Source organism: Nelumbo nucifera, chromosome 4 (assembly GCF_055504915.1).
Source record: "Nelumbo nucifera cultivar China Antique chromosome 4, China Antique-T2T, whole genome shotgun sequence".
NCBI lineage: Eukaryota > Viridiplantae > Streptophyta > Magnoliopsida > Proteales > Nelumbonaceae > Nelumbo > Nelumbo nucifera.
The window spans coordinates 43092382-43164470 of NC_142652.1; the positions used below are offsets into that span (position 1 = coordinate 43092382).

At 38.0% G+C, this 72089-nt stretch overlaps 1 protein-coding gene across 2 annotated transcripts; it reads left to right on the forward strand.

Moving 5' to 3' along the window:
• The first annotated feature begins 13637 nt into the window (after positions 1–13637).
• Positions 13638–58002, forward strand: APG5 (autophagy protein Apg5 family). 2 transcript variants are annotated; one of them, XM_010247904.3, is made up of 8 exons: positions 13638–13796; positions 24027–24151; positions 28639–28705; positions 38948–39034; positions 40312–40399; positions 45217–45360; positions 47478–47609; positions 57447–58002. In XM_010247904.3, the coding sequence occupies exons 1-8, from the start codon at positions 13686–13688 to the stop codon at positions 57821–57823; spliced, it is 1131 nt and encodes a 376-aa protein (XP_010246206.1). In that variant the 5' UTR covers positions 13638–13685; the 3' UTR covers positions 57824–58002. The 2 variants fall into 2 exon arrangements, with proteins under 2 accessions (XP_010246206.1, XP_010246207.2); XM_010247905.2 differs by lacking the exon at positions 24027–24151 and having other exon boundaries at positions 13659–13796.
• The last annotated feature ends 14087 nt before the right edge of the window (positions 58003–72089 follow it).

Consider the following 72089-nt stretch of genomic DNA (forward strand, 5'->3'; position numbering starts at 1 on the left):
TATCTCCCTTGAACTACCAGAACTATGTAGTATTTTGTCACCATTGTTAACTTACCCTATTTAAGGTTTTTTCTTTATTCACGGATCTAAGAGGAGAAAGTGGAAAGGTTAAATGGATGGAAGATCTTCTTAGAGAGGTGTCAACACTTGATTTTTGTTCGGTCCCCTCTCTCACCCACTCCTCACACTCCAAATGCCTAATTAGACCCTACCATTCTCTCCAAAACATGTCAAAACCCTAAAAGAACAATTTTTTACTCAAACACCTTTAAATTTACTATTAAAACTACAAGATACCCTTTTGACAGCCACGATTGTGCCCCATCACCACACCTATCACACAATCAGACCCCGTCATATGAAACAAAATCTATAAACATCTAATCATACTAAATTCCAGCCATAAATTCATTGATTTCACCATCCATCCATCAAAAACTCCATTTTGATGAACCAGCCAGGCAAACACTATCACTAAAACCCATAATCCAAATACCCTAGACATGACCGAAACCTCCTCAACCTCCTAATCAACCAATCCACCAAATTTTAGACCTAAAACTCTCATCTTACTCCTCATACAAAAAAGATTCCAATTCAAGCCTTGACATTGGTTGGATCACACGTATCTCAAATTCCCTTGACCCATACACACTTGAATCGATCAAACCTTTTTAAATCATTCAGGATTTGAGGGATTAATCATATTTTATGGTTGTCTACCTATTGATTGGAGGGCTCCTAAGAAGGCTAGCTATGTAGATAATTAGATAATATGGCTTCCTTAGACTGGGTCAAGATAACCTAGCAAGGATGTGTAGGAATCCATGGGCAATTAGATTAGGTCATGCAAGGGGAATGTCTTAAATTAGTGGACCTCTGTCAAAAATTGGGCAAAACACTTAAAATGTGAAAACTAAGGTCGAAATTGGTGTTGGAAAACAAATCCATTGTTCAAATAAACTTTGAAAAACCTTTTGGGGGTTTGAGTAAACTTGATTAACTTTGTCGATTTTGATAAGATTGAAAAAGTATTCATAAACTTTGATATTTTCCCAAGTTTATGGAATGTTGATTTTGCAATTATGTGAGTTAAGATTTGATAAATAAACTTTATTTGACAATCCTTACAATAGAATTTGATGGTTTTACAATTTTGTTTCTCTTCATTTTATGAGTTATTCCTTTATTGTGCTTTTGTTGACTTGATTGATTTCTATTTTGAATGATTCTGGAAATGAGTTAGGTATTGGGACTTAAGCAGTTGGTTTAAGTTCTAATTTAGAAAAGGCTTTTAATTCTAGAAAAGATTTTTGGGTTTTGGAAAAAGGTTAAGACTAGAAGGAAATGTCAAGAGTAATGAATCCCTACACCATGCCTATGAAATAATAACCTTTTGATGTTGCTCTCTAAGAGCAAATTCATTGAGTCAAACATCTACTTATTTAAAGAAGAGAAAAAAATATATTTGAGCTCGAAAATTTTTGAAGGATCATGTGAATGTCTCTTTGATACTGGCTAAGGGAATATCAACCCCTACACCATATGTGTATCTATTTGACAACCTAGAGTTTTAAATGTACCAAGGTCCAAGTGGTATTTTAATCTTATTTCTCAAGAGTAATTCATAGAGCCAAACATCTACTTAGCCTAAGTTGGGTTTAAGGAATGAAGTATCTTTTGATACTAGTCAAGGGAGGATTAGTCATTTTACTATGTATATATCTACTAGATACTTTGGGCAAGGAAAATGGTCTAGAAGGCCTTTTTTATGTTATCTCTCAAAAGATTAACTCATTAAGCCATGCGTTTACTTGGCCAAGAGAGAGACATAGGATAAAGAATACGACAAGTCCAAATGGCCTTTTTATGCTACTTCGCAAGAGTTGGGTTCATAAAGTCATGCATCTACTTAGCCAAGATAGGGAACAAAAAACCTATAATAGGAAGATGGGTTCTGATAATTGTAGTTTGATTTTAGATGAGACTTGTAAATTTGATTTTGCTTTGTTTTTTTATTTAATTGGTTTTGATTTTTTTTATCTTGCATTATTATTGTTATTTGACTTTGGTGCAAGATTTTGATATGTTGAAGCTATCTTGGGATCTATCTTGGACTTAGATAACATTTGGAAATTTGGGCCTAGGTGTTGCCTTTAGTGACTTTTATGGTGTTTTAGTGTCTTTTAATGGAAAATCAAAAATTCTTTTTTGTTGTTTGTTTTTTTTTAACTGGTTGAAAGAGTTAAAGCTTCACTTTTTTATCCTAGTTCTAAAGATGGCAACCACATAGTGCAACACTCATAGTGTCCTAGTCCTAATTATGTTGCAGTTCCTCTATCCTACTTTCATCTGAGGCTTTTATGTATGGGTATTCAAGTTGTGATGCATGGGTATTCCAACAAGGTTACTAACCTTTAAACCATGGACAAATGAGCTTCTCTGGTTGGTGGCTAGCTTAATGGTTTTGGTGGAGCCTTTGAGGACCAAAGTCCAGAGGCACACACCTACTATCCTTCCCCTAATAGGTAACATGAGATTCTAATTCTATTTACATGGGAGTGTGTGTGTGAATTATGATTATTCAAACATGCAACAAAAATGAATAGGAAAGCAACAAAGAATAAGGGGAAAATGCAACCACATGTTCAAGTTTACAAGCAATCCTATAAGTCTCCCAGTGGCCACATTTGGGGATCTAATTGAAGCTAAGTTCTATTGTTGCTTTTTTAACTAAAACAAAGGAGAGGAAAGAGGAAAAGAAGAAATAAATACAATTTACTCCTACCCAAAAATGAGACTAATTACACTCAGTTATAAAGACAACAAAAACTACAAATTTTGAAAGAATACCAAAGGAAAAGGGGGGAAGAAAAAACCCAAAAAAACAAGGGCTTGTTAAAGCCCCAAAATTTCTAGATGGCAGCGAGGCTTGCCATACGGGAACTGTAAATTTTTCCTATTGTAATGAAGGCTAGTCACGATAGACATCTAGTGTGCTATGACAGAAGGTGCAATGAGCAGGTTTTGAGTTGCGATGAGTAGGTTCCGAGTTGCGATGAGATTGAAGAAGGTGCGATGAGTAGGTTTCCAGTTGTGATGAGATTGAATTGAGTAATGATTTTGGGCTTTTGGGTTATGATGGGACTAAACTGAGTTACAATTTTGGGCATCTAGGTTGCAGTTTTTGAACTTATGGGTTACGATTTTTGTACTTATAGGTTGTAATGGAATTGTAAGAGGTTACAATTTTGAAGTTTGGGATGTAATGGGACTGAACCAGATAGCGATTTCAACAAAGGTATAGTTCTGGAAAAGCTTTTGGTTCGATTTTGCCATGGGAATGGCTTTGGGTGATTGCGATCAGAAGGTTTATCTCGTCGAGTCTTCTTGAGGTGCGATTTTCAATCATAATTTAACAACTTTTGGTCTAATCCTTACAATGCACAACAACTGAGCGCGAACTTTAACCTAAACATCTCCCTATAAAGGTCATCAATGTCCCTAGTGGAGTCACTAGCTGTGAACTCGGGGAAGATCATGGTCGGCTAAAAAAGATGGAGTCGCCACCCATTTTTTAGAGGAAATGAACCTTCATTTTTAGATTTAAAAAACTCAATTTAAGTCTTTGATAGTGACTCCATTTTCCATGGAAAATGTATACAACTGAGAGATTTCGGGTCACAAGAAATGGGAGAGGGAAGGTATTAGGCACACATCTCTTTAAGCTACTATAGCATCCCAATACAGGAGTTGTTCAGGCTCAGTTTCTTTCGGAGAAAAACAAAAATGGTTGCAGAAATTTCTTAAATCTGGAGGAACATGCTTCCAACTTCTTCTAAGACCGATTTTTAGGTGATGTTATTGGGTCCTAGGTACTGATTTCCCTAAGACCCCCACCTATCTGCCTCTATTCTCAATCAATAAGAAATTGCAAAGAATAGTTCTCCAAAATTTCAGAACATCAATCAACTAAGAAAAACAAAAAAAAAAGACTTATATTTCATATGTACCTTGTCAAAAGTTTTCCAGCAACTAGGATGAGATATAATGAAGTTCAAATGGGTTCTTGAGCTAGGGAATACTTTTGGTTGCAACAACTTCAACTTGAAAATGGAGGTGGGTTTGGAAAGCCCTTTTCTTTCTCTTTCTCTCTCTCTGTAGGGGTTTGGAAAGCCCTTCTCCCCTTTGAGCTTGAATTAGATCGATAATTATAGAGAATGGAAGGGGGGGTCAAGTTTGAATTAGTTTAGCCATAATGCATGGGATTCAACTGAGGTTTTTCACACAAATAGGCAAAGATTTTTCAAAGAAATAGATGCTTAGTTAAGCTTTCCTATTTGGTGAAACATTTTCTCTGATTTTGGGGTAGTTTTCATGGGTTTTGTGTGACCAATGAGAGCTTGGGACGTGCCTGTCATGGCAGTTTCTTATTTAGGGCTGTTAGTGGTAGAAAAATGTAAATTTGAGAAACTTTTAAATGTTATTTTGTCTTTTATTTGTTTTAAGTAAAGATATTTTGGGGGTTTTGGGGCATTTTGGGACTATTTGGCTCTATTTCATTGGTCCAAGTGTTCTAATGGGTTAAGAATGGGTCTGACATCAGCCATAACCCTTTTAAGGCGTCAAGTTGGGACAAATGACGTGAAAATTTAATCTGGTGCGTTAAAATGGTATCTTCTTAGTTTAACAGTCAAATGAATGAATCTGGTTATGAAATTTGATGTGTTGTGGCTTTTTGGCTCTCCTAACATAGTGGTGATGTCTAATTGAGTCGAAATGATGGAGATCTATGGCTGATAAGTTATGATAAATGAAATCTACTAAAATATAATCTTTATTTGATGAAGAGTCAAACGTGGGAATTTTGGGATGAAATTTGGTGGCTTGGCTCATTTGAACGTCTTGAATGTAATGGAAGTGATGGATCTTTGATCAAAGTTGTAAATTGACTATTTTAATTCAAATCATTGTCTTAGCTTATAGTTTTTCAGTTAACGAAATAGCCCAAAATGGAATCTTACTTTTTCAATGGTCAAATGGAGGTGTATGGTCATGAAATTTGACATGCTGGGGTTTTTTGGGTCTCCGAACACAATGGTAATATCTGATTAGTCATATGAAGTTGGGACGATGAATGACAAGCTCTATTTAATGAAATTTATTAAAATATGATCTAAACTTGATGAAGGGGTTAAACGGGGGAATTTTGAGCTACAATTTGGTAGGTAGGCATGGATTAGGGTGAGGAGTCAAGTGGATGGTTTTGATATGAGAAAGATACGGCCGATCTAGGTAATTTTTTAGGATCATCATAATGGATTCTTGGTGTTTTTATGGTTGATCATTGTAGATTTGTGGTGGGATTCTTTAGTTGATTGCTTCCTAGTGATCTTGAGGTGATGAGTGTGTTGGATTTGATTTTGAGAAGTTGTAGTTTGAATATCACATATATTGGGGTGTTAGAAAGGGAGTTGGCATGATGAACGTTGGATATTTGGAGTTTAGTCCTGAAAATTGATGTGTAACTAAGTTGTAGTTTTCCAAGTTTAGTGATGGTTTTTGATCGAGCATGAATATTGATCTCAAGGTTCTTATTTGTCTTGTAGATTATATCAAAGGAGGGTATTTTGGTTTTGAAAAATCTCAAGTCAATCTGGTTGTGTTTATAAGTTTTCATAGTCTAAGAGGAGGGTACAAAGAGGTAGGGTGAAGGGACCAAGCAAAAATTGGGTGTTGATAATATCTATAACACAAGTCAAGGGACAATCAACCTATTAAGTCATTTTGGAGCAAAGGAATTAATGACTAAGGAGGTTCATTATACCATTCTTCATATTCATCTACTTTTACGACTAGGTTGGCTGATCAACAAACTGATTTGCTTCTTTGTACTCATGTTGGGTTACCCATCCTTTGAACCGTTTGACAAGATTTTAACATTCTTTAACCAATGACTTCACTACTAATTGAGGTTCTTTCAATTCATTTACCATCTCAATCACCAACCTTGAGTCACCTGTTATTCAAATATACTATATCTATAAGTTAAGTGTCAATTGTAACCCATGCCACAATCCCCAAGCTTATGCTATTAATGGGTCATTAATTGCCACAAGAAAAGGTTTGGCTTAGCTTGTTGGTAGGAGCCAAAATCCATGGCCAATAAGTGAACTCCTCTCTCTAGTCTTCCTTAATGCTTAGGGGTGATCATTAAAACCAAAAAACCCAACCGATAGACAAACATATATTTATATATATATATATTACATGTATGTTTAGGTATATTATATATTTTATATTATCAATATATTATTTTTGGAATTTCTTTATTATATTTATATATTTATTATATATAATATAAATATCAAAAAATTGATGAACTGAACCGATAGTTAATCAAATTGACCAACTAGTTAATGGATTGAATTCGGTTTGATATCAGTTACTGATTTTCCAAAAACTCAATTCAATTAACCAAACCGTGAGCACCCTATTATGCTTCATTTCTATGCATTTTCAACTTTTTACCTCATTATTCATGAAGCCACAAAAATAGCATATTTCATATTTGAAACATTACCACCAAAATCTTTCTTCTCCATCGTCTATTTTTACTCCTAATGGAAATGGTGAGCTCAAGTCTACCTTAATGCAAAAACAAAGGATAATTTTGTCAAATTTGGATTTGATCTACAACCATCTTATTGTGTTTAAAATGGCCAAAAAATTAAAAATAAGGACTCGACACTTTGGCTAGAGTTTTAGAAGGTTCAACTATGATGCTGGTTAGTTGAGAACAAATTTAAAAAAATTTTAAGGATAGGCTTGGAAAACAAAAATTACATTATGGACGAAGAGGGAGGGCATGAAACTCACAACATTTTCTTTCATCTTAAATCAGTTTTGTATTGATTGAATATGATCTCCATTAACGTGTAGTTGTTTGAGAAAATGTGTTTCCTTTTCCTTCTCGCAAATGGAGTGGTAGTGAGTCTAGTGACTAGTGAGAGTTTTCTGTTCCCATAAATGGAGAGTAAGAGTATGAGACATTAGTTCTTGTAAACGGTTATAGGAGTTGGCTGAGACATTAGTTCTTCTTTTTTGAATTTTTCCTATTTTCTTTTTTTTAATATAAGAAATAATCATTTTCAACTTTAATTAGACAAATCATATCTTGCATCAATAAAATTGTACACTATTATAAATTATATTATTAGAGAGAGATCTAGAGAGAGTGAAATGGAAAAAAAGAACTAATGACAAAAAACCCATCACCCTAATATTAATAAAATAATAAAATATTATCAATATAAATACATTAAGTTGGAATGTGTATGAAAGAATGACAGGCAATAAATGGAATATAATAGTAAATTTTGTTTTTCTTTTCTTTCAAATTTCAAGAATGCCACTCTCTACCAACTCTATCTCTCTTTTGCTTTTTCTTGTCTTTCAAATTACAAGAATGCCACTCTCTCCTACCAACTCTCTCTCTCTTGTTTTTTCTTTCAAATTTCAAGAATGTCATTCTCTTTCCTACCAACTCTCTCTCTCTCTCTCTTGCAAATTACAAGAATGCCACACACACTCTCTCTTTTGTTTTTTTCCTTATAAATTACAAGAATGCTACTCTTTCGTACCAACTTTCTCTATTTTTTTCCTTACAAGTTACATGAATCTCTCCTATAAACTCTCTTTCTCTTTATAAATTATAAGAACGCCATTCTCTCTCTCGTGCCATCTCTCTCTATCCTTATAAATTACAAGAATGACACACTCTCTCCAACTGAGGGAGACCTCAACTTGGCATCTTAGCTACTAGGGGACCTACAATCAAAGGTAGTCGAGCTCGAGCTAAGACGAGCTCAAACTTCTAAGCTCAAGCTCAAGTTTCTAATTCGAATGAAGCTCGAGCTAGACGACACCTCGACCACTGAGGGAGACCTCGGCTCAACACCTCGACAATTGAGGGAGACCTCAGTTTGGCACCTCATCAACTAAGGGAGACCTCAGCTTGATACCTCGCCTACTAGGGAAACCTCAACTCAACATTTTAGTAGCTGAGGGAGACCTCGACTATTGAGGGAGACCTTGGATTGGCACCTCGACTGCTAGGGAGACCTGTAATCAAAGGTCTCAAGAGCCTAATTGAGTGTGTACATAGGGTGTCACCTCGGCTCGACACCTCGTTCACTTTGGGAGAGCTCGACTTAACACCTCGACAACTGAGGGAGACCTCAACTTGGCACCTTGTCAACTAAGGGAGTGTAGGTACATAGTGGTCACTAAGACCATTAGAGTACAGAGGGTGTCAAACCAACGCTACATGGACGCCTGTGGGGAACCCATAACCTATTGCATGTTTGCAATGAGTTCATAATTTATCGCAAATCTACGATGAACTCATGCCCAAAACAGGTCGTGATGAATTTCAGCTAGCGCAAATCCATGATAAACCTTAAATATGCATAAACATGCGATAAAGCTTAGACGCGCACGAATCTGCGATGATCTATATGACGCGCACAGATTTGCGATGAACCTCGGACGCGTGCAAAGTTGCAATGAACCCAAGACCCTTATAGAACCGCAAAATCACGGTAGATTAGGAATAAATGCCAATTATGCGTGCATCTTTAAGTTACGCGTGTGATAAGACGCCACGTGGGTTTAATGAAAGCATGCCCGCCGAACAATGACGTCACCCGCGCCACGTAAGTATAAAAGGGTCACATATGGAGAGAATCCGAAAGAGATATGATTCTCTAATAATGCTCATTTAATAGTCAAACAAAAGGAAAGATCTCTTTTCCTAACATAAAAGATTTTCTTTCCTAACAGAAAAGAACTCCTTTCTTTGTAGCCTTGACTTTCTCTCTATAAAAGGGGAGAGCAATTCTTCCCCAAGGGAGACAACATAATACAAATTTGACCTAGGATTTCTGAGAAAGAGGCAACTCCCTTCTCTCCTTTATTCTTCTCTCTTCCCCAATCCACCGCCACCTCCGAACCTTTGGAGATAGACCACTCCCACGTTGTCAAACCACCCCTACCTATAGGGAGACCTCAGCTCAACACCTCACCTGCTAGGGAAACCTCAGCTCGACACTTCAACAACCGAGGGAGACCTCGGTTTGGCACCTTGACAATTGAGGGAGACCTCGATTGCTTGAGAAACCTGCAATCAAAGGTACCCAAACTCGAACTTTCGAGCTTTTAACTCGAGATGAGCTCAAACTCGAGTTTAAGTCTCTAAATCGAATTGAGCTTGAGCTTGATAGTTTATGAGCAAGTCCATACAACATAGGGCCCCCTCCGTTAGTTAAACTATTAGTAAAATAGTATTAAAATAATAGTAATACCATAATAAAATACTAAAAAATTAATAATAACAAATAAAGATTAATTATTAAATATAATTTTAATAATGTATAAATAAAATATTAATACGATACAATTAAAGTTATAATAAAATATTATTAAAATTCTAATAAAATAATAAAGCAAAGATGTTATTCATTAAATCTATTATCTATAATAAAACAAGACATGCCATGAAGCATAGCTCTCCTTTCTCTCTTACCATTTATCTAATTTTGTGATTTTTCTAAATTTTTATTTTTAAACTAAACAAAATTAGTCAAGTAGCTAATCTCTCTACTCCTTTGATTATCTATTCTCATTAGTCATTCCATTAACTCTCTCTTCCAATAACGCACTTCATTAATTCTCTCTCCTCTCATTCACTTATAAAAATTTGCTTAAAAATCATTTTACACTTTTCCTTTTATTTATTTTATTCTCTCTTCTCTCCTCATTAATCTAATAAACAAGAAGTAATTTGCTTAGAGGTGATCATTTCAATTTAGGCCCACAAATTTCAAGGCCAGTGTGGGCCCAACCCAACCCATAAACAAAAGAATAGTTCAAAATGTTGTTAATCAAAATATAATAAGTAGTTAAATCACCTAAAAATATCAATCCCGCACAGGCCCAAGTCTACATTCGGCCCACAAATTTCAAGGCAAATGTGGGCCCAACCCAACCCATAAACAAAAGAATAGTTTAAAATTTTGTTAATAAAAATATCATAAGTAGTTAAATCACCTAAAAATAATATGAGAGAGAGAGAGAATTTTAAGACATAGGTTTCACTCCTTCCATGATTAACCTATTTTAGCATATTTCTATAGGCCTCTTCCATTATTAGCCTATTGTGTTTCAAAGAGAGAGTTTTACTTTCATCCAAATTCTATTTATTTATTTCATATTTAAATTATATTTAATTAGATAATCATTAGAAATATATAATTTGAATTTTAATAACTAAAATTAATAAAGTCAATAAAAATATTAAAATTTAGTAAGTTTTTATCTAACAATAATTAAAAATTTAGAAATTAATATATATTAGTATGTCATAAATTAAAATTTAAAATGCATTTGAATTCTATTTAAAATCATTATTATTAATAGGATAAATAAAATTAATAATAAAAAATAAACATTATTAAAAATAACAGAATACACCATTTGCATTCCATATAAAATTATAAAAATTAATTAAAATAATAAAACTAACAATGGTCCAATTAGAAATGTCATTGTACTCATTGTACTTACGATGATCATTTTGTAACTTAGTTTGAGTTAGATAGACCTATAGGGATGATAGTTTCCATATCCCTATCAAGCACTTGGCTTCGCTAACTCAATGAGGTTGAGGATGTCTTGGAAATGATGGAGACGGGGATAGGGATTGATAGTGATACCTGATTGAGGAAATGACGGGGATGGGGTGTGAATTCCTTGCCCCCCTGCCTTAATTATATATATTAAACATATACACATATAATAGTATTTATATTGTATATATTAAACATATTTAAAATATTTTTACATTTAAAAAAAAATTCCTTATTTTAAGTAATTTTATCTTCTAAAAATACTTTTTAATAAAAAAATTTTAGGGACTTAGGTCCCTTACAGGGGATAGGTTCTCCATTGGAGATTGGGGATGAAGGGTCATTCTTATCCCTAGTAGGGATCGAGGTCAAGATAGAAATTTGTTTCAAAGTTGAGGTTGAGGACAAAGAGTATGGTCCCTATCCCAACCCTGCTCCATTGCCATTCCTATAGACCTAAAAATTTATAGGTTCAAGCAATTAGTTTCTTCCGAGGTAGGTGTATCTCAGATATTAGGGGTGCTTACGGTTTAATTAACCAAACCATAGGCATTTTTTGGTCAAATTGGTATTATTGGCTAACCGATTTACCGGTTTTGGTTTTTTATTGGTCTGACTCTTCAGTTTTTTATATTTATAATATATATTATATAAATATATGTATAATATTATATTATAAATAATAAATGATATATAATATATTATAAATATGTATATTATATTATAAATACTATAAATATAATATATGTATATATTTATACATATAGTGCACATATATTTATAATTAATATATAGATAATATGTGACATATATTAAAAATATATAATAGACATATAAACATATGTATCAATTGGTTTGATTAATCCCCGATTTTTTCTAGATTAATTGAAAACCAAACCAATCCTTCAGTTTTTTAAAAATACCGAACCAATTGGCTCGATTAACCACATTTTTCAATTAAGTTATCTCGATTCAGTTCGGTTTTCCGATTTTTTATGAGCACCCTTATTAGATATGCACCAAGTCCACACATAATGTGGACAGTAAAGCTATAAGCAGATCAAATTCATATCGGATGTAGTTGCACCTGCATCCACATTCAATTATGAAATCTCTGTATTCCGATCTATCTTCCACATCCATATTCAATTATCTAATTCTTATCGGATCTGGTTGCCTTGGCAAAGTTCCATCCCGGTCGGTATTCCGGAGATTTCACAGAGCTCCTCTGGACTCCACAAAACCTCCACAGATCCAGTCCTCCATTTATGCGGTCGGAAACATCAAGTGTTGAGCAAATACACAACCTAAAGTCTGCTACCGTATCAATTGTCTTGAACCCACAAAATGAGAGGCAACTCATTTCAGTGCCTCAGTTGCCACCTTTGTTGCCAACTCCAACACGGCCATAGTTGCCTCTACTACCAGAGCCTCCGATCTTTTCACCTTCATACCCCACCATGCCACTCAATGTGTCGAACTTTAGATTTTTAATAATATATTTTCGAAGCCAAGAACGGGAAAACCATGAACTGTGACATGTTTGAATGTCCCAGAAAATCCGCAAGATTCAAATGCGAGCAAATATGAAAGTGGTTGAAATTTGGATAGAGGTCATAGTCTAAGCTTCATTAAGCCTAAAGCTAAAGGGCATTTTTGATCATAAAGGATATTTTTGGAATTTAAAAAAATATCAGTTATACATGTAAATAGCGTGCAATGGAAAGCTAAAGGCAAGGGAGGTTTTAGGCAATTATAAAAAACTTGGGGTGCTTTAAGACAATATGTAAACAATAAGGATAAAATTAATTAATTTCCTAAACCAGAGAGGTAAAGAAACTTGCCCTAATAATAAAATAGTAATAATTAAATAATAAAGTATTATGAAAATAATAATAATAATAAAATAAGAGTATGTTAATAATGAAAATAATACCAAAATATTTCTAAAATAATATTACTATAATAAAATATTAATAAATTAATAATAAAAAGCAAAGATATTATTTATCTAATAATAATTAAGTAAAAATAAAAAATTAATATATTATAATCAAAGTAATAATAAAATACTAATATATTGTTTATTAAATAATAATAAATTAATATTAAAATATAAAAATAATAGAATAGTACTAATCTAATAAGAAAATAATAACAAAATAATACTATAATAATATAGTATTAATAAAATATAATAATAAAAATGTTATTAAAGTAATAATAATATAATGATATATAATAAAATTTTCATAAATTATTGATAAACACTAACAAAAAGCAAATATTTTATTCATTAAATAATAATAATAATAATAAATATTAATATAATAATAATATTATATTAATATTAATAAAATATTTTATTATATTTACAACAACAACAACAACAAATAGGTAGAAATAAAATATTAATAAAATATGATTAAAGTAATAATAAAATATTAATTATTCAATAATAATAAACTAATATTAAAACAATAAACAAAAAATAGTAGAAGTAATAAATTAATATGAAAATAATAAAAATAAAAATAAAAATAAAAATAAAAATAAAAATAAAAATAAAAATAAAAATAAAAATTATTAATAAAATATAGTAATAAAATGTTATTAATGTAATGATAAAATAATAAAATATTAATATTCATAAATTAATGATAAATCTAAGATATTAATGATAAAATATTAATAAAGTAATATTAATTTAATTAATAATAAAGTATTAATAAAATAATAGTTATATATTTATAAAATATTAATAAAATAATAATAAAATAACAAATAGACTAATACAAAATTGAAAAATTTCGTATTTTTCAATGAACCAAACAGCAACAATCCGAATCCAATTCAGATTCCGGACTGAACCAAACAGTTTCAATTCCGATTCCGGTCGTGTCCGCGAACCAAACGAACCCTTAGGAATACTTTAAACATTTACCCTTGCTTGAATTCAACTAAGGAAATCACACGCTTCCTCTAAGGGGGAAGGAGATGGATCTCGGTTCTGAAGCTCGGAAGTATGTATGGGATGGAGCAATTCCCCTACAGATCCATCTCCACGAATCTGAGGTTACCACGCTTCCCTTTCCTCCACCTGCACTGGTAACCAGATTTCTAACTATTTAGTATCGTTCCGCACCATTCTTTACATTCTCTCATGTCGTTGTTCTCTCTCTCTCCTCTCTCTGTTTTTAATGTTTCATTCAAACTTACAGCTACACACTGATTCTATCATATATTGTACTAGCTTGTGGATTTTGATTGCTTCGGCATCTTATTTTCCTGATGGACTTTGTTTTCTGTTTCGTCCTAGTTTTGGGTAAATTTCCCAATATTTTAGTTAATAGATTTATCTCGGTTTCCATGTTGTGTGGGTTATTAAGTGCTTGTTACATACTCTCGGTTAAGGTATTCTTGTTCTTCCTCCAAATCTTTATTGTTGTCTTGGTTATGTAAGGTTTTCCTTCTTAATAGTTTTGATATAATGTGCCGTGAAGTTTATTCAAGAGAATTTTTGTTGTAAATGCTTGAGTGTAATGCAATAGCTGTTAGAATGCCCTTATTTTTCTGAGCATTAGCTTACAGTTCCTCCTTAAAACACTATGAGGTACCAGATTTTAATACAGGGTTACTTAGGTGCAAGAAAGTTAAAAGGAGGGAGGCTATAGTTGTGGAGCATTTACTAAATGAGTAAAGCACACCCTTTGATATATTCATGAATAAAAGAGTTTTTAGCTTGTATATTTTTGCTCCTAAGGCTGCATTTGGATGCGATGTAAATCAAGAACCGACGAAAATTTTACATCGGTTCGGTTTTGTTCGCGTTTGGAAAGAGGGTGTAATTATTATCGACGTAAAACTACACTCCGGTTCAGTTTTGCGTGCATTTGGATGGAGTGTAGTTTTACGTTAATCATCGATGTAAAACCTCATCAGCTCTAAAGTTTTACATCAACTCTTCCACCCATCACTATTTCCAAAAAAGCAACGGTCACTTTCTGGTTCAGTGTAAAACGTCATCAGTGTATTCTAAACGCAGCCTAAATGAGTTTGACTTCCTCATTGAGGTCGCTTTTAAATCCTACTGTCTTCAAAAACTTTAGATATTTTCTTCCCTTTAAGTACCCCATTATGCACAACATGGTATATTGAATTTCAATTCCTGACACTAAAAGCTTATATAGATGAGTAGTTTATAAATGTCTCTGGGCATATTATTGCCTTAATAGAAAATTTCCTAAACTAAATATGTTCCTGACAGTATTGCATAGACTTTCCTAAATGGATGAACTGTCCTGTTGGACATGCGTTGGACTTTGGGACCCCATGGATTCTTGAAGAACAATTCTATGTGCCATTTTCTTTTTCTCCTTGCTTATTTAACATACATGAACAGCTAATGTACAAAATGGATATCAATTTTCGTATAAATGTTATTAAGTGACAAAATAGCCTTAGACATTTTTCTCTTGGTTTATAATGTGAAAATTCAACAAAATATGGATTGTTTTAATAGTCTAAACTTTTCTACAGACATGCTTGTGAGTCTTTGTTTCTTTGTCTTGCCAAGATGGATTCCCAGAAATGTGTTAAATTCTGATTCTCATGTCTGTGTTCATGCAACACTGGTTCTTGAGGAATTCTTTCATTGTTTTTTGATGAATAATGACTGAATTTATTAATATACTAAATGAACAAAAGATACACAGAAAAAATTCCCAAGATGAGGCACGAGATGCAGCCTCATATTAAAGCAAAAATTACAGTTTAGCCCAAAACATCTAATTCCTATGCACCCCTTGTTTGGCTAATGAATCTGCTAACCCATTTACTGATCTTCTTTCCCATTGGACTTGGACCGACATGTTTAATGTTAGCCATTTGAATCTTCGTAAAGCTCCATTATAGGACCAAGCTGCTGTTTCTGGTTCTTTTAACCACTGGATCACCAACTTGGAATCACCTTCAATTAACAACTGTTCGCAGTTCAGTTCCTTGGCAAATTCAGCTCCTTGTAGCATCGCTTGAATTTCTGCATTGATTGAGTTCCCTACTCTTATAGGGCCAGAGTATAAAGCAACGATTAGCCCCTTAGTATTTCTAAATACTCTCCCAACACCCGAAGGACCCAGATTGCCTAAACTGCTGCCATCAAAGTTGAGCTTAATGATACCCTCTTGAGGAGGTTTCCATTATGCTGATGGTTTAGGTCTTGTACTAGAGATTTTGGCAACCACTTCCCAGTTTCTCCATAAATTATCAAAGGAGAATGGAGAAAATAGTTCCAAGGTCTTTACCCAATTAATGTCTCTATTAATTAAGCAATCCCATACAATGATCTCGTTCCTCTCCTTCTCATCAAAGATCTTGGCATTTCTTTCTTCCCAAACAGTCCAAACCAGTGCAGCCCTAGCACACCTTCACAAGACTTTACCTCTTTCTTAGGCCACCTGAAGGTTGTAGGCTCAAATAGATTGCTAACCTGCGTTGGCATCATCCACCTGCATCTAAGGAGATTAAGAAGCTTTTCCTAGAGACCTACAACAAAGGGACAAGATATTAGTAAATGGTAACAACTTTCTCCACTTGCTTTGCAGAGGACACACCAGTTGGGGGAAATACTCAGACGAGGTCTTCTTCTTTGTAGGTTGTCCAATTTGTTTAGATTTCAAGAGAGGCCTCTCAACAAAGGTCTCCCATTTTAGGGGGAACAGGTTTAGACCAGACCTCTTTACAAGGGAAAGGTTGAGAGCTAGGGACAGAGCATAAGGAAGAGAAAAAGGAGGCACAAGAGAAAGTGCCCGAAGGGTTATGGGACCAAGTGTGAGCATCTGGTTTAGAAGGGTCCAGATAGATAGAACCAAGCAAGCAAAGTAACTTTTTGTCTGGTCAAGCTCAGAATCTCTCAAATCTCTCTTGAAACCCAAATCCCAACTGAACCCAGAAGATGAGGAAAATGAGACAAATCTTTGAACAAGTTTGTTTTTAAAGTGAGTGAGGGAATACAAAGGCAGAAAAATATCCTTGAGGGTTGAATTTCCAATCCATAAGTCCTCCCAAAAAAGAGGTTGAATTTCCAATCCATAAGTCCTCCCAAAAAAGAACCTATTCCCAGTACATACATCATACCTGATTAGGTTTAAGAATTGTGGAAGAACGCCACAAATTGCCTTCCAAGGAGAGTTCAACGTGGCCCTCTAAGAAATGCCAGCATTCCAACCATTGCCTTCTACTCCATGAATACTTTCTACAACTTTGTGCCAAAGTTTTTCCTCCTCCAAAGGCCACCTCCAAAGCCACTTACCCAAAATGGCCGAGTTTTTCTTCCCTAGGTTACTCAATCCCAGACCCCCTTGCTCCTTTTTCTTGCATACTAATTCCCATCTTACCAAATGATCCTTCCTTCCCTCTCCAGGCTCCCACAAAAAGTCCCTCATCAGTTTCTCTACTTCCATTACCTCCTTTTGTGGCATCCTAAATACTGAAAGGATGTAAATTGGGAGATTTACTAAGGTGGATTGAATTAAAGTAATTCAACTCCCCAGGGTCACATAATTTCTTTTCTAGGCTACCAATTTCTTAGCACATCTTTCCACCACGGGATTCCAAAAACTTCCCTCCCTAGGATTGGCTCCTAATGGTAACCCCAAGTATCTCAAAGGCAAACTAGATGTCAGACAACCTAACTCCTCAGCTACCCCACCCAATTCCTCCTCTAAATTCAGCCCCACTATGCAACTCTTTTGGAAGTTGATCTTTAGCTTTGACACAACCTCAAACAACTTTGTCACCCCTTTCAAATTCCTTACTATCAAAGGGTCCCTAGTCTCACAAAAGTGGATAGTGTTGTTTGCGAACTATAGGTGTGTAACAATAACACCTTCTCTTCCAACTCTCCATCCTCTAATTAGATTCAGCCTGTCCTTCTCAAAATAAGTCTACTAAAAACATCTTCTAACAAGGTAAAGAGGAAGGGAGAGAGGGGATCCCCTTGTCTCAGTCCTCTAGTAGCTTGAAAGAAATCTCTAACTACTCCGTTAACCAACACAAAATAATGATCAGTAGTCAAACAACCTTCAATCCAACCACACCACCTATCTCCAAACCAAAATTCCTCAAAACTTCCATCAAGACTGACCAATCCTCCAGATCCCTTTGCAGACAAATCCTTTCTTCCCCATTCTCTTGCAGTCTTCCACACGTTCATTAGCTATCAGGACTTGATCAGTGATTTCTCTACCTTGAATGAAAGCCCCCTGCGGTTGACTTGTTAAGGAGGGCAAAACTATTTTTATCCTCACATAAATTACTTTGGCCATTATCTTGTAGATACTAGTCACCAAACTGATGGGTCTCAAATCTCTACTTCCGTCTTTTTCTTCTTCTTTTTCTTCTTTTCCTCTTCACTCTTCCTAACATACACCTTTGGTTTTTTCTTCTTTGTCATCTCCTCTTCCACAACTCCTTTGTTATGGACGCATTCCTCGGGAAGAAGTATCATTGCCGCCGGCAGCAGCGGGAACCTGACCCACCGCCAGCAGCAACAGTGATTCAATGATTCTCATCCTACCCAGTTCGGCAACAACAGTCTCATCCAGATTAGATTAGATCATCTTGCTTGTTCTTATCTTATTCTATTGCTCTTATCTTATCTTATTAGTTGATTATCATATTAGGATTAACTTATCTTATCCTTAGCAAGATAGAACTGGAAGTCTCCCTATTCAGCAAGGAGACTCCCTAAGATTAGGACTCTTGTAATCTCCTATTTAAGGAGACACCATTATTGAATGAGGATATCGAATATTCAGTTAAGGAAGTGAGTTAGGAGAGTCGGTGATCTCTTGAACAAATCACCAAGGTGCCAAGATAGGTTCATCAAGAGAAGGAAGGAACAAAGGAAAACAGGAGGTTTTCCCCGTGGACCGACCCGTGACGAGATCCTATTCTCGGGCCCTCAACAACTTGGTATCAGAGCAAGGCGTCATGGGAGATCTAGAGCAGCTGCCATCCAGGGTCCACGTCCTCGAGCACCAACTCGTGGAGACCAGTTCAGAAGTACGTGAGATCAAAGACGAAGTAAGGGAGCTGCGGCGTCTGATGGAGTTATTCCTTTCTAGCAAGGAAAGGAACACTAAAGGGGGGACAACCACTAGCGGCCGCCGACTAGATCTGTCGGAGTCTTCTGGTGAACAACAGTTCGTTAGCCAAGGAGCCGTAATCATCCCCAAGTACAGTAGGTTAGAATTCCTGTCGTACAACGACAACGGAGACCCCTTGGGCTGGCTGTATCGGTGCGAGCAGTTTTTTTGGAATGGACAGACGACCGGGATAAGGTAAGTCTAGCCGCCTTTCACTTAACAGAGGAAGCACAACTTTGGTTCTATTGGTTAGAGCAAGAAGAACCCGGGCTCGGTTGGCCCTAGTTTAAGTCCTATTGCCTTCTTAGGTTCGGATCCCCACTGACCAGCAATCCCCTAGATGAGCTGATTAACCTTAAATAGACCGGCACGGTGGCAGAATACCAGTGCCAGTTCCAAACCCTCCTTGCGAGGGCATCCTTAGTGCGACCGGACCAACAGGTGGACATGTTCACGGCAGGGTTAGCAGAACCCCTGCGGGTGGATGTCGAAATGCAGAATCCCCCAAATTTGGTTATAGCCATGAACTTAGAGCGCAAGCTGCAGCTCAGCTGTGGGACCTACAATATGGGTCGTCCACCGAACTCATGGGCACCCCCAAAATCAACGACAACGACCCCCTCTTCTGCAACCAGCCGGGAATTGAGATCTCACACAACCACCACCTCTAGATCGGTGACAAGTGCAGGTAGCAACATGGCCGCTCCACCCATTAAGCGTTTGACCTGGGCAGAAATGGCAGAACGCCGAGCGAGAGGCCAATGTTTCAACTGCGATGACCTTTACTCGGCAGGACATAGGTGCAAGAGGCTTTTTTGCCTCCTAGTTGATGAGCAAGAGGAGGATGAAGAAGAACCCGTCGTATTCGAGCCGGAGATCTCTCTCCATGCGATCACCAATATTAAAACCTCTCAGACCATGCAGTTACAGGCACATATAGCAGGTAACCCGGTGCACATTCTCGTCGATTCAGGGAGCACACACAACTTCATAAGTGAACATGCCGCCCTTCAGTTAAAACTACCAATGGAACTCCGGCCACGACTACAGGTAGCCGTCGCAAACGGTGAAAGAGTTCACAGTCCGGGAATTTGTAAGAACGTCCAAATACAGGTCAATTTTGAACTATTTTTTGCTGATTTATTTTTACTCTCCTTGGATGGGTTCGATATTGTTCTTGGGGTCAAATGGTTAATTACCCTAGGCCCGATTTTATGGGACTTCAGCGCACTCACAATGACATTCCACTTAAATGGGAAGCAAGTTTCGTGGCACGGTTGCAGGGTTAAAGAGAAGACACCACATGTCCATGCACTTCAGATAGAACCAGCGGCCATGGAAAGACTCCTCGCCGAGTTTTCAGATATATTCCTGGAACCCAAGGGACTCCCTCCTCCCCGAGCATGCGACCATCGAATTCCTTTGGTGGCGGGTTCAGAACCAGTCGTTGTTTGCCTTATCGCTACCCTCACCTACAGAAGGACGAGATAGAAAAACAATGTACAAAGATGCTGAAACAAGGGATCATACGCAAGAGTCACTGCCCTTTCTCTTCGCCGGTTCTGTTGGTGGCGAAACAAGATGGAACTTGGAGGTTCTGTGTTGACTACAGAGATTTCAACAGCCGGACGATCAAGGATAAGTTCCCTATTCCCGTTGTGGACGAACTGCCGAACGAGCTGCATGGTGCTCAGTACTTCTCTAAGTTGGACCTCGGGTCCGGGTATTTCCATGTTCGCATGGCTCCCGGTGACGTGAAGAAGACTACCTTTCGGACCCACCATGGCCATTTTGAATTTTTAGTCATGCCATTCGGTCTCTCCAACGCCCCATCCACATTCTAGTCATTGATGAATGAGGTATTTCAGCCCCATCTGCGCAAATTTGTTTTAGTATTCTTTGACGACATCCTCGTTTATAGCAAATCATGGGTAGAGCATGTGCACCATCTGCGAATTGTTTTCGAGCTTCTGCGCCTACACAAACTCTTCCTCAAACAGTCCAAGTGCTCCTTCGGGGAGCGACAAGTTCTTTATCTCGGCCACATCATCCACGGGCAAGGTGTGACGGTTGACAGTTCCAAAATTCAGGCTATCAAGGAATAGTCCAAGCCTCAATCAGCCAAGGCCTTACGCGGGTTCCTCGGATTAACGGGTTACTACCGCAAATTTTTACAGAATTATGGACTGTTGGCTGCCCCGTTAACCAATTTGTTAAAGAAAAATTCCTTCCGGTGGGACGACGTAGCCGATGCAGCTTTTCTGACACTGAGAAATGCTGTCTTCCACCCCAGTCCTGCAATTACCAAATTTCGCTCTCAAATTTACAGTCGAGTTCGATGCCTCTGGAATGGGTATCGGGGCCGTGTTACAGCAGCAAGGGCATCCGATTGCTTTCTTCAGCCTCAGACTAGTCGACCGGCATCTGAAGCTTCCAGCCTATGAGCGTGAACTAATCGGCATAGCCCGAGCCGTCCAACACTAGAGGCCGTATTTGTGGGGGCGGTCGTTCGTCGTCAAAACTGGTCATTACATCCTCAAATACCTGTTGGAGCAACGTCTCACCACTTCCCCTCAGCAGCATTGGGTTAGCAAACTGCTCGGGTTCGATTTGCGGGTGGAATACAAGGCGGGATCCTCAAATCGCGCAGCTGATGCCTTGTCTAGGCAAGATGAAGACGCGATGGCTCTGTGTGGAATTTCCCAACCCTGGATCTCTCTGTTAGACGACATCAAGAAGGCAACGCCACAGTCTCCGAAATGGTCACTCCTCGTCCAGAAGATCCAGTCCGGCGCTGCTGACTCCAATTGGTCGCTTCAGGACGGGTTGGTACTATATAAAGGCCGGGTACATCTTCCGCCAGACTCCCCGTTGATTTCCACCATCATCACCAACATCCATAACTCCACCCATGAAGGCGTTCAGAAAACGCTACACCGTGTCCAGGCTGATTTCCATTGGCGAGGTATGAAGACTTCTATTCGGGATTTTGTTCAGATTTGCTCCACGTGCCAACAACATAAATGGGAAAACCTACACCCGGCAGGCCTCCTTCAGCCCCTTTCGATCCTGACATAGATCTGGGCCGACATCTCCATGGACTTCATTGAGGGACTACCCAAGGTAGGCGGCAAATCGGTCCTCTATCACATCCGTACAGTGCCACTTCAGTTGCCCTCGCCTTCTTTACACATGTTTTTCGCTTACATGGGTTACCAAAATCCATCGTCAGCGATAGGGACCCGGTTTTCACTAGTGCCTTTTGGAAGGAGTTATTTCGGCTACATGGCACCACCCTGGCCTTCTCCTCAGCTTATCATCCATAGACCGACGGTCAAACGGAGGTGGTAAACCGCACGATCGAGATGTATCTCCGTTGCTTCGTAGGGGATCAACCGCGACGGTGGGTGGATTGGCTTCCTTGGGCCGAGTACTGTTACAACACGGCCTACCATTCTTCCCTCGGCATGACTCCCTTTCGCGTCGTTTATGGCCGGGACCCTCCTCGCTTGCTGTCCTATGAGCTCGGTTCTACTTGTTTGGAAGAAATTGATCACTCCTTACAAGAATGTGACGCCCTCCTAGCCGACGTCCACCTTCGCTTACAGCAGGCCCAGCTCCGCATGAAGCTCAACTATGACAAGCACCACCAGGAACTGTCGTTCGAACCAGGACAATTTGTTTGGTTAAAACTCCAGCCCTACCGGCAACACTCCTTGCGCCACAGGGCTGCCCCGAAACTGGCCCCTAAGTTCTATGGGCCCTTCAAGGTTCTACGGCGGATTGGCAGTGTGGCCTACCAGCTGGAATTGCCAGAGAACAGCTGGATTCATGATGTTTTCCACATTTCCTTGCTGAAACCATTTATGGGTGTTCCTCCGGACCAAGTCCCCTCCCTGCCAACCCTTGAGAGATGGCAAACTTGTTCCCCAGCCTAAGGCTCTCAACCGCTCTCGTCTCAATCGAGGAATTCTTGAAGTCTTGGTGGATCCCATTGGCAGAGTTCCAAGCCACGTATCCGGAGTTTGAGCTTGAGGACAAGCACTTAGTCCAGGAGGGGAGTAATGTTATGGATGCATTCCTCGGGAAGAAGTATCATCGCCGCCAGCAGCAGCAGGAACCTGACCCACCACCAGCAACAGTGATTCAATGATTCTCATCCTACCCAGTTTGGCAACAGCAGTCTCATCTAGATTAGATTAGATCATCTTGCTTGTTCTTATCTTATTCTATTGCTCTTATCTTATCTTATTAGTTGATTATCAGATTAGGATTAACTTATCTTATCTTTAGCAAGATAGAACTGGAAGTCTCTCTATTTAGCAAGGAGACTCCCTAAGATTAGGACTCTTGTAATCTCCTATTTAAGGAGACACCATTATTGAATGAGGATATCGAATATTCAGTTAAAGAAGTGAGTTAGGAGAGTTGGTGATCTCTTGAACAAATCACCAATGCGCCAAGATAGGTTCATCAAGAGCAGGAAGGAACAAGGGAAAACAGGAGGTTTTCCCCGTGGACTGACCCGTGGTGAGATCCTATTCTCGGGCCCTCAATATCCTTCCATACGAGGTTCTTGAGTTCCCACCTCAGTTATTTTTTCCTTTAGTTTGAGATCCTCAAAACATTCACTTATTAAACCCCATATCCTCTCAACTTCCTCTTCCACCCTTTTCCTTTCCTCTATATCCCTCCTTTCTAACATTCCTGTCCCACCTTCATCTTCCTTTCCCAATCCCTCGGGCTGGGTAGCTGGTGCATCTGTTTCAGGCAAAAAACACACATCAGTAACCAAAACTGAATGGACACACATACTTGGAACCAAGGGGGATGGGGCAGGAACTGAAGAAACAGGGTAATCCAACTCAGAGATCAAACCAGCAGGTTTGTTTCCTGAACCAGGCCTCTGTAAAGTGGGGCTGGGAAAACCTCCATCTCTGGTCGCATCACTATCCTTTTTCGGTATACCCTTCTGGTTTCTGCAATACTTTGGCTTTTAGAAATTATACGAGTTTTTGGGGAAATACTACAGTGTTCTTAACTAACATTAAAGAAAAAGAAAAGGATGAAAATGCAAGTGTAAAATTCTGGCATCTGATAATATAAGATTATTTTTGGAGTAACATATATACATTCTCATTCCTTTTCATCCTAGTTGACACCAGTAACCTTTTTACATGTTTAATTTCAGATTTTGGGTCCCCGGATTGGGTATTTGCCTCTGTTAGTTTCTATCATAAAGCCTCATTTCAGTAGCACGCTTCCTCCTGGGGTGGATACTGTTTGGTTTGAGTACAAAGGCTTGCCCTTGAAATGGTTTGCTATCCTTCCCTATGCCTATTCATCATTTTCTTCCTTTTTTTTTATCTTGAAAGAAGTCACCAAGCATCATTTTATGTATTAAAGCATCATATGTTGAAAAAGAGCATGATTGCGTGAAGATGTTGAATTGTTGATTCATTACAGTGAACTAAATTAGATTGTTTCCTAGATGCAGCAAGAACATGACTAGGTACAGTGTCGGATATGAAGCTTACACTAAAAATTGAAGTATCCAACATGATACAACACCCTTGTATAAGTTCTAGGTATCATAGGAACTTTGTAGGTAAAATATTTTTACCTGTATTGGTTGTAGTTAGGAGAAATGTATCATTTTGTTTTACAACATCGTTGGCTGCCTTTGTGTTATAACCTCTTCCATGGACCATGCTTGTGTTTTTTCTGGGCTGATTGGGTTGGGGGCTCTCTAAGGGCAGAGGTGATGGCAGTAGTGGGAGGTGGTAGAAGAGCAAAAGAGGTGAATATAGAGAAACTTATAATAGAGCGAGATTCAAAGATTGTAACAGGATGGTCGATGAAGAATGAAGAAGCTATGTGGGTGTGCAGAAATGAGATTAAAAGAAAAAAATAGATGATGAGAAGTATGACAGTGAATTGGGTTCAGAGCTCAGCTAACTCTATGGACGACACACTAGCCAAGCAAGGGTTGGTGAAGGATCATATGTTTTTGACAAAACTGTAATTGAAATGCAGAGGAGAGTTTTAGATCTCCTGATGATCATAGTGTGAATGCAATTATGTAAGTCTGTACGTCAAGTTCTCTTTAATGGAATTTCTGTTATTTATCAAAAAACAAATTTTGCATATGGATCTAAACCATTCACTATTAGAACATAGTTAACTTCAATATTCTTGTAGGGAAGGTAATGTATTAAGTTCTAAAGAACTATTCCAAAGCATCTACCCTTTAGTTTACTTTTGTTTTACTCTTTTAGCCTCATTAGCCAATTTCGTTTCATCAGAAAACAATATAGACCATGGGGTGTTCTCCTTATGCAAAAGGATACAGGTTTGGTGCTAATACTTGGTGTTTATATATTGGAATTGAAAATTCTCATACTCTCCCCTGGTCTTCCAATGCAATACTGGTGAACTACTTTCCCATTCAGTTTTTTTTTGGTAATAAATAAAAATGAAATTTCATTAAATGAAAAGGACAGATATAATCTAGGTTGGAACATCTAGAAGGAATTTTTCTAAAGTTCAGGTCTGGGTTTGGTTTAGGTATAATATTAGGGTGAACAGGGATAGATGATTGGTTATGTAAGGGTCCTAGATTAATTTTCAGAATGAACTGTAGAAATCTACATTTTTTTAGGGAAAATAAAGAAAATAAAAAAGGTGTCTAGAGGTGGAGCTTTCTAATGAAATTTGGTAGGGTTGTTTAGAATGAAAGGTTATATGAGGCGGCCAGGTATGATAAGGTTCTGGTAGGTTTCCCCACGAAAGGATGAAAAATTCTTTTAGTCAGGATGCCTATGATTTCTAGGATTTATGGTTTTAGTAGGAATTTTTAAGATCATTTTTTTGATGAATGAATTTTTAAGATCAATTTAAAATGGATGAATATGTGCTAAAACTAAAGGGGGTGGTTAGATTATAAATAACGACCTTAAATAATTCAATGATATCAATATCCATCTACAGCATTGGTAAGAAGAAGTGATCTGTATCTGTTACAAGGTAAAGGGACTAGAAGAACTAGGGACAGACTGTAATGGTTGTGGTAAAGAAATGATTTAAAAGCTAATAATTTAACATTGGATGTGGCACTAAACAGAATGGAATGTAGAAACAGGATTCATGTAGCCCAATCCCATATGGTTGAGACAATACTTAGATGAAGATATTACTCTAATGCATTTGTTATTTTCTACAAACGAAAACACATCTTTATTATTCTGTTTAATCTTCTTTGCCAATTTCTTGTGAAGATAACCTCTTTAGGCCCATCTGACCATCCCAATAATGGACTAGTAGAGATTGGCCCAGTACCATTCTTTCAAAGATTTGAAAGAGCTCCCTCCCCGTTTGTACCAATGTGGCCAACTAGCAGATTAGCGGAGATCTCACCGTACCACTTCAGCCCTGAAAATGTTCAGGCCCGTCTAGTAGACTGTGTATGCCCTTTTTTAGCAACACCTGCCGAAGTCTGTGCAATGCTGCCATTTAACAAAGCCTGTGCATTAGTTCTGTCACATGCCACAATAAAATTACAATTGAGCCCAGAACAAGTGATCCCTGTTCACCACTTCACCCCTTTCTTTGGTTTGGAAGGCAGCAACTCGTGCCTTGTGGGAGAACTCTGGATTGTATCCACTTGTCAGTTTATTTTCATCCTAATAAAATTCTTCATGATTCATCAAAAAAAGTTCTCACATGCCACTTCTTCTTTTCCTCCCATTTGTTCGATTCTAGCTTCTGAGTTCTTCCCCTTTAGGTATTCCTCCCTAAGACTTTCCTTTATCATGAAAATCTCACCAACATTTGAATGGGTTAATCTCTTAATTCCACCTAGCCACTCTTCTTCAACCTTCTCATCTACTTTTTTCCTTCCTTCACTCCAAAGATTAGCTTCAATGGTTGTTGCCAACCAAATAGGATGAAGACTCCATCTGCAAAGACCTCAATCTTTCGAGGGATGTCTTCTGGACTTACATTATTTAGACTAACTGCAGCTGAATGCAAATCTTTCACAAAGAATCCATCCAAACTAGCCTTACACAGAGAAGTAATGGAGCAAAAAACTTGTGATTTATAGAGATGAAATGGAAGACCCAAGATTCGGAGAAGAACTACATTCAGACTTTTGGAGTTAGACAGGGGATTCCACCTAAAAACAGTTAAAGGTTACTGCACCTTTGGCTGTTCCAAGTGGTTTGTTTGGCTGGCTGTTAAGGATAAGGTTCAGTCTGCTGAATACCTGTTGATAAGCGGAATGGAGCTGGATATCACTTGCAGTCTTTGTGGAGTAGCTTCTGAATCCATTCATCATCTCTTGACCCACTGCCCCTACCCCTACCAGGTCTGGTTCCATTTTTTCAGGCTGTTTCAAGTGGTTTGGGTCTCCCCCGCATCTGTGGCTGATCTAATCTCAGGTTAAAGGACATTTCTTGTGGAAGTGCCTGCCTTTTGCAATTTTCTGGGTGGTCTGGAAAGAGCGCAAGCTGCGCAACCAGAGGATTTTTGAGTCTAATTCCAATGCAGTGGAGGTGGTTCTAGGAAAAGTGGAAAGGCTGCTTGTGAGCTGTGCTTGAAGCTTTTTGTGGATGTGCCTGCTAATTCCTTTTCTGATCACTGGCGGTCCATCAGTTTTTGAGTTTTCTTTCTTTTGGTTCTTAGAGCTCTCTCTATACATGATCTGTGCATATCAAAGGCATTCTTCTTTTGTATATGATTGAGGGTTTCTTGCCGTCCTTTTCATTAATACAATACTTTCCTATTATCTATCAAAAAAAAAAAAAAAAAAAAACAGTTACAGCACCAGCCTCTGTTTGAAAACATGCAGCATCAACCCCAACCTCATGTCCTACCACCTCCAAGAGAGCCTTACATTTCTCTAACGGGGTTAAGACAACGGCGGATTTCATTTTCAAACCTCAAACCATCTGCAACTGTCCTCCAATCTCTTGGTGGTTCTTTGGTGACCACTACTAAGTACTAATTTCTTATCCCAATTATCCTTGGCAGTGGTGATGGCTAGCCTATTGTCACTTTTTGCATGTCCTAGTTAGTAATGCTTCCACCTTCTTACTCTGCTGCTGTTCATCCTTTCCTGCAGATTATTTACTAGGCTTCTGATTTTCCTCTGTTGATTCCCTCCTAAGTTCTTGCAGTCCTTCCATTCCAGAGATTGACGCTTTTCAAAGCACCTGAGATCTCCTTTCACCCAGTCGCCAAGCTTTTCTTCTGGGAAGGAATTAATTTGCTTTTGTCTTCCTCCAAAATATTCAATGAACACAAGAAAACTCTGCCTGGCATTCCTTCTCCATCTTCAAAAGTCTTCTCCACGCGGTTGCTTGCATAAACTTGCCTTCCATCTCCCACTTTCGGACTTTGTATCTCTAGGCGAAGCTCAACTGTTGCTTCTATTCCTCTCTATATGTTCTTTATTATGCTCATGATTATAGTTTTAATGTGTGTACTTCAACTATTTATTTGTCCTCTTTGGGGTTCTCCCTTTATTCTAAAAAGATTGACATAAAGAAGCTATGATTTCTGAGAATAGGTACTGATTGCACATAATCCTTAGCAATTACAATGGAAATTCTTTGGTTGCACTTATATTAAGATGTGATATAATGTTGTTGAAAGCAGACACTTTTTGTCTGAATCAACTATGCTGTTTGCATTTCATTTTTTTTTCATCATGGAAACTGCAACAATTGAATCTTTTCACTTTAAGATATTTGCTATTGACATTGGCATTTATTAATTAGACCTTTGTGCATGGCTTGCAGGTATATACCAACAGGAGTTCTTTTTGATCTTCTATGTGTAGAACCAGAAAGGCCATGGAATCTTACGGTAGGATGTTCATCTTTGTTTGGTATTAGTTCCTAGTGGAACGATCCAATAACATTGCTATTTTTCTTAAAAGAATATGGAAATCTTAGGGTATGGACTTTGGATGCACTAGATGCCCACTTTTAACTTTTTGGTTCTAGCAGCTGATGTGCATTTCTTATGTGAGACCTATTATTTCTCCATGTTTTTTGATAAAAAATTATGATACCAATATCTTTAAGATTTCAGGAGAAAGATGGATAATGTCCTGATGTAGATACGAGTATAGAAGAGGGAAGGAGTGAGATATGACTGCACTTTTCTAATATCCCATACATGGATTAGGTTATCTATCCCCATCCAACATGTGAGTTAAATGTTTTTTGTTTTAGTCATGGGGTTGATTGGGATCTTGGTTTTAGGAGAGGAGATAGGGATTCGGAAGCTTTCCTTGTACTTGAATTGTTAAATCTTTTAGAGAGTGTATTCTTTGATTCTCAAGATTGGAGGTGCATATTAGGACTGCTAACCCTTATGGGACCTTTACTTTTGCCTTCTTTCTTGGTCTATTCTCTCCCTCTAATTCCATGCTACCTTCTTGAATTAGAGAGGTTTGGAGCAACTCCATGTCACATAAGATTAGGGCTTTTCTTGGGAGGTATATCATGAGAAAACTAAAACTTGATTTAAAAAAAGTGACCAGGATGGTGTCTTTCTCCTCATGTTTGTGTCTTGTGCCATGCTGGTGGAGGTTCTTTTTTCAATTTACTACCCTCCTATTCATTTGTCTCTTGTATTTGGGAGTGTTTTTTCTTGCTTTTTGGTTGCAGGTGGATGCCCCCTACTGATTTGGCTGAGCTATTTAACCTGATAATATTTCCTCAACTGAAGAGAAGAGCGAGGATTATGTAGAAATGCATAAGAGCAGCTATTGTATGGGGCAATTTGGGAAGAGAGAAATAAGAATCTTTAATGGGAAGAGTTATTCTAAGTAAATACTTTTTGAATGCATCAAACTTAAAGGGCTGCATTGGTTCAAATCATGAACACCTTTGCCTCTTTTTCAGTGGATGCCATTTTGTGAGGCTTGGGAGGGGTAGTTGGCTGCCTGGCTCATCATCCGGGGGGGAGGGGGGTTGCAAAGACAGTAGGAACAAATCTTGTAGAGGACTTATAAAACATACTTTGTTAGAATCAGCAGTGTCAACCCAGCTCCTACTGAAATGGGAGAGATTTTTAGAGATGTGAGTGGCTTAATTTTAGCCTTGTTTTGAGGCCCTATTGGAAGGGGGAACTTTTTAAAGGCTGAGCTGCTAGCTGTCTTACAATGCTTGAGACTGACTAAACAAATGAGCATGAAAAACACTGTAGTCAAAGAGGATTCTAAAGTGGTTGTTAGTTGGCTAAGGAACAAAAGCCAGGCAGTTTGTATAGATGAGTAATCAAGGAGATAGGTTGGCTGACAAGGGAATCGGTTGCAACCTTTCAATGAGTGCAAAGATCAGCAAATGCCATGGCTAAACGAGGGATAGATAGGGAGGATATGTTTTGGGCTCAAATGTAAACCACTATAAAGTTGGGATAGGTGGATCTTTCTGGTCTATGTGTTGGGGTTCAAGCTATGTAATTACTTTATTCTACTTAAGAAATTGCAATGAAAGTTACTGTTATCTATCAAAAAAATTTTTTTTTAGAGGCACTCTTGTCTTGATGCCAGGGAGAACTGAATGTTTGCATTATTTTCCTTGTCTTTATAGAATTTTCCAAGTGTGCTGCTGACATACTACTGTGGGAAACAAATAAAAAAAATGCTGCATTATAAAATGAGAAATTCTATATGCTAGGAAGAATCAAAATGGCACCTAGTGCTTATTCTATGGAGATGTGTGAGGGCTGCAGACCTTTGGGTAATTTGGGAAGAAAGAAATACAAGGATATTCAGCTAGAAGTCTCAGTCAAAGGAGGTATTAATGGAAAACATATCGATTCTTGTGGCTCATTGGGTGAAGACTTTGCCCCTGTTTGCCTATATTAATTGGATGGCATTATAAGAGGCTGGTACATATTATCAAACTCAGCAATCATAAAGAAGACACAGCTCGAATGTGGGAACCTCCTTCTCCACACCAATTTAAGCTGAACTTTATGGAAGTAGTACAGGCAGCAATACGAGGGTGGGCATTGGTGATGTAATGTGGGATGATGGGGGAAGGGTTGTGGTTTTATACTCTCAATAAGTTGATGAGATGCATTAAAAGCTGAGATGATGGTTCTCAATTTATACTAAGGTTAGCTGCATCTTTACACTTACCTAATATAATGGCAGAAGATGATTCAAGTGTAACAGTGGGGTGGCTAATAAGGAGTACAAAAAACTGGATGAGAGAATTGGGTGGCCAGATTAGATGGATATCAAAGGGAGGATAATAGTATGCCCTATACTTTGGCCAAACATGGAATTAGCATAAAGAATATGTATTGGGGAGTAACCATTGGAGAGCCAGTCAACATTAATTCATAGATGAAACATGTAATTGATTTTGGGTTACATGTTTTGTAATCCTTGTGCTGATCTCAGCTTGGCATGTACATTTGTAATTTTGCCTATATTTTTAATAAAGGTAACAGTTACAGTAAAAAATACCTCATAGTTATTTAAAAAAGGGTACCTGATGCTTGTATCCTTTACATATTTCTCCATACATATTTGTACCTGCATAGCCTAAAATCTGCTGTCAGCTTGGACTTTGTAGATAATATTATTATGAACTCTTATTTATTATAGAATATTGTTATTTGATGTATTTTGATCCATGATCATGAGAGTTTAACAGAAGTTTTAGTGCCAGCTGCCAGCTTGGTGCAACCCTCCTCTATCCAGGCTTGGGATATGTAGTGTAAGACAAGCTCACACTGGCGGAGTTGGGATAAGGCTTAGATGATGATGATGACAAATTGACAATTTTAATTTGTTGCATTTGTTGTTCATCTCATGACTTTATGTTGGAATATTACACTAGACCTTGGAAAACCTTCCCAAATTGAGCTACCATTTGCCTTTCCTTTTCTCTCAGGGCCATTTGCCAAGTCTTTTTGGGAAGATCTTCTAGTAGCTCTAATAGTCAAAAGACGCATTGTGCTTTGGAGCTTCCCAAAAATCGCCCGTTTTGGGCTTCTTGTGTCTTTTTGGCGCATCGACTTTTGACGGCTAGATCTATCGCGAACCAAATGGGAAAAGACCGAATTGCGGTTTACTGGGCTTGTAAATAGCCGATAGAACGCACGGAAAGACATGCCAAACGAGGCCTCAGTTTATTGATTTTTGGAAATAAAAGAAAATTTTTATTAAAATAAAAAGGACATTAAAAGGATGGTGAATGAAGTATTTGTTCACCATTTTTTTCTTTTGTCTTAGTTTATTGAACAAAGTGTTTGTTTTATGCTTTTCTTTTTTTAGTAAGTGGTTGGATACTGTATTAATATTAAATCATTGTAGAAGATTTATATGGTTAATGAGATAAAACCATAGTTGGTATCTCAGTTGGTAGGATTTCTGACTCATTGTAGCCGACCTGGGATTAAATCCCTCTAGCACCGGAGTTGGACGGTTAAGGTGATGGGGGATGGGCTACCCCATTGTGTAGCCCTATGAAGCAAAAGGGAGGGGGGGGGATGCACCTCATCCAGGTCCCAAGAGGAGTATTTTCAAAAGGTAGGGCTGGCAATCTTGACCCCAACTCATTTGACCCACCCAATCCACCCACCTTGGAACCTACCCATTCTATTGGCGGGTCAATATGGGTTGAGCGACCCATTAGGGCCAGTGGAAAAGGGTCAGGATGATTTGTATATGATATGTATCTTAGAATTTTTAACACTTTGAAATTAAAATAGTAAAATTGATATGATAATTAAAATATAATAGGTTCATATGTTTAGTGTCTTGGACTCTTGATTGATCCATTATAAATAAAATTATATGATATTTACACATCCCGGTATATTAATTGTAATATATTTCTTCATATATATCATTAAAATTTATATTTTCTATGTATTTATATACTATTTTGTGATTATTTTGATCTTAAATTTAGTGTTATTAATGTGTTTATAAAATTTGTATGTATTTCCCTAGCGTATCCATATGTTTCCATATTTTTTGTCCGTATCCATGCATTTTCAAAGCGTATCCATATCTGTATTATCCGATACGATACCCAATACTGATACTTTAATCCTTGGTTTCAATAATTCAGAAGTCTTTGTTCAAGTGAGGGTTTCTGAGTAAAGGTTGAGGCTTCCTCCTACCATTTTCTGCCATGCTTTTATGGTATGTTTTCACGTTTCCTGGTGTTTTCATGCATTTTCTACAATTGTTTTGGTGTTTTTGCATTTTTCTGATTTTTTTTTTTGCAAAAGTTATGCATTTGTTTTGCACATTCTGGATTTTTCTGCCATTTTCTGCATTTCTGTAATTTTTTTGGTATTTTCTGCATTTTTTGCAATTTTCTGGTATTTTTGCATTTGTTCTGATTTTTTCTGTAAAAGTTCTGTATTTTTTGCATTGTCTACAATTTTTTTGCTATTTTCTGGTAATTTTCTGTATTTTTCCGAAATTTCTGTAATATTTCTGCATTTTTTGTAAATTTGTTCTGTTATTTTCTGCATAATTTCTCCATTTTTGTAATTTTTGGTATTTTCTGTATTTTTTGTATTTTTCTGCATTTATCTACAATTTTTGAATTTTCGGTATATGGTTGACCTGGCCCGTTTCTGTCACGTGGCAGTCTTGAGAGAGATGATAATCTCAAAAATGTTTTTTCGGATATATGGGTCGACCCAACCCGTTTCTGACATGTGGCAGTTTTGAAAGAGATGATTCTCTAAAAAATGTTTCCCCTGGATATATGGGTCGACCCGACCCAATTCTATCACGTGGCAGCCTTGGGAAAGATGATCCTCTCAAGAATTGTTATTTTCGGGTATACGGGTTGCTCCAACCCATTTCTGCCACATAGCAGCCTTGAGAGAGACATTTTTTTTTGATCAATAACACACAGATTTTATTAAAATAGATAACAAACACAGGTACAAGGGGAGGGAGATAAACACTCTTATCTCACCAAACAGAAACAAGACAAGAAGTCAGTGACAAAATAGCCCAAAACAACGAGTCCCTTTAAACCCCTTGTTTAACTAATCCGTCAGCAAAGGAGTTAGCACTTCTCTTAACCTAATTTATCTTCACCTCAATATTTTTTGTTAACCAATTGAATTTCCTCCTCATTGCTGTAGTTCTAAAAGTTAGCAGACTCATTTCTCAGCCAATCCACTACCAATTTAGAGTCACCCTCTATGACTAAATGAGTGATATTCAGATTGATTGCCCTTTTAGTTCCTTCAATAATGGCTGAGATCTCAGCTTTCAGAGAGTCACCCAAACCGATTGGTCCTGGATACAGAGCAATTATCACTCCCTCCTCATTCCTTAAGACACCCCAATATCTGAAGGACCTGGATTACCCATACTGCTTCCATCAAAGTTAAGTTTAACAAACCCTCTAGGGGGAGGAGTCCAAGCCGGGGAGGAAGTGTCTTTGACCATATCTGAACTTGCAATTTCCTTCCAATTTCTAAGCAGATCATCTATTGAAAAATCTTTAAAAATACCCAGAGATTTCAGCCAATGAACCGCTCTGATCTGAATCAGTTCCAGAATTTTTTACAGATTTCTTTCCCTATATGAGAAAATTCTCCCGTTTCTTTCTTCCCATATGGTGTAGCAAACAGCAGCCCTGAGACATTTCCACATAACTTTTTCTCTTTTTTTTCGGCCAACTAAACAAGGAGGGAGCAAAGAGACTTCGAACATCTGGTGGAGGAGACCAACTACGACCAAACAGAGATGAACACCATTCCCAAATGTTATTCGTAACAGAGGAGGATAACAGTAAATGGCAACTAGTCTCACCTTCAGCCTTGCATAGAACACACCAGTGGGGAGATAAACAATTCAAAGGCCTCTTTTTCTGAAGGAGATCACATGTGTTAACTCTATCCAGGATTGCTTCCCAACAAAAGCTCCCTACCTTCGGAGGAATCGGTGTACACCAGACTTCCTTAACCGGAAAAGGCTGCCCTAATGGACCCATTGGGTGAACTAAGACTTCGAAGAAAGATGCACAAGAGAACGTTCCAGAGGCTGTTAAAGACCTGACACTTCTATCTGAATTTGAGGGATCTAGGAAGACACCTTCTAAAATATTGAGAAGAGACAAGGTACTATTCAGTTCTGACTCCCTAACTGCTCTTCTAAGACCCAAGTTCCACCCGAAACCTGAGGAAGCTTGTGAGGGCACCAAGAAATTGGAAATAGGCATATTTTTCAGATTAAACGGGGCAAACAGAGAAGGGAACTAATCCTTCAAAGGAGAATCCCCAATCCAGACATCTTCCCAGAGTTTTATGAGGTTACCGGAGTGCAACTCATACCTTGTCCATGGAATGAAGAGAGGCAAGGCATCTTGAATGGCTTTCCAGGGAGAAGCTCTTGTAGACCTGGCCGAGATTCCAGCAGCCCATCCATTGCTTGTGAGCCCATGAATACTCTCCACTATCTTCACCCACAACCTCTCTTTCTCTAGGGGAAACTGCCATAGCCATTTACCCAACAAGGCCATGTTCCTCTTTTGAATATTTCCTAACCCTAGACTTCCACATTGTTTGCTTCTGCTCACCATATCCCACCTAACCCTATGATCCTTCTTCTCCTCCTCCCCCGGGTCCCATAGGAAATCCCTCATTAATTTCTCCAACCTTTTGGAAATCCTCCCAGGCATTTTAAAAACTGACAAGAAATAAATAGGAAGGTTGGCAAGGGTAGCTTTAATTAAAGTAGCTCTCCCTCCCAAGGAAAGATAATTCCTCTTCCAGGAGGCTAGCCGCTTCTCAAACCTCTCTACCATCGAATCCCAAAAATTTTGTCTCATGGGGTTATCCCCAAGAGGTAGCCCCAAGTACTTCATTGGCCACATGGGCACCGCACACCCTAACAAATCAGCATACTCTTCCAACTCTCTCTCCTCAAGATTTATCCCAGCTATGCACCTTTTGTCAATGTTCACTTTTAAATTAGACATTTGCTCAAACAGCTGAATGCTAAGATTCAAATTCCTAAACCAACTGCAATCACCTTCTTCACAAAAAAGGATTGTATCATCTGCAAATTGGAGGTGAGTAAGGGGAACCCCATCCTTCCCGACTCTCCAACCTTTTATTAAGTTCCTTAACTCTGCTCTAGAAACCAATCTTCCCAATAATGGAGATAGGGGATCTCTTTGCCTTAGTTCTCTTAAAGCTGGGAAAAAATCCACCAATGATCCATTCACCCAGATGGAATAATGGCAAGTTTTCACACACCCCAAGACCCAGTTACACCACCTCTCTTCGAACCCATAGTTTAGCATTACATGAAGCAAAAATGACCAATCCACTAAGTCATACGCCTTTTCCAGATCCAATTTACATACCACACCTTTCTTCCCAGATCTTTTGAAGTCCTACACACTTTCATTTGCTACTAGAATTTGATCAATAATCTGTCTCCCCTCGAAAAAAAAGCTCCTTGGTTAGGTTCAATGATATTTGGGAGGACTTTCTTGATCCTACAGGCCATCACCTTTGTTATGATCTTATAAAGATTATTCACCAAATTGATCGGCTTAAAATCTTTTGGCTGAATGGCTTCATTCTTCTTGGGAATTAATGCCACAAATGTGGAGTTCAAACCAGGATTAATTACACCCCTGCTGTAGAATTCCTCAAATACTCCCACAATGTCCTCCTTTATTATGACCCAACAGTCCTGGTAAAATGCTAAAGTGAACCCATCTGGACCTAGAGCTTTTGAATGATTCATAGAGAGCACTGCCTTTTTGATTTCTTCCACCTCAAATTTTCTTTCTAACCACTCTCTCAACTCAGAATTCAATGTGGGCCATTCCACACCTTCAATCCACACTCTCGGATTTAGAGGCTTCCTAAAGATCGACCTGAAATGATTAGCAAAAGCCTCTGCTATTTCATTTTGATGAACTAAAGTAACACCCTCCACCTCTAACTTGGAAACAAAATTTTTTCTCCTCCCATTGCTAGGGCATGAAAATATTTTGTGTTCCTATCACCCTTCTTAATCCACTTACACCTCGATTTTTGCCTCCAGCTAATCTCCTCTTTAAACAAAATATCCTTCAACTGCTTTCTTAAGTTCCACCTTAGTTCCCTATCTCTTTCCTCAATACTCCCATCTTCTTCTTAGTCAAAATGCTAAAGTGAACCCATCTGGACCTTGAGAGACATTCCTCTCAAAAGTTGTTATTTTCGGGTATATGGGTCGACCCAACCCATTTCTTCCACGTGACAACCTTGAGAGAGATGCTCCTCTTAAAAATCATTATTTCGGGTATACAGGCCATCCCAACTCATTTCCACATTTATAGGTGAGGGTAGGTGGGTTAGTATGGGTGAGGGTGGGTAAGGGTCAATATGGATGGGTCAAGTGGGTCAATATGGGTGGGTCAGGGTGGGTGAGGATTAGGGTTGGTTATGACCTTTTAACAAGGATTGATGATGGGTCATGGTGGGTTGGTGGGTCAGTATGGGTGGGTTGGTATTCAACCCTTACCCAACCCACCCATTTGCCACCCCTATCAAAAGGCACATGCCTGGTGCGCCTTGCACTTCAACCCAGGTATGTGCCTTTTGAAAGTTTGTGCATTTTTTTTCTGTTTTTTTTTTTTTGTGTTTAGTAGTTGGGATGGGGGCTCTACCCCCAGACCCCAACCCCGATCAAGCCCCTCGAGGCAAGCCCGAACAACTGTTTCTGGTATGTATTTTAATTTGAGAATAGATTTTTTAAAGCATTTATTTTAAAACTTAAGTTTATATTTTTAATTAATTGTGTTTAATATTTTATTAATTTGCATTTTGACGCTTTTGACATTTTGGCTCAGTTTGGAAAGGTTTTGCACTCTACATATTTGCATTTGTACTCCTTCCAAATTGAGCCATTGGCATTTTTTTTGAATTTTTGGGTATTTTTTTATTTTTTTTGCGCCTTGCTTCATTAAGGTGTGCACCTCGCCTTGCGTCTTGCACCTTGGGCGCAAAATGGCCCTTCCACTTTTTTTTTGTGCCTTTTGCTTTTAAAACACTGGTTGTAACCTTTAGATGGGTGCAAAGATAGAAAATATCATGGCTGTTGTTTTGGCTGAACATGGGGGTGCACGGGAAGACATGTTTTCGTCTCAGTTATAATTGGTTATAAATATGGAATAGGTGGTTAACCTGGTCTACATGGGGGGAGTTCAAGTGATGTAAAATGAAAGAGGGAGATTATCCTACCCAGCAACTGTTTATAAAGGCTTCTCTTTGTCTTCTGTTTGTCAAGCAAATATGGAAGTGATTAGCTGATGTTGTCCAACAACTTAAATCTCTATTTAAACAATTATTGGGATCTTGATAAAATTTGTTTGTTAGCAACTAGTTTGTATATACCCCCAATAAGTCTCCAATTCTGTAATCCCTAATATTTGCAGCAGCAAAAGGTTTTTGGATTCAGTTTTACAAATATTGAGTTTGGTACTTTGGATAATTTTGAATTGCTATAGAAGCCTTCCATCACTTTCATGAAATCGTCCTTCACCACATGCCAGTACCTTTGAAGAAAGACATGGAGAAACGTTCTGATCCAGGTGGCTTATCTCCACTCAGCTCTTTCAGTGCTTCCCCCACCTCCTTAGTAAAACTTTTTTCCAACCGGATGCACCCCTCTCTTGAGATCTGGTCAAGTTGCGAGCACTCCAACTTGTTTTTGGCACCACCTTCACTTGAGAATAGATGTTTATAGAAATTAACAACAGTAGCTTGACTTAACTCTGCATCACTGATAAAGATGGTGTTATTGATCTGCATCTTACATATGGTGTTGCATTGTCTCCTTCCACACATGATCTTATGAAACGCTTTGAATTCCTATCACCAGATCTCAACCATTGTACTCTGGCTTGTTCTTTCTAATTAACTTAATGGAAATAACTTCTTTTTAATTAACCTAATCTGGTAAGTTGTGTTAAAAATCTTGTCTTGTCTGTCAATTATCTATGGATCTATAGTCTGTTATTTTCTAGATTCTCTTGAACTTGGTTACTTAATTGTGTATTACTTGTTTCCTAAGGCAACTGATGGTGATACATTTAACAGATACATTTTAGAGGATATCCGTCTGATCTTAGCCCCTGTGAAGGTGAAGAAAGTGTTAAATGGAGCTTCATTAATTCATTGAAGGAGGTTAGAATATAATTGTTTCTGTTCAGTTTGTTATTATGTATTATTATTTTTAATTTTTTTTGCAGGATTCATTTCATCTGCTGTAGTAATTTTTGAAAACTGTCTTTGTAGCCTTGTCTAGTGTAAGTGCTTAAAGATGAGTTGAACCCTGACATTTACTGAATTGAGAATGTGACTTGTTCTAGCATGGTTTCTGTGTTCTCTGTTGTTTTTCTTTGTTGTTGATGTTGCTGATGACCATACATAAGAATCTACCTTCAGTTTATAAATTATTACTATATAAAATGAGTGAAAAGATACCCATCTAAAAGTAAGAAAGTTTAAAAACTGAGCTTGTATTTGCTTTCTTCTGCCATTTTCTTTTGATCTAAAAGAATTCAAGTTTAGTAGGTGAGAACCCTCTTGTGTCTCAAAACCATGGAACCAAATTTTAAGTTTGGTGGTTCAACCTGGAAGTTAAAACAATTTTGCAGAAAACCAAAAGTTTGACTTCTTGGTGGTCATTGTCAACTTAGTTCGTACCAGAATGAAACAGAATATGGAAGCATGTTTTCAGAAGTATACACACCCAAAGAGAAGTATCGTATATATGTTTTCTATACAAGGCTGAGAAAGGACCATTATGTCCCTCTCTTACAAGAAAGAATAAAAAAGAATACAGTGTACATATTTTACAGCATAAAAAGGTGCTCCCAAAAGCCAAAAAGGAAAGAACATATAAGACTGAAATCTTCAGTCTCTACAATCCTATTGATGGTGCAGATAGGTCAATAATTTGTCTGTTATGTTATCCATATATTTCAACATGGGTTCCATATCCATTCCAAATATGTAGGTTCCTAGTGTTGCTTAATTCCACATCCATTGCATATCTGTGTTGCACCCTTGGTTTATCTTTCTTCTGCTTATCCAATGCTTCACTAGAGGCTGATATTTTTGTGAGGTTCATTTATTGCAGTACCTGTTTCCTGTCATATACATGTGATAAACTGATAATTGAGGTATCCCACATATACCCATTAAAGGGGCACTATATATCAGATGACTTTGAACTTTTTTTATTTGTTTTTTATTTGTTTTGGTGTGAGGTATCTTTTATCTGAATTTTTCCTTGGACGTATAGCCAATTCATGTCTTATACTGTTGATACTGTATACATGTTTCCTGTCATATACATGTGATACTGTTGATATAATAATTTTGGAATTGAAAATGATAGATAAAATTCATATGCTGGATAGCATTGGCATTCCTCACTAAGCATGTTATATCCACAGGCATCGTACATAATCAATGGGAACTGCAAGAATGTCATGAATATGTCCCAGTCTGATCAGGTTGATCTCTGGCGATCGGTTATGAATGGTATTGTCTCCTATAAGTAAGAACCATATATTGTGAAAGTTAATTTAACTTTGTTATCTTGATTCAAGGTGCTTTTTTGTCTCTTTTTAAATTTCTAATAATGGGAATTCTATTTGTAACCAGAGATGATGCATTTCAATATGTTGACTTTATGTATGTTGTGAAGGATAGAAGACCTTACTAAATGGAACGAGTAGCTTGTCTGAAGTGTCAACAAAGAGGAAACTGGCACCCAAACTGTACTATATCTTTATATGAACCTGTAGGCTATAAAGTATGATTTGTATCAGGCCACTTGAAAATTGAAATTGCATCTCGAAGTTGCAGATGGCTGAGTTTCTTTTTTATGTTTTTTCCTTGAACTTTAGGCCCTCTCTAACTTTAAGGATGAAATTGTGTCTAGAATGGGAATACCTTCTCCGACTGGTTTAAATTGGAACCTGGGCTTTAGGAGAGGCTTAAGGGAAATTGAGTGTACATTCTTGATTCACCTACTTGACATTTTGGGTGAAGCTCTCTTGGACCCAAACCTTGAGGACTCTTGGTTAGTCTCACTAGACAGTCTCTTTACCAGTCCCTCTTTTTATCAAGTCCTTGCTTTGCCTAATCCTCAAGGGGTGGACTTCCTGGTGAAAGAAATTTGGAGTAAGCCTATTCCACATAAAATTCAAGCTTTCTGCTTGGGAAATTTCTTTGGAAAGGTAACTCTTTGTGATATGCTGCAGAGAACTGAGAAGAAGGCCTTTTTCTTGCCTTTCTCCTCATATGTGATTATGTTGGAGTTCGAGTAGTGGCGAGAACTTCTCCCATTTATTAATCTCCTATTCCTTTGTGAATTTGGGAGTTTTTCTGTGCTCTTTTTGGTTACAGGTGGGACTCCCTCAAGATGTTGTGGGCATTTTCAATCCTAACTTCTTGAGGCTGCCAAAGAAAAGAGGGAAAGTACTTTGGAAAGTTACTAAGGCATCTATTAGTTGGGTAGTTTGGGATGAGAGGAATAATAGAATATTTATTGGAAAAAGCAGAACTTTGGAGGAGGTAATAGGCAACATAAAATTGAAGGTAGCACTGTGGGTTAAGACCTTGGCAAGCTTCCAAAATTTCTGTCACTTACATCTTAAGAGCCTGGACTGAAGTAGCACAGTTCTCGAGAGAAAAAGAAAGAATAAGAGTGGAGTGGAAACCCCCATAAGGCAACAAATTAAAAGTTAATTGTGATGGGAGCTCCTTTGGTAACCCGAGTATGGCAAGGATAGGAGGGGTAATCAGAAGCTTTGAGAGTAGGATTTTGGCTTTATTTTCAGGGCTAATTGGTATTGGAAACTCCCTGAATGGCTGAATTGTTGGCACTGCTGCAAGGTCTTAAGTTAGCAAAGAAACTGGGCTATAGACAGGTGGAGGTAGAAGGGGATTCAAAAGTAATTATTTCATGGGCAAATTGCAATAGACATTATCCCATGGTATCTCAAACATGCTATAAGGGAGGTGGAAAGGATTTCAAAGGACATAAATGCCGAAGTCAAGTGGGTAAGGAGTGCAAATGAGTTAGTGGACTCCCTTGCTAAACAAGGGGTAACGAGGCAGCAACTGTTTTTGGCTTCTATGTAAACTTGATTTTGATTGGTTGGGGATGATGTTCCTGTCATCAAATTGTACTAACCTTATCTATAATCAAATATAAAAAAAATAAATTTTCTGCTTATTAAAAAAGGGCAAACTGTTCTCCTGGTCATCAGTACAGCTGAGTTTGGATAGATCAAATATTAGTTCTCTTTTTGAGTTTTGAAAATCTAAACACAAAAGGGATAATGGTCTAAAGCCCTTTTTGTATTTCCTTATTATATTGTATTTCCCGTTGTACAGCCTCAGGTTGTACAAAGGCTTATTTCTATATATTAATGAGTGATACCTTATCTTGTCTTTAAAAGAAAAAAAAAATCTAACAAAACCCATCAAAATCAAAGTGTTGGAAAAGCCCAATCAAATCTTTGTATTGATGCTATATTAAGTTATTAACTTGCAAAGATCAAGGGCTGAACTGCTTGCTGTGTTGCAGGCTTAAGAATTGGTAAAATGATGAATGTAAGGAATCTCAAGGTGGATGGGGACACAAAGACAGTGGTGAGATGGTTAAGTATAATAGACAATGAACATGGAAATATCTAGGTGTAATGAGGGAATTGGGTGCATAGATCAGCAATAAAGGTTGTAATTGTAATCAAAGGCTAGGTGGTAATACCAGCCTGATTTGTCTTTGTAAATAAAAATTCTTTTATCTTAACCAGTAATGGTTACATGTTACTTATCAAGAAAATAAACCCAAGGGACAAGATTTATATGATTCAACCAGAGGCCCTATCCCTGATATCCATGGGAGGAGGGATTAAGTCACAATGAAAATGAAGACTACAAAGACCATGAGCTGACCTTTCCACTCACTCTCTGAAACCCTTAATGAATATGACCAATGAGACAATGGCTTATACTAAATGGACAATCCCAGAATTTTGGGTAGGCCCCTCACTATTACCTGCAAGCACCCCACTAATCTCAGAGAGCCCCAGGTTACTTGTTGAATAGCCATCAATATTGATGTTAAATTTACTTAACTGGTGGTGGAGAGGGCTAATACAATGGAATTCTACCATTTGTTAGAGGACCTTAAAATGACCTGCCAAAGTCTGAAAATATTCCTCCAAATCCTTAGTCAACACCTACTAGGCTGCCCTGATAGTGAGTCTTTTTGGAAAATTTTAGAAGTTCTTTTCTTTCTACCATTGCCAGGATATCTCACCAACAATCTTGCCTCCTTTTCTTCTTGGAGTGGGGGGGTGGGGTGTTGGGGTTTGGGATTCAGTTCCAAAGAATCTCCAAGATATCACTTAAGATACACAAAAGATGCCAAGGGCCATTGGTTGGTGCAGTGGTAAAATCTTGAGCTGACATTCAGGGGAATGCATGCTTTAGTTTGAAAGAGCCACTGTGTGCTTCAATGCCAAAAGTTCCATATCCAGTCCACTGTCCCAGGACTCTGGATAACTGCAACCAACAACGGATAATGGCTATTTTATGTCCAAATAGATGCCAAATGATGATGAGATATGATACCAGATTTCGGAAATAAAATGGAATTGGATAAACAAATTGGGGGGTCTCGATTTTCCATTTTCTAGGCACTATATAAGCAGGTATTTTTGCATGTTTCTCTCTGTATTTTTTCAATAGAAAGCCCTAATTTTTTTCAGAACAAGAATTTTCCACAATTTCTGGTAAGGAAAATTCATAGGAATGTTATAATTACCTATTAGAGAGTTAAAGAAAGAAGAAGAGAGATGCTCTTTTTTTGATGAATGAAGAAGAGAGATACTCTTAAGGATCAGTAAACCATGCTATCAAGATGGCAAGGCCTCTTTAGGGGTGTCAAATGAGACAAACTGTTCCGATGCTCATGATTACCATGGCTTTTAAAGAAAATGAAATTCTAAATGGATTCCCACAAGGAATTTGAAGCAAAAAGTCATACTGTGTGAAATGAAGCATTACGGACATTGTATCAAGGACCTTCCTAGAATCTTACCTTGTACACAACATCAAAGTTGATGTTTTGAAAGGAAGAACCCCAACTTTAGCATTACAAACATTGTCATTTTATGTAATCCAGATCTTTTTGAGAGGGGAAACATGGAAGTGCCCAACTTAATTATTTCTTAGTTGTTGAAGGATTTATATAATTTGTTATATATATATATATATATTAATTTACTATCTATGTGATTGATAATTGTAAGGTCACTGATTGGAGTGAAATAAAAATGACATGGTTGGGATTAAATGTTGTTCGAGAAGCATGAATTTGTCTTGTGATTTTCCCCTATTTGAAGTAGAAAATCCAGTAGCTTTAGATAGCAATGAACTAGATAATCTTATCAAAGCCTATTTAGATTTTTTAATCTTCTTACACAGTTGTTTGATTTTTGGACCTGAAGCATGAGAGGTAGACCTAATATGATTAGTTAAACTATTTAATAAGATAATCAAAACAAAGAGAATGCATGACAAATGGAGAAAGAGCACCATGATGTCTATGTTTAAGAACAAAGGCAATATAAAAAATTGCAATAATTATTGTGGGGAAAACTTTGCAAGTGATTGGTTGAGCAAAGGTTATATTATATGAAGTAAGTATATCAGAAAACCAATCGGTTTTATTCTAGGGATATCAATCATGGCTTCTAAATGATAGCTTATTCTTTCAACGTGTGCTTGGCTTGGTTTGAAAGCCTTGTATTCATCCTATTTTTTAATCAATGAAATATTCTGGTTGTCTATAAAAAAACATAATAGTAATATGATGGATTTTGGAAAAGGAGTGCCAAATATGTATGTGGACCTTATTAGAGTTTCTAGTTACAATGGAGCTTCACCAAGGCTTAACACTTGGCCCTTGTTTGTTTACACTAGTCATGGATGAATTGATTAATCATATTTGGGAGAAACTCCCATGGTATATGCCATTTTCTGATGATGTAGTATTATTAATTGATGAAATTGGAGTGGTTACGTATAGAATTAGATTTATGGATACATGCTTTTAAAATAAAATAGGCTAAATGAAAATATATGCAATGTAAATTTAATTATAATAAACATGAAGATCTAGGTAAAATTAAGACTGGAAATGAAGAGATATCTCAGTAATCTTTCATTACCTTGACTCAATTTCCTGTTGAGTCTATTCTCAAATCCTTCATTACCCAATTTCCTGTTGATTATGCATCGTAAAATTTCTCCTCAATTTTGATTATATTTTGCATCAGGTAACATGGAAGGCTTCCTTCGTGTTTCATCCAAGCTTAAGCTTGGAGCAATTGAAGAGGAACCCAAAATAAACGCCATTTCATGCACCATACAGCCTCGACAAGCCATTGATGAGAAAGATAATACTGGACCAAGCCGATCAGGTTTCCTTTGCTACTTTGCCATTCTTTGATACATGCATATTGCACTTTTAGCATTTTTTAATTTGTGCAATACAACATCTTTGCTACTTGCTTTATTAATATTTTGAAATGTTTTTGGAATGAAATGACCAGAAAAAACTACCTACATTTATTTTTATAAGTAGCAATTTGGCATGATCCTATAAACCCAGTGACTGCAACCTTACAGGTTAAGTTTAAACCAAACCCAGAGCTTGACCTGTTTCTCTTCTGGGTCATCGAGTCAGTAGTTCAGCTGTCTGAATCAATGAATCAATCCATGATGTCATCAACATAAAAAAAATCAAAAAAATAAAATAGTAAGTACCTGGTAACACATCAAATTCAATTGTCTGGATCAATGAGTCAATCCATGATGTCATCAACATAAATAAGTTTCAAAAAATAAAATAATACAAGAACCTTTTAACATGGTGAATGGATCAGATGGATCAACAAAGCACCAGAGTTGATGGGTCATTGACCTAGTCAATGGTTTTTTTGTAAAATAGTGGGTTGGAGGTTGACCCAAACTGGTTCTGTGACTGAGCGACCAGTCTGACCGGCCTGGTCAATGATGGGTCAAAAATGTTGGGTTAAAATTTTCTCTTCATGATGGCATTGACTCAGTCTATGTTTTTTTGTAAAATAGCAGGTTGGAAGTTGACCCAAACTGGTACTGTGACTGAACCACTGGTCCCACTGGCCTGGTCAATGATGGGTTGAAAACGTTGGGTTGGGTATTATAGGTTTCTATTACTATGGAAATGTACATGATAGTTGATGTTATCAAAAAATTTTCTCTTCATGTTGTCATTGACCTAGTCAATGGTTTTCAGTGTAGCTGTTGCTTTTCTTTTCCTTGTCTGATTGGTCTCTATTTCTGTATTAGAATGTCCTCTGTTCAGGGATGCCAAATAAGGTATGTTGATATTGACCTTTTAGTTTCTCTTACACTAGAACATAGCCACATAGACAATACTGAAATTACATAATTTACCAGTGTATCAACAAATGCAGATGGGTGGGTATTGTATGCAGTGTTTTAAAAGCGTAAGGCGCAAAAAAAGTGCAACGGCCAATTTGCGCCTGAGGGGTGCAAGGCGAGGCACATGCCTTTTTGAAGCTAGGCACAAAAATACAAAAAATGTTAAAAAATAAAAAAAGTTGGAAAATTCAAAAAAATGCCAAAAAAAATTAAAAAAATGCGAAAAATTCATTAAATATTAAACATAATGTTAATAAAAAATATAAACTTATTTTTTAAAATAAATGTTTTAAAAAATATATTATCTAAAATTAAAATACATAAACATAACATGTAAAGCGTATTCAAGTGAAAATTTAAAAATAAAAGCAAACATTATAAAGCATTTTCAAGCATGTAAAACCCACAATCTCTTTTTTTCCTCAACTGTATTACTTCAAATAGCTAATGTGATGTAAAACATATTGCATTCTTGATTCTATGAGTCACCTTTGTACATGCCCCTTGAGGCAAGCCCGAACAAGTCCATCTTAGGGTCTTAAATTCTTATTTCTCACATAAAAAATAATGATTTTATAATTTTAATTGCCTTTTAAGAAGATATTTTATTGGAATGAATGAATGGACAACATTAGCAAATGAGTGGACTTGTTTGGTCTTGCCTTGAGGGGCGTGGTTGGGGTTCCAGGGGCAGAGCCCCCTGCCCAGCGGTTAAGCTAAAAAAAAAAGCAAAAAGCACAGAATTTTAAAAAGGTGCATGCCTGGGCTGAGGCGCAAGGCGCATCAGGTGCATGCCTAGGCACACCGGGCATGTGCCTAGGACTTGGGCGAGGCGCATCCCCTAAATTGCGCCTCACCTGTGCGCCTAGGCGTGCCTTTTAAATCACTGATTGTATGTTGAATTACAAATGGTATGCCATGATGCTTTATTATGTGGGTTTTACAATATTGTATACTTCTATCATTGTCACATTGACATCTTAAACCTTTAGTCATTTGGAGTGAACAGTAGTTATTCCTTCCATTTTTCCTTTTTTGTTCTCACATTTTTCTTGTTTCTTTTGTTTTTTTTTAAATTATTGATGCTCTCATAATTTGGGGCTCTGGTCAGGCAGAATTCCAGTTAGGTTGTATGTGAGGAGTGTTGGTGAGGACCTTGATGATTTAGAGGATGCACCTCTTGTTGATTCTTTTGACAAAATCATGTACATAAATCGACCTGTTGAGATTCAGAAGAAAGAAGGTATGATGAAATGATCTTGACCGCTTCCTATTTCTTTGTTTTCATATTATCCTATACCCTTGTGCATTCTAGTTTGATAGTCATTGAATATTAAACTGTAAGAAAATGCAGACAAGGCATATATACCTGAATAAGGTGCCAGAAAAAATATTAAAAGATCTCTCATCTTCCTGGCCCAAAGGACCATAAAGCCAAGGATATACAAAAGATTCTAATAAAACTGAACTTCAATGGGAGCTCAACCTCCTGAAAATGAGTTACAGTGGAGAGGTGAGAGGGGTGGGGAGAGGAAGGAAACAGAGAGAGCTGAGAAAGTAAGGATTCAATTATTCTCTTCTGATCAGTTCGTTACATAACAACCTCATTTTCTAATGATTAAACAACCTCCATGCTGCTGGTGCAAGCTGTAGTGGGCTGACGTGTCCTGGTGTAAATATATCTAATTGAAAGCTTGTATGGAACAGTATCTCCGCCCTCTGGAACCTGGGTGGCCTGGGCTGTGTCCTGGACCTGTGCTTAACAAGGAGCACTGCCTTGGCCCGTATCAATTCCCCCCTCCTTAAGAGCAACCTTGTCCTCAAGGTTAAGATGGCCAAAGAATTGTTGCAGTTTAGTAGTCTTCCCATGTAGCATCTTCTATGGGAAGGTTAGTCCACTCAACCAGTGTTTGCTTGATGAATTTGCAGCAAGATTTAACCCATCTGAAATCGACCAGCTTGTGGGGTTTGGTTAGTAACTCCCCTTGCTCAAAGAACTCAGGTAGAGTTGGACTAGCTGGGGGTGCATTGGTGTTCTCAGGCTTCAAGAGTGATACATGGAACACTGGGTGTAAGTTGGAACCTGGGGAAAGGGCCAGTTTATAAGCTATCTGTCCTACCCTTTGTAGAATTTGGAAGGGTCCAAAATATCGAGAGAATTTCTGGGTTGCTCTATTGGCCAATGACAATTGCCGGTAAGGCTGCAGTTTCAAATATACACAATCTCCCACTTTGTACTAAACTTCTTGGTTCCTTTTACCGTAGACTGCCTTCATGTGCTTTTGTTTTTTTTTTATCAGTACTGCCTTCATGTGCCGTTGAGCCTGATGCAGGTGGGCCTTTAGAGCCTTGAGGGTCTCATCTCTTGCAATTAGCTGGTCCTCTACCTCAGCTACAGAGGTGGACCCCTTCTCGTATGGGAGGATTGGAGGGGGTTCTGGGCCATACAAGGCCTTGAAAGGAGTGGTACCCGTGGACACCTGATAAGTGGTATTATTACCAATATTCTGCCCAAGGAAGCCATTGAACCCATTTGGTTGGTCTATCTCCTACAAAGCACCATAGATAAGTCTCGAGGCAGCAGTTCACCACCTCTGTCTGGCCATCAGATTAAGGGTGGTAACTTGTGGAGTGGCATAATTGAGTGCCCTGCAAGTGGAAAACTTCTTGATTGAAATGGCTCATGAATGTGGGGTCGCGGTCTGTGACAATGGCAGTGTCGCAGTGGGGGTTCCATGCAACCTTGCTACTTTTTTTGATGAATGACCTTGCTACTTCTTGAACAAAGGCCTTGGCCACTTGTGTTGCTGAGTAGGGGTGGGACAGGGGTATGAAGTGAGCATACTTGCTCAATCTGTCAACCACCATTAATGTCATTGTTTTCTCTGTTGATTTTGGCAACCCAGACATAAAATCCATGAGGATCTTGTCCGATACCTGGTCGGGGATGGGCAAGGCCTGAAGAAGCCCATCTGGAGCCTGTGTACTATACTTCTGCTGCTGACAAATATGGCAGGCCACAATGTAGTCTTGGATCATCTTCTTCATTCCGTGCCAATAATGGTATTCAGCCAACCGCTTGTATGTCCTTAGGACCCAGGAGTGACCTCCTGGTGGTGTTTCATGGAAGAGACGGATCAAATCCTTAATATAGGCTGAGTGAGGGAGAACTAGCTGGTTCTTGTAGAACAGGGTGGGCCCTACCACTGATACCTTAGTACTGTAGTGCAATGTTTTTGAACCGTCATTGACCTGGACGGTCAGACCATTCTGCCTGGAAACCGTCTGAGCAACTGGTTCCGTTTCACCCCCAACCCGTTCTTAGGTCAAAAACCGTTGACTTTGTCAGAAAACTGCTGAGCCAGGCGGTTGAACCGTTGACTCGTTTGACCCAGACAGCGGTTCATGGTTTAAGAAAGTTGCAGAGAAGGAGAAATTGATGGTCTGAGACACGAACTCAAATCTGAAATTCAGCACAGAGAGAGAGAGAAACTGAAGAAGACTAGAGATCTAAGCGTTGCAAAGAAATCGATCTCAGATCTGAGATCTGAGAACTCATATCTCAGATCTGCATCTGTTACCGCCGCCTCGCCGTCGCTGTCACCTTTATCGTTGCCAGTGAGCGTCGAATCATCCTCCTCTTCTTTCTTCCCTCCTTCCCTCCTCCTTCTTCCCTCCTTCTCTCCTTCCCTCCTCTCCTTCCTTCTTTTCCTTTTGTTTTGATCAGTGAATTGTAAGTTTATTAATTCATAGCCAAAGATGGTACATTTTAGGGAGAGGCATGAGATGCTACCTCCCCTTTAAGGAGGGGGAGATGGAGGAAACCATCAACCCTTTAGTTAATAAACATAACAAAGGACAAAGAAAATGACAGAGAAGCCCAATACAAGGAGACCCGAGTAGCCCCTTGTTTAGCAAGATAATCAGCCAAGGCATTAGCCGATCTACCCAACCACTGAAATCTAACTGTCATGTCCCTCAATAGCCATTTGACCTTTTTTAAGATATCCTTAAACTCCCAAGTGACAGTACCTGGGTCAGCCAACCATCCTACTACCACCTTGGAATCTCCTTCAATTATGAAGTTCTGCACTCCAAGTTGATAAGCAATCTGTATCCCCCATGCTGCAGCTAGGAGTTCAGCCCTCAGAGTCTCCTATTCCCACCGGTCCCGAAAAAAGGGCAATGATGTTGCTGTTCTCATTTCTCAGTACACCACCAATCCCATATGGTCCTGGGTTACCCTGACTACTTCTGTCAAAGTTCAGCTTAACAAAACCCTCCATCGGTAGAATCCAAGTTACTTGAACTCTAGGCTTCCTGTAGGAAGTGAGGGCAACTGTAGACCAGTTCCTCATTAAATCATCAAAGGAGTAATTATCAAAGAGCTTTAAGGATTTCAGCCACAAAATAGTCCTTGTAAGAATACACTCCTTGACCTCAAGAATACTTCTTTCCTTCTCCTGAAAAATTATGGAATTTCTCTCTTCCCAAATAGTCCAAAGGAGAGCTGCTCTTATACACTTCAAACATAATTCTCCCTCTTCTTGTGGTCCACACAAAGGTAGATGGGGAAAACAGCAAATTTACCTTAGCTGGAAAGTTCCACCTGCACTCAAACAAGTAAAAAACCTAGTTCTAAATGGCTGCAGCAAAGGGACAAGAAATCAATAAGTGATAACAGTCCTCAATTTGCATCTTGCACAAAATACACCAGTTAGGGGATAAACACAAGAAGAAAAGATTCTTCTGCAGGTTATTCATCGTATTTTGATTTTACCGTAGTAAACTTTCCAACAAAACACAACTATTTTTGGGGGAATAGGCCTAGACCAAACTACCTTAATTGGGAAAGCCCAAGGAGAGGAACTAGAGCAAAGGGAATTAAAGAAAGATGTACAAGTAAACAACCCTTTCAAAGTCAAAGTCCAAGTCCTATCAGAATTTAGTGGGTCCAAACAAACAGAATCAAGTAACAATAAGAGCTCAGAAGCTGATAAAGATTCCTCATCCCTCAACCCTCTACGGAAGCCAAGGTCCCAATTTGTAGACAAAGGGGTATACGAGGACAAAAGAAAGGAAGACACAGGTTCTTTTTTATAAATGGAAATAGAGAAGAGAGAGGGGAATAAATCCTTAAGAGGCAAATTTCGCACCCAAGTGTCTTCCCAGAAAAGAACATGAATCCCAAAACAAGCATCATACCTTACAAAGCATGGGAATTGGGGGAGGATGCCATGAATTGCCTTCCAAGGTGTTGCAAGAGTTGCCCGCCTGGACACCCCTGCATCCCAACCATTTCCGGAACAGCCATGATACTCACCACCACTGCATGCCAAAGCTTCTCCCTCTCTAAAGGCCATCTCCACAACCACTTACCTAAAAGAGCTACATTCTTGTAAGTAAGATTCCCTAATCCTAATCCTAATCCTCCTTTCTCCTTACTTCGACTACCTATATCCTACCTAATCAAATGATCCTTCTTCTCTTGCCCCGACTCTCACAAGAAATCCCTCATCGTCTTCTCTATCTTCTTAGCTTCCCTAGTAGGAATCTTAAAGATAGACAAAAAGTAAACCGACAAATTAGCAAATGTGGATTTGATCAAAGTCACTCTACCCCCCCATAGAGATATAATTCTTTTTCCAGCTTGCCTACTTCTTTCCAAACTTTTCCACAACAAGGTTCCAAAAGTGGCTCTCCTTTGGGTTAGCTCCTAGGGGAAGACCTAGATAAGTTAAGGGCCAGGACGAGGTGGAACACTCTAAGCAATCTGCAATAGCCTCCAATTCTTGATGATCCATATTGACTCCAACCACACAACTTTTTTCAAAGTTGATTTTCAGATTTGAGGCATTTTCAAAGCAATTTATTAAGTTCTTACGGTTTCTAACCTTCCTCAAATCACCACCTTCACAAAAGATTATAGCAACATTTTTCAACTATTTCTCCCTATTGTCCAACCACTCACTATCCCCTCCTTATCTTCTTTTGAAATCAATCTACTGAACACATCGGCAACAAGAGTGAATGGAAAGGGAGATAGAGGATCACCTTGTCTTGGGCCCCTACGTGCTGGGAAGAAGTCCTTAACTACTCCATTGACAATGATGGAATAATGGCAAGAAGTAAGACAACCCTTAACCCACTTGCACCATCTTTTCCCAAACCCACACTTAGCACCTCTAAGAGGAAACTCCAGTCCACCAAATCATAGGCTTTTTCAAGATCCAATTTGCAGACAAAGCCTTTTTTTTACCTAATCTCTTCATCTCCTCCACACATTCACTAGCTATCAAAATTTGATCTACTATTTGCTTGCCTTGTACAAAAGCACATTGAGCTTGACTAATTAGAGAAGGGAGTACCACTTTGATCCTCAAGGATAAGACCTTCGCCAAAATTTTGTAAACACTAGCACCAAGCTAATTGCTCTGAAGTCCTTAGGATGCTTAGTGACAGCCTTCTTGGGAACAAGAGCTATAAAAGTAGCATTAACTCCAGGGTTAACAACAAAATTATCCTCAAACTCCCTGAAGACCTCAAATAAGTCATTTTTAACTGTCCCAGCAATCTTGATAAAAGGCCATTGTAAATCCATTTGGCCCAGGAGCCTTAGATCTATCCATTAAAAAAACTGCTTGTCTGATTCATCCTCCTCAACGTTTCTTTCCAACCATCCCCTCTCCCTCTTGGAAAGACATAGTCAGTCTAGACCATCCACTTCCACCCTATAATCAAGAGGTCTTCTCAGAATTGACTTGAAATGATCAACAAAGCATCTGGCTATCTCTTCTTGAGAGGAGATTTCCTCTCCATCAATCTCAAGTTGTGCTACAAAGACAATCCACTTCCTTCTTTCCCTTTCTCTCCTTTCCTTTCTTTCCTTCTTTTCTTCTTTCTTTTTTTCTTTCTCAGCTGACAGTCGCTTCTCCCGTTCTCCTTTTTCCCTAATGCAAACCGTCCGAACCGTTCGACCCAGACGGTCGAACCGTTGACCCAGAAACCGGTAGCTAGAATGGTTCCATTTCCGGGTCGGTTTTTAAAACCTTGCTGCAGTGGATCCTTTTGCCATTTCTTTTGCAAGCCAGCCCGATTCACCATCTTGCTGGGCTTCCTCTTTGATCTTCTCTACAAGACTGTAGATGGGCCTAGAAACTTGCATCTAAAGCAACTCCTCTTTCCTGGATAGGGCACCTGCCACTGCATTAGATGGGTCAGTCTTGTATTCGATGGAGAAATCGTAGCCCAGGACCGTGAAGCCCATTTCTGCTGTTCTAGAGCGAGAGCCTGCTGATTCAACAGGTGCTTTAGGCTTCGCTGGGCTGACTGGACTGTGAATCACTGGCCCAAAAGATAAGCCTGCCACTTGTGCATTGCCAGAGCCACTACCATCAACTCCTCATAAGTGGACTTGCCTTGGGCTGAAGGGGTGAGGGCCTGGCTGAAAAATGCAATTGGCTGGCCGCCTTGCATTTGAACAGCTTCAATGCCTCATCCCGAGGCATCACACTCCACCACAAACTCCTTAGAGAAGTCCGACAAGGCTAGTCTGGGTGGTGAAGTAACCGCCTGCTTGAGGGCAATGAAGGCTTGTTCAGCCTGTTCAATCCATTGGAAATATTCCTTCTGGAGAAGCTGAGTTAGTGGTGCCGTTAATGTCCCATAATGCCGAATAAAGCACTGGTACTAACCAGTCAAACCCAAAAAACTGTGCAGGCTTTTAACAGAGCTGGGCCTCGCCCAATTGGCCATGGCTGCCACTTTATCTAGATCAGTCTTGACCTGCCCACCTGAGATGATGTGCTCCAAGTAATGTATTTCTGTCTTGCCAAAAGCACATTTACAAAGTTTAGCATATAATTTGTTGTTCCTGAGAATATCCAGGTGAATTTGAGGTGCACCATGTGAAGGCCCACGTAGGGCTGTATACTAAGATGTCATCAAAGAAGACGAGTATGAACCAGTTCAAACTTGATCGGAAGAGGTCATTCATCAGACTTTGGAAAGTTGACGGAGTGTTGGTCAACCCAAAAGGCATGACTAGAAACTCATAATGTCCATTGTGCATACGGAAAGCGGTTTTGTGCGCGTCCTCCAGGTGGACCTAGATCTGATGGTAACCCAATCGGAGATCCACTAAGAAAAATAGACCACTTGGTGTAGCTCGTCAAGCATCTCCTCTATGGGAGGAATTGAGAAGCTGTCTTTTATGGTGATTTTGTTTAATGCTTTGTAGTCAATGCAAAACCTTCAGGTTCCATCTTTCTTTCTGACCAATAGGATGGGAGACACATACGGGCTGTTGATTGGTTGTATAAGTCCCTTATCGAGCATATCTTGAACACACTTCTCTATCTCAACCCGCTGATAGAGGGGGTATCTGTAGGGTCTGACCTTGGTGGTCATGGGGTTGAGGTGTGGTGGGAGGTGAAGGTGTTCACTGAAGACATCGGCATCGTCAGACAGGAGCCATTGGAGTTGGTGATACTCCTCTGAGGTGTTAATGGGGTTGACTGGGCCAGTGAGAATGGGCTCCGACTCCATGGACCCAAAGTGGATCAAGGTGGGGACTTCTTGGTGCTGGTAGTATTTGATGACTGCCTGGGTGGTCTCGGGTGTGGGTTTGCTGGGGCACACCCCTTGTAGGAGATATTGGTTCCTGATACACATGAACTCCATTGTTAATCGGGCCCAATCACACGTTACCAGGCCCAGTTGCTTCATTCTTTGGATACCCAAAACCACGTTGGACCCTGTGAATTATAAAGGATATAGATCCATTTGGAAGAGGCCCCCTTGTATTTTCAGGCCCACCTCCTTACAACATCCATCACACCAGATATAATGTCCATTCACCACCGTAACAGAAAATGGGCTCGTGGGTTGTTTTGTGAGGCCCAACTGCTTAGTTAGGGCTGTGTTAATAAAACTCAGGCTACTCCCACTGTCAATCAGGATCGAGACCTTCTGGCCCATGATGAGTCCATAAACTCGCGTGGTCTGATGAGAGTGCAAACTGGTTAAGGTCTACAGGGAAATCTCGGCCTGTTTTGTTTCCTAGGCCTCCTGGTTCACTTCCCCGTGTGTGTACACATTTGGTTCATTGTCATCATCTGGGGGTTCATCTAATTGAAGGGCAAAGAATTGCTGTGATTTACACCGGTAACTGGGAGCAAATTTCTCATCATAGTTATAGCATAATCCTTTCTCTTGGCATGCTTGCATCTCTATCCATGTCAGTTTCTTGATGGGTACAGCTGGTGGTGGGTTAGGCTTGGGTGGCCCCAGTTCAGTCTTGGGTGGAGGGGTCTTTAATATAGGTACTGCGGGTTGAGTTAGCTGTTTAAGATGGTTGAGCCTTTCCTCCTGGAGTTTGTCTAGGCCCACTGTTGCTAACAGGGAGGTCAGTTGATCGCCTTGACCTCAATCTGTATGTTCCTATAAACCCACCATAAAACATCCTGTAAGGGCATTCTCCTGCCATCCATTGACTTGAGTGGCCAATCTCTCAAATTCGACCTGATAATCCCATATGGAACTGGTTTGTTTCACTCTTGACAGGGCTTCAGCATAATCATCAAAGCCCGATGGTCCAAATCTGATGGTGAGAACTTGAGTGATATCTAACGAGGAAACCTGGGGGTGTGTCTGGCAGTATTGCTTAACCGTCCAAGTGGATGGAAGCAACCTGCACCCTTCTTGTTGGCAAGGTCTGATGGTACTCGAAGTACCGTTCGGCTCTATAGATCCAGGGGATGGGGTCCTCACCAACCGTCGGGCAAAGCTTCCTCCCTTCTTGCTGGTGCCACTGCTTGATGCTTCTCCTTCGCTCTCCTTTGCTGGTGCTGTAGATAGTTTCTCATATTGGACCACCACGGTGGAGAGGACTTCCTTCAACTCTTTCAGGTCGCAGGCTACCTTGCTGATCTCATTCTCTACGCGGCTCATCTGATCATCCATGGGAGCTACATTCATGGGATTTAGTGGTGGACATCCCAAAATCGCTGCTCTGATATCAAATTATAAGACTGAACTTCAATGGGAGCTCGACCTCTTGAAAATGAGTTACAGTGGAGAGGTGAGAGGGGTGGGGAGAGGAAGGAAACAGAGAGAGTGAGAGCTGAGAAAGTAGGGATTTGATTATTCTCTTCTGACTAGTTCATTACATAACCTCATTTTATAATGATTAAACAGCCTTACGCTGCTGGTGCTAGCTGTAGTGGGCTGACGTGTCCTACTGGTGTAGTTATATCTGATAGGAGGCTTTTATGGAACAGTATCTCCGCCCTCTGGAACCTGGGCCTGGGCCGTGTCCTGGACCTGTGCTTGACGAGGAGCACTGCCTTGGCCCTTATCAGATTCCTGTAGTGAAGTGTGAAGACACTCCAAACTCAAAATCTGAAATTCTGAAACACAGAAAAAGGGCCATACGGCCCATACCACTCACCTACTTTATACAAGACCATCTTGCCTAACAAAATTACCGGGTGACGACAAAAATCTCCACCTGAACAACACACTGATAACCTCCTCTCTTCCCCAACATTTTAGCAAACAAGTTATACAAAAAATAACCTTAGAATGGAAAATTATGGCTTACTTAAACAGCATTTAGTGCGCACACATACATTGAGATTGTCTTGTCAATATCTAAATTTTGGCACAGGTGTACAGCACAAATGGCACTTCAGGCTTTTTGTTTGAAAATTGCCTATTGGTTAGTGGGAAATATTTTTTAGGAGATTGTATAAGCAGTGGGTTCTGGAACCAATGATAACACCCCATGCCAGTCATAAATACACGGGACCCACAACCATTCAATCTCTCGGTATTTATGGCCGGTATGGGGCGTTATCATCGGTTCCACAGCTCGCTAAACAGCAATTGCGTTCAGCTAATCCAAATTAATTTTTCAGAAGGTATTATCAATGTGCATCCATGTGGAAAAATGATGGTTTGATCTTGCAATAAGTACAGCTTGTCTAATCAGTGCATTGAGAGTATCTCATGCGCAAAATTTTGTATTAGCCCTTAAAAGTAACAAATGCATGGATAACCTCTTCTCATTGCACTGCAGGTATGTTCTTCACTTTACGTGATGCAATCAGAACTCTACTACCTGAGTTCTTTGAAGATGAACCCTTGGTTGATGAACAAATATCTAAAATAGAACTTACGGATGAAGCAAGAACAACTGAAACTAACTTGTGTCACCGCGAGTCAGAAAATGCAAGCATTTCAAGCAGTGAGGTGGTGGAAAAATCAGATAAAAGAAATACAGAGTCCTCTCATTCATCCAACAAAGTTGATATCAAGCTTGTCCGTATCCAAGGGATTGAACCAAGATTGGAAATACCATTCTCTTGGGTGGTTAACAACTTGATGAACCCCGAGCACTATCTTCATATCTGTGTTTTTGTTGGACCTCCATCAGAACAGGCGAAGACAAGATGATGGTTTAGAACTGGCTTCTGTGAGTAACTTCCCATATAAGGGATTTGTCTTTATTATTCTTTAGGCACCACAGTTCGTATTTCATTCTGTATAAAAATGTACAGTAACAATTTCTTTGACAATGTACAATGACGCAAGTCCTTTGTGCTCCCTATGAAACTGTGAATGCGTTGCCTTGATTTCTACTAGTTTCATTCTCTGTTTTTTTGGAAGCCCCCAAGCAAATCCATTGATCAAACACCAAAATTACAGTCACCTCTCATTAGTTATTACTGTTTACAGGAGATAGAAAAGGTGGGGCATAAGACCACGAGATCGGCTTCCCTCAGGGCCCACACCGTTCCAACCGCCATTTGCACCCATGCATTGGGAATATCTCTCCATGAAAGCACACAAGTATGAGATATTCTGAATGCAAGGCTGTAAAGGCTTTTCTAATGGGCTTTGCCCCGACGGAAGCTGAATTCTGTGAATTTTGCAATCATGTTAATCTTGTGTTGCCACATTGCAACCACGTGCGATAAAGGTGACAAGAGCTTCACAGCTGGCGATTGTATTTCATATGTGCCACGGGGTAGATGAGTCATCACCCAACAAAACTGTAGAAACTAAATGGGAGTCACTCAATGGAATTGGGATCCGCTCCTCACACTGACCTCACAGCCACATCCCGCTTTGTATTGGGAACATCTCTCATGAATAATAACATACAAGTACGAGAGATATTCCTAATGTGTGGCTGATACATGCAATGAGGTTGGTGCAAAGTGCTCTGTGGGGAGCAGATCTGGACTCCTCTCAACCGCTAACAGAAAAGAAATTCCGAAGGACTTGGTTAGTATAAGTCCTTCCACATTCCAATATGGCAAATGCTTCAGCTTCTAAGTTCTACTGCTCACGTGACTACGAATTGCTTGAGTCACAATCAAATTTCCTGGTCATCTCTTAGGCTCAGTTTGGAAGCAGTACAAATGCAAATATGTACAGTATAAATACATACAGAATAATACAAAGTATAAGGTTTTGCACTCTATATATTTGCATTTATACTCCTTCCAAATTCAGCCTTAGTACCATTCCAAGACCAGCTCCAGTGAGGTTATAAGAACATTCAGCATTTAACTTGAGCCAGCCTGGATCTGGCTTGGACCAAGATGGTAGGCCGTCTCCATGGGAGGAGGGAGGCCTTTTTTGTTCTTGCGTTGTAAATTTTGTATACTCCCTTGATGACCGTTAGAACTGTATATGGAGAGAAGGTAACATTTTCAAAGAAGTGTTTGCATATATTTTTTCAGATATGCCACATAGTAATCAAAGCAACGTCTAGTGTGTCATGGTCTACTCTTCGATCCAAAGTTCCAAACCATGAATGTAATTGATGTTGTAGGATCCAAGGTGTGTCGAATTGAATACGCAACAGATAATCTTGTCAAATAGACAAAGCAGAGGTGGAAGGGCAAAGTCATGCACTAAGGAGATCTCAGAGACACGAGGATGAGGTCTCCGGGAAAACACTTGATGCTCAAGTCAATAATAGGGTGATGAAGTCGATCGGACTAAGCTGTAGAGGATGAGCTGGTCCGAGTCGAGGAGAATAATAAGATAGCAAGAGAGCTAGAGAGTTTAGACAGTTGAAGATCCTTTACCGTGAGGGGGAGATGCCTTTAAATAGAGGAGTGTCTATTGTAACCGGACAGGCTTCTTGTGGGGTTATCGGGATGAGGTTGTCTGCCAAGGTCTTCGGGAAGCTCTGCCTTCCCCGGTGAGAGCGCTTCTTGTCCATGTGGGATTCTGCTCTGCAAGGTCTTTGGTGGTGTAGCTCTTTGCTTGTAGGTGGACAATGCGCTGACAAAGTCCGAGGGCATCGATCATGAAGGTACCCACTTGGCAGCTTCGTCCAGCTAGGGCACCACCCGAACAGTAATGAAACCAATCAAGTGTGCCAAACCCGTGATGAATATCGGTTCTTAGTGTGAGCGGGCCCCTGAACCACATGGATTTGGCAGTTGAGCAAGTAAAAAGGCAATGCTATACGCTTTCTTCCTCATTACATATCAGGCTCATTAGCGAAACTTTTGTGCTTTGATCTGCTAGGAGAGAGTTAACTAGGAGGGTGCCCTGCAGGCATCTCCAACCAAACATTAGAATCCTTGGAGGTAGATCGGATCTTCTCCAAAAGTTTTCCAAGTCAAACCAGGGAATGCAAATGCATAATTTGAACTTTCTGCTCTTTTATCAGTTAAAAGATTTTTCATTGTTGGCTTAATCGAAAGGTGTGAAGAACTAATATGCTCGGTCAAATCAAACCCAAAGTGCTCAATCAACAAATCGACTCTCCAGAACATATTAAAATGATTGATGAACTCAGCTACTTTCAGAGATGAATGTTCTAAGGTCTCAGGAACAAAATAGGGGGGAATCCATGAGACCACGACTCCCCATCAGCAAAGATACTCCACCCATTTCCAACAACCCAACGCACATTATTTGCGAGATCCCCACGGCAAGAGAGTAAGCAAGACCAGAAGTAGGAGGATAGATTTCTTTGGGAGTGACCAAAAAGAACTTAACACTGAGATCAAAAGTCCCTCCTCGCCCCAAATTAGACTCCAAAATCTTTCATTATAAGTGCTTTGTTTACAGTCACCAAATCTTTAACGCCCAGCCCACCAAGTTCCATGAGTCAAGAGAAACTTTTCCATGCCTTCAAATAGAAGCCTTTCTTCCCTTCTTTGACGTCCCACAAAAAATCTTTGAAGATGTGGTTTAGATGCTTTCCCACCTGTTGTGGCAATAGAAGATTTGACATGTGGAAAAGAGGAATGGAAAAGAGAGTGGGTTTAATTAATACTGATCGTCCTGCATGAGAAAAAGAGAGTATCAGATTTCCAACTTGTATGCTTTCTCCGCATTTCTCAACCAGGAACTGAAAATCACTTGCTCTCTTTCTTACAAAAAAGTGGGCTACCCAAATGATAAATCTCACTTTGGTTAGTTTCCTTGACTCCTAATGCATGGGTGATTGTTGTCTCAAATCTCAATCTAAGGTGAGTGCTTTGGCTCGAGGTTCAATACGCGTATCGGCCTGTATCGAAGCTGATTTCTCATTTTCTTTTTAGTTTTTTTTTTTAAAACCTGGTTCAGAAGGGGTCAATTTAAGGCTAATCTATCCTTTGAACCGGGTTAAACCCTGAAACACTCTCTATAAGGGCATATTGAGAAGCAAACCTGCTTTTGGATAACTGACTTCCTGTCTAGACCATGAGCAATAAGGGCATTAGAGTGCTAACTTCGTCCATCTCAGCATGTCCAAAACATGATATGTTTTAATTTGAGGGTTCCTCGGACAAAGTTAACTTCTTTCAATTGTCCAGATTTAAGACCTTGTAATAACGATCTCGACAACACGTTTGTTGCCAATATGAACACACAAGGAGAAAGAGGGCAGCCGTGCCTAAGTCTTCAGTTTGGGTAGAGAAAATCACCTAGTACTAGTACTACACCATTTAGAAGGATTGCCATTCTACCAATGCTGATGCAACGCATTATCAAGTCACAAAATTTTGTTGAAAATCGCAGAAATTCCAACATCCTTCATGTAAAGCACCATTCCATTTTATCATAAGCCTTGGCTAGGTCAATCTTTATTAGAAATCTCCTGTTGCCATGTCTGTGTTTCATCAAAGTTTGGATGATTTCATGGGCTACAATTTTGTTGTCAGTTATGTTTCAACCCTGTATGAAGGCTGACTGAAAGGGTGAGACTATCTTGTATCACAGAGGCTTCAGGCGATTTGCAAGTATTTTGGCAATGATTTTATTATAAGTAACATTGGTCAGCTCAATAGGCTTGAAGTCTCTAGCTTCCTCAACGTACTCCATCTTTTTTTTTGTTTGGGTATCAATGCCACGTAGGTATCGTTTAAAAAAGAGATTCTTTCAGTTTGTATCAAAGCATTCTGTATAACCTGAAAAGTTCTGTTTTTAATTTTGAGATTTTTAATTTTATTTGTAACTTGTAAATTATTTGTAATTTTTTTTAATTTTATTATGACATTTTTTTTTATTTTATTATGGAAAGAGTATAAATACAAATATGTAAAGTGTAAATACATATAAAATAATATAAATATAAGGTTTTGCACTCTACATATTTGTACTCTTTCCAAACTGAGCCTAAATTTCTTCTGCTAAAGTATAGATGAGTTCCCCAGGTCGCTGTCTTGCTGCTCCCTGAGTTTCCATGGTTCCACCTGGGTTCAACGCTAATTTAATCTGCTTGGTTGCTGCTGCCTGCTGCTTGAATTTTCTGCCTTTGATTGCATCATTGCAGATTATTCAAAGAACAACCCATAATTTTATACTGGTTGGGCTTAGATTTGTGTTTATGGATTGATTTTGGGCTCAAAGTTTGGATTTTTCATTTTTCTGAACGGGCCTAAGCCTAATCCTTGAAGATCTCAAGTCCACCCTGCACCCTAACTCAACCCAAGTGCCTCAAATTTCAGCGCAAGTTAGGTCCATATTAGACAAATCAGGCTTAATTTCAAGTTTGGGTCTCAGGCCCAATTCTTAGGGTTGGATTTAGGTTAAGCTTAACTCTCAACTATCATGTTTGAAGTATGAACCGTATTACCGTATGAGAAGAATGAAAGAGTTCATTTTTTGCTTTTCAGCTTCTAGAGATTCAAGAGCTCATTTTTAATTGTTGAATCAGAGGTCACCGGTTTTGACTATTAGGCTTAGTTTTGAAGGAGCACAAATATAAAATAATAGAAAATACAAGATTTTGCACCCTACAAATTTATATTTGTACTTAGCCTTATGAAGAGAAGAACGAGAGACTTACAGAGAGTGAGTTAAGATTTGAAACCCATTATCCTGGTTGATCAATGTCACGGACCCACTAATGGGCCATTAGTGGGCCCACTTATCAAATGTGGTTTAAATTAGAAGAATTAAGTAGTGGCATTTTTTCTGTTAGTTGTTGGGCCATGCATGTAGTGGAGAGCCACGTGGCCCAGTTATGAAATTTGTTAGTAATTTGTTCCTTATTTATGGGTCACTTAGTAGTGGGAGAGTGTCATGATTAGTCACGTAAGGTAATGGGTTATGGTTAGTTGTATGAGTCTGTATTTATATTTCCTTTGTTCTTTGAAAGGATATCAATTGAAGAATTTTCTTTAGAACCGTTTGGTTTTTATTGGAGTCTCTCGGATTGTCAGTTTTTTTTTTAATCTAAGGGTTTGAGGAAACAACAAGATTTTGGCCGGGTGACAGGTTGAATGGTCCAACCAGTGGGTCAACAACGGGTTGAAAAACACTGGTTTAATCCTTACAAATGCATTTATCTGGATCAGATCCAAATATAAACCCACCCATTTTTACTCAACTAATTTCATGGTAGATTACAATGATTTAATCTCAATTGATTTTAATTGGATTGGATCTCCTCATTCTAGAGCACTCCTCACACCCACCTCATAACACATTGTAGTTGGGCATTTTCCTAAAACTTGAGTTTTGACAAGAACTATTGACACTAAAGTGTATGTTTGAAACTGTTGCTATTGCTCCAGAAAACGGTGTCACATCAGCGTCATGTAGGAAAAAATGGTGCTGCAGAATATAGTCATCTGTTTGGAACCATTTTTCTATAGAAAACGATGCTCCAACAGGACAGTGATGTGGCGCTAGATAATGGGCAGAAGTGCAGAAAACGTTTCCTGGAGCATTGATACCAAACAGAAAAAGTTGTTGCTCTAGGAAACGTCCTACCTGGCAGCAACGGTTCCAAACAAAAAAAAAGGCATTGTTTTATGAGAAAACGGTGCTCCAAGCCACACATGAGCAGCACCGTTTTCTGACTGCAACTGTAGCATCGATGCCAAACATATACAAAATGTGTTGAAACATCCTGAGGCCATAAATTTTTGCCCGGTTGTCCAATATGGATGATTTTTTTTTTGTTTTTTGGGTAACTTTTCAAGATTTATTTGTTCCCATGGTATGCCCTTCTATTTTTGCTAAAACCCCCTTTTTGGCCTCAAACACCTTTTTAGCATTTTTTTAAAAAATAAAAATTAAAAACTGAAATAAAAATATAAATTAGACATCAAATAATACATACACACACTTAAAATTCATATTATATCTATCAATAAAGTTGGCCTGAGTGTTGTATTTACATTAAATTAGACTAAACTGTCATAGGTTCAAGTTTTGATCCAATAATTTTCAATTCAATTTATTTATAAAATATAATATTAAAGTCATTTTTAGTACATTTTATTAATAATAAAATATTTTTATTATTTTTATTTTAATTTATTTATACCATTTAATATCCAATTATAATCCGAATTCAATTCGAATCCACCAAATATCTGATGGATATGATCTGATTCGAGTTCAATTATAAATAAATCATGTTTGGATCTGCTACAATTCGACATATACATGTGGATTCATCAGGTATTGATACGTATCTTATCATAATGGAGAGTATCGACCAATACACACCAATACTCTTAGATACAGTAGGAGATGATGCCCTATTTTAATGAATCTATAATATTCTAGACTTTTTTTGACTAAAATTTCTTGGTTTTTTCTTTTGTGCATAGGTTCCTAAAGAAGAAGAAGAACACCATAATCTCTCAAGTCCCCCCCCCCCCCCCCCCCCCCCAATTGTCCCATTTCCTAGAAATTAGAAAATAAAAGAAAGAGGTGTATTTTAATTTTTCTATTTTCTTTATTTATGTAAATATTTATTTTTTACAAATTTATTCAGAATCTATTTTGGTCTTTCAATTGTAATGTGAAGTATGCATATTTGTATTTAAAAATGTGATATGTAGTGAATTTATGCATTCTCTTTCATAAAATGAAAAGTCTAAAAATTATAAAAAAATATTTTATATGTCTTAAATGAATTTATAATAATAATTAATCAAATCCATTGATCTAATAACAATTTATGTTAAAAATAAAATCACATGTATTATTTGAAGAAATAGAATTATTATTTACATAAAAGTATTAAACAAATATTTTTCTCAAAAATTTTAAGAAAACCTAAAATCTATAAAAACAATTTATTTTATCTGACTTAAATGGTTTTCATGGTAGTAAAGAACTATAAGATGGGTCTACCAATTATTTACGAATCTAATGATTTGACAACAATTTATGTAAAAAATGATAGGTTTTCTTAATTTCTGGAAATTTACACAAATATAAAATAGTAAAAAAATATAATAATTATATTAAATTCTAATAAATAAATTACAATTCTGATAAAATAATAATAACAAAATTTTAATCATTTTAAATTATATAATTTAGGTTATTATGTATTATTAATTAAGTTTAATCAAGTATTAACCTTAATATATAGATAGATAGATAGATAGATAGATAGATAGATACACGCACAAACATAAAATTCATATTATATCTATCAATAAAGTTGGTCTGAATGTTGTATTTTCATTAAATTGTCATATGTTCAAGTTTCATACCAATAATTTTCAACTCAATTTGTTTATAAGATATAATATTGAAGTAATTTTTAGTTCATTTATTAATAATAAATAATATTTTAATCAGTTGTAGTTTAATTTATTTATACGATTTAATATCCAATTATAACCTGAATTCAATTTGAATCCACTAAATATCTGATGGATACGATCCAATTCAAATTTGATTATAAGCAAATGATATTTGGATATGCCAATAGATTTGATCTGTTTACAGCTCTAGATATCTATATGTTCTAGATCCCTGATATTGTTCATTGTAATGTCTTTTTTCATATAACCTATTAAAGTGTGCATTTCTATGTATTTATACATTATTCATGGTTATTTCATATTTAGATTTAGTATTATTGATGTATTTGTGGGATATGTAGGAATTTCCTTAATGTATTCAAATGTGTTCATATTTTTCCACCTTACCCATGCATTTTTTAAACATATCTGTATCTATATCTACAATTACATCCAAGCTTATTGGTACAATACACAATACTAGCACTTTGAATCTTGCAAATGAGCAAGATTAGTGTAAAGAGTCTACTTTAGTTGGCATAGAAAATTAAATTTATAGCTTTTTGGTAATTTTCCAAAAAGAAGTATGAGACCCATAAAATGGACATTGGATTAGCAATGTCTACAGACAACTTGGCCCACATAGCCCATCTACCATTTCGAAGGTGACATTTGGCATACTTCTTTATTGCACCATAGATTTTGCCTCTATCACAATGTTGTTTGAAAATCAGTTCTTTTTTTTCCTTTTTTTTTTGGGTAAAAGACTTAAAAGATACCTTGAGTTTCCATCAATTAACTTAAACATATTCTGAGTTTTTCAGGAGGATTTAAAGATGTCTTGTGACGCTTTTATTTTTATTTTTTTTAATTTTCAGAAAGAACCAAAGAGATGATAAATCCCAATAAGAATTGAGATATCACAGAATACCGGTTTCGCCCTCCCCCCAACCATTAACGAGAGATGGTAAGAGAGGCTTTAATACGATCTTGAGATTGATCTATGAAATCCATCCATTTAATTTCTGATTCAACAGTAGAGATTGATGCTCTCCCTATCCTCCTACCACTCGCACTCCCATGTTAATCCCTATTAATCTATCGTAGCAAGATTGCTACATGCCACTAGTTATCATGGCAGTAGCTATAGGAGAAGCTTATACTCTCGCCAATGGAGTTTAGCACCCATCAGTTTAAAAGTTGTGAATCGTTAGTTTTACATTGATTTATGATGTAAAACTACACTCCATCTAAACGCTAATAAATATGGATCAGGAGTAAAGTTTTACACCCATCCTTATTTATACCGCAAACAAACGCCAATAAATATGAACCAAAGTGGATATATGGATTCACATTTACACCGCAAACAAATGCAGCATTAATTTCAAATTTTGGTGTATGGGATTTTGGCATTACAAGATTTGGTTGTGTATATTAATGGGGATGAGAAACTTCCAGTCAACTAGGGAGTGACAAATGGACTAGCTATAATTGACTTTGATTTGTCTAATAAAAAGAAAGGTTTTCCACTTTTCCTTAATAAACATGGGGTAATGAACAAATGAACAGACAACAAGGTTACATGACTCTCATATGTTAAAAGGCAAAATATGATTTTAAAAATTTTAATGAATTCACATTTGAGGTTCCAATGATGGAGGATATGTTTTAGTCTAGTAGGGTTGTCAGTCCATAAGTAAGTCTTTTGAAAATTTTAGGCATATTTAATTTAATTAATAAAAACTTGGGTAATGTTCAAGTCTTTTACATTTTCTAAGGACATGTTAATTTTTTAGGCCCTGATTGCTTTTCGGTAAATTATTTATTTAGGTATTTTTTGGGAAATACTTACCCGAGTAAGGTGTTAAGTACATTTATCCATGTATTTTTATTTCCTACGTAAATAAGATAATGGCCGTTTTAGCTATAAAAATCCATCATTAAAAGGGGCAATTTTGTCCCATCAAGTGTTGGCAACTTTCCCCTAAGTGAGAAAGCTACTTTACCCACTAGAAGATGCGTATCACTTACTTAGGTATTTCCCGGGAAATACTTACCTGGGTAAGTGCATTTACCCATGTTCTTTTATTTCACAGGTAAATAAAAAATGACCGTTTTAACTATAAAAAACAACTATTAAAAGGGGCAATTTTATGACATCCAAGTATTGGCAATTTTCCCTCAAGTGGGAAAGTTATTTACCTAATAGGAGATGTGTATCACTTACTCGAGTAAGTGATATTTAGGAAAAATAAATTTTTTGTAAACCTACATAAATCTGAAAAAAGAACATGAATTTATTGGTCAATAACAACCAAAATCCCATTAGCCAATTTTTTTTTTCCAAAAAACAAATGAACACTTTAACATGTACAAAATTTCAGATGATAAATGGTATTTTTAAAATGTTTCCCTTTCAAAATCCAAAAAGAAAACAAATGGACACTTAAAACATGTGCAAAATTTCATATGATAAATGGTATTTTCAAAATGATTGTGAAAGCAGCCAATCTGCCAATGCAATATTCAGTGTGTTAATTCCAATTTTATAAGTAACTTGGGTTTATTTAGAACTGAGAAGAATGAAATGACGCCCCCCCCCCAAAAAAAAAAAAAAAAAAAAAAACTAAACCTGGGAAGTGTTTTCTTTTTCAGAAAACTGGCACAAAATGAAATGAAACGATGTAGAAAAGGATCGATGCAGCTGACCCGGCCCAATCAATACAAATCAGCTCTCGATTCTGAACTACAATGACAACAACATCAGTCCTGAGTCCTGACTGACTACGATTACAAATTAGAATGACAATCGACAACAATGGTGGGAAGGACCACTGCAAAAACCAAGTCCCTAGTGACAAACACAAGAGACAAGCTCTCCCATTAATCCTTTTCCCGATAAATTTCAAATGTCACAATCTTGTTATCGCTTCCATAATAAACAACAAAATAAATCACTAAAAACGATGACCATCGACAATCTCGTGCACATGCACAAAACGTTTTATGTTGGGATTTATGGGTAATTTCCTTTCCAGCCACTTATCCCTCTTTTCCACCAGATCTTCATCTCCAAATCCGTGTTGAAAGGGGCATTTTAGTCATATTTTATTTCTGATATTCATGAAAATTTTACAATCCTTACGATATGAGTTGTCCTTCAAAATGGGCCTCCATGGACCGGAAAAATGAGAATCTAAAAATGGGATTGTCCCTTTGTTCAGTGAACTAATTTGACTAAATTGGGGTGCTGAGGACTTGGTTAGGTTTAAGCTCAACCCAGGCCCAATCCTAATAATTGGGCATAAGGCATGAGCCCAATGTCAAATCTGAACTGTCTAATTTGTATCCAAATTTGATACACTTGAGTTTGACTTGTCCAGATTGTATATATAGCATGTCTATGTATACATGCATATATCTAAATTAATTAAAAAAAAGATGAGACTTGGATTAAGATAAATTAGGGTCTGGCTCAGACTGGGTTCAGATTATCTAAGGACTAGGCCGAGGCTTGGGCTGAAAAGTAAAAAAGCCCAAACTTTCCCGAACCCTAAAATCCAAACCCAACTTATATAAAATTGCAGACTAAATCGATTCAATCTTTAAATTGGATTCACCCAAATTACAACCCTAATGACTAAATTCCATGCCATGTTTCAGAGTTTAACCTACCATAAAGTTATTCTTTTAGAACACTATTGCATGTACTCTCCTAAATAGATGATACGGACACGAACACTCAATAGATTGTTGATGAGGGACATTTATGATATTTCTATTTTTCATATCTTTATTTGATGGAAATGAATAATATACACATTAAATGTTCAAATTTAACAAAAGTATGAAATATGTTTTGATGATGTGACAGTTGATTTTATTTTCCAAAACAAAATCAACCATGTTGTCTAACACCCCCTTATAATTATAACCAGTAATGTCCACAATTCCTCATATTTTCATCTTGCGAAGCCAAGACACTATGATTCTGATACTCGTCTCCGAATCCACGCAACACTGCTTTAGAATAGGTGTCTACAAGGTTGAAATTAAACCAGTGTTTAGAAAAGTGGATTGGACTGATTGGTCGAACTGATTGAACCATGACTTAGGGCCCTGACCGGTTTGGTTATACCCTAATAATCAGGTTTATTTAAAATCCATTGAAAATCAATTGACCAGCCAGTTTAACAAGAAAATCGGTGAATTGGTCTCAGTTTCATGAAACCACCTGGGTCCATATACATAAATAAAATTTTAAAATGTTATTAATAAGATTTAAACTCAATACATCTTACTTTCACAGATTACTTAATTACCACTAATCATTCTCTTTACTTATACTACTTATAACTATTTATTGTACATATTACATTATTATGCATGTATTTTAAATATGTATGTACATATTACATTACAATATGTAAGAACAAACTTATATCATGTTTGATGAGATTCTCTGTTTTTCATAATTTTTGGTCCAAAACATGGTTTAAAATTCTAAATGCCTAAAGTGGATTGTGAGGAGGGGGGTTAGGGGGTTGGGGGGAAGTAAATATGGATGGCCATTAGGGGGCCAACCATTAGGGTGGGGAGTGGGGAAGGGGGAAATACTCATGCAAAAGTATGGATTTCTGGGCCATAGGGGATTAGGGGGGCCATGCCTCCCCTGGGTCCCCCTATGCTCCGCCCCTTATCCTTCTAACAAAGTTATATGACACCATAAGCTTCATCCCTAATGAATCAATTATACTGTGATGAAGCTTGGATGGTTTTAATTAGTATATCACTATTGAAGTTCATTTTTGCCTGTATTTGGCAATATTATATTTATGCATTGATAAATATAATATTGATAATTAGATGTAAAATTATATCAATAAAAAAGAAGCAAATTAACATTCAAGTGGGTTTTTGATAAAAAAAAGAAAAGCATATGCTACATATTTGCATCCATTACAGCTAAAAGTCTGTTTGGTAAGAAGGTAAAATTGTTAATGCAAAATTAACTCAATTTTATAATTTATATAAACCGTTTTATATTCTACATATTTGCATTGGTTCCAAACGCATGTTAAGGAGATTTACTGTACCGGAGAAATGCTTTGCTTTACCTTCTTCATTTGAGTTAGAGGAAAAATAAGGCATCGAATTTCTATGACCAACTTATCACCAATTCTAAGATCAAATCCCATTCCATGACCTCTTAGACATTTTGTCACTTTTACTAAGTTTGGCATGCTGATAATGATGACAGAAGGAAACCAAAAGATGACTAAAGTTATCAAGAGTCTAAATCATTCCAACGTGAGGATGGCCTTGTGACCATAAGGCTGTGTTTGGTTGCAGTGCATATCTAAACCAGATACAAATTTTGCACCTGATTCAGTTTTTCATCTGTTTGTTTGTAACTATGATTTGCCCTCATATTTGATATAAAAGTTGTATTTTTATGTCTAATTTGTACTCACTAGTAATGCAAATTTTGCATCTCAAAAACTGATGCAAAATCTGCACCACCTTCCTCCTACCTCAATTCTCTCTCATATAAAGTGGAGATCCCATTCTCTTACTTCGTACCTCACTCCCAAACAAATAATTCTCCTCCTACTTCCATTCTCTTGCATATAAGGTGAAATCAGATCATCTTACTTCCTATTTTACTTTTTACAAGTAAACAAGTACAAATTTGAACCAAATTTACACTCAGTCTATTTGCCCCCACATGCATTTACATCAGTGCAAATGGCACTGCAACCAAATACAGCCTCATGAAAAGTTGGAGTTACAAAGTCAGCATGCACAGTCCAATTATAAACCTTTTCATCCTCCTAAATTTACACTTTAGTAAAAATAGGAAAAAAAAAAAAAGGCTATTATCCAATATTGGCCCCAGCTATCCGGGAATGCAGTCCTAAAATGCATAGGCACATAGGATGTAATGATACCAAACAAGTTTCTATTGTTTTCCTGTCTATGTCTATGCAATGACACCAACATATGATTATTTACACAATAAGGGCTTAACATAAAAGTGTTTTACTGTTCTACCAACATCATTAGTATATGTGAAAACGATACACTCATCATATGGTGATCAAATGGTGACAATTTATCTATTTTAATTTGCAACGTTTAATCAGTGGATTATTTACTCATTTCTACACTTGTTCATAGACTACATTCGGGCTTGCATTTTACCAAAATTTGAACGAGATAAATAAGTGTTAAAGCCAAACTTAAACACTTCTATTAATTGCACATACTAAATGGGTTTTTAGAACTTAAGAGCAAATGATTTACCTTCAAAGAGTTGGCTATTTGATCTCATCATGACTTAGAGATATAGCTAGAACCCTCGATTTGATGTTGTTTATGAAGAAGGATGAAAAGATAGATGCCAAAAGTATGTCAACCCCCAACAAGAAAAAGAAGTTATGATTATCACTTCAACTTCAATTACAGCCTTTGACAATGAAAGAAGGTATATCTGTTCTTTGACTATCAATGTCTAGAGATGCTCAACTAATTGCTTAAAAAAAAAAAGGGTTTAGTAATTTGTCCCCTTTGTTTTCTGACATATGCTTTAACCCTCCTTTTCCTTTTTTCTGGTAAATACCTCTCTTGTACTTTGACCTCTCCAATTCCTCTCTTGACATTTCTGCAGATAAATTATACAATAGGTCACCTTAAGAACCTAATTG

Excerpts from the sequence above, each read along its gene's own strand:
- APG5 (XM_010247904.3), top strand. The coding sequence starts at position 13,686 with ATGGATCTCGGTTCTGAAGCTCGGAAGTATGTATGGGATGGAGCAATT. Across the intron at positions 13,797-24,026 it reads CCTTTCCTCCACCTGCACTG|ATTTTGGGTCCCCGGATTGG; the intron begins GTAACCAGATTT and ends GTTTAATTTCAG. Across the intron at positions 24,152-28,638 it reads AAAGGCTTGCCCTTGAAATG|GTATATACCAACAGGAGTTC; the intron begins GTTTGCTATCCT and ends CATGGCTTGCAG.